The sequence below is a fragment of the Pleurodeles waltl genome, chromosome 10, assembly GCF_031143425.1.
Source record: "Pleurodeles waltl isolate 20211129_DDA chromosome 10, aPleWal1.hap1.20221129, whole genome shotgun sequence".
Taxonomy (NCBI): Eukaryota; Metazoa; Chordata; class Amphibia; order Caudata; family Salamandridae; genus Pleurodeles; species Pleurodeles waltl.
This window is the reverse complement of record NC_090449.1, coordinates 480,394,281-480,466,369: the sequence shown is the minus strand read 5'-3', so window position 1 is coordinate 480,466,369 and position 72,089 is coordinate 480,394,281. Positions and strand designations below refer to the sequence as shown.

At 45.7% G+C, this 72,089-nt stretch overlaps 1 protein-coding gene across 1 annotated transcript; it reads left to right on the top strand.

Moving 5' to 3' along the window:
* Positions 1 to 14,609: 14,609 nt before the first annotated feature.
* LOC138261638 (uncharacterized) lies at positions 14,610 to 70,773 on the top strand. Its single transcript, XM_069210773.1, has 2 exons — positions 14,610 to 14,901; positions 64,032 to 70,773. Exon 2 carries the CDS (start codon positions 64,744 to 64,746, stop codon positions 70,387 to 70,389), a length of 5,646 nt encoding a protein of 1,881 aa, XP_069066874.1. The 5' UTR covers positions 14,610 to 14,901; positions 64,032 to 64,743; the 3' UTR covers positions 70,390 to 70,773.
* Positions 70,774 to 72,089: the final 1,316 nt, after the last annotated feature.

Below are 72,089 nucleotides of genomic sequence, written 5' to 3'. Positions count from 1 at the left end.
GCTCCCTGACTTGCTGGCCGCCCCCTCTGTCTCCTCATCCAAGTGGTGACGTCCTGGTCCGTCCTGGGCCATAGCAGCACCCAAAAACCCTAACCGCGACCCTTGCAGCTAGCAAGGCTTGTTTGCGGTCTTTCTGCGTGGGAACACCTCTGAAAGCTTCTTCACGACGTGGGACATCCTTCCTCCAAAGGGGAAGTTCCTAGACCTCTTCGTTCTTGCAGAAACTAAAGCTTCTTCCATCCGGTGGCAGCTTCCATGTACCCTCAGCTGGCATTTCCTGGGCATCTGCCCACTCTCAACATTGTCGCGACTCTTGGACTTGGTCCCCTTGTTTTACAGGTACTCAGGTCTGGAAATCCACTGTTATTGCTTTGCTGGTGTTGGTCTTCCTTGCAGAAATTCCCTATCACGACTTGTGTGCTCTCGGGGGGTTATAGGTGCACTTTACACCTACTTTTCAGGGTCTTGGGGTGCGCTATTTTTCTAACCCTCACTGTTTTCTTACAGTCCCAGCGACCCTCTACAAGCTCACATAGGTTTGGGGTCCATTTGTGGTTCGCATTCCACTTTTGGAGTATATGGTTTGTGTTGCCCCTATACCTATGTGCTCCTATTGCAATCTATTGTAACTTTACACTGCTTGCATTACTTCCTTTTGCTATTACTGCATATTTTTGGTATTGTGTACATATATCTTGTGTATATTTGGCATCCTCATACTGAGGGTACTCACTGAGATACTTTTGGCATATTGTTATAAAAATAAAGTACCTTTATTTTTAGTATATCTGTGTTTTGTGTTTTCTTATGATATTGTGCATATGACACCAGTGGTATAGTAGGAGCTTTGCATGTCTCCTAGTTCAGCCTAAGCTGCTCTGCTATAGCTACCTTCTATCAGCATAAGCTGCTAGAAACACCTCTTCTACACTAATAAGGGATAACTGGACCTGGTACAGAGTGTAAGTACCCCTTGGTACCCACTACAAGCCAGGCCAGCCGCCTACAAATAATAATAATCAAAGAAAATCCAATACATCAACAAGGAATATATGTATATATATATATATATATATATATATATGTATATATATATATATATATATATATATATATATATATATATATATAGTGACTGTGTATATTTATGCATGCCATGCACACAGCAAAGCTAGATATTAAGAATTAAAAATGCATCAACATGGGGCTTGAATCCAACATCATCCTTTGTCTGCCAATGTCAAGTTGTGGAACCCGTGACAACTGAGACAAAAGAAAATAACCCCAATAGGATTTTACTCTGAGCAATGAATCTACCCTCACAGATGAGTTCCTTCCCTCTCAGTGTCAAGCTTCCCCACCTTATATGCTTTAAACAGACTTAAAAGGAAGGTTCTAGGAACCCCCGCCCTTTGAGTAAATTGTGAAATTCAAGTGCTGGCTGTAACAGGTCAGTGTTGTAAAAAACACGCTAGAGACTGACCAGATCTCACAGTGTATTTCCAAGACCGAGCTGTACCCTGTTCTACCATAAACATTCTCAGCCTGGAACATTCTTATCAGTATTGCCTCCACCATGTTATGTTCTCTTCCCTGGTGAGAAAAGCGAAAACAGGTTAACCGGCTGTGCGTGGAAAAATACCTGCGCCACCAATGTGATGGCGTTTGGAGTTAAGTTAAGCACAAAATTGAGTCAGTGGTCAAGATGGAGCCGGTGGTTAAATACAGATAGCATTACAGGGCCAGAGCATAATTCACCACACACTGCCTTCGCCTCTCCCAGTGCTTGCCACACGCTGGGGGAACGATAAAGCACTCACTAGGAAATGGGTGTGAAAGTAGTAAAGCACTCACTAGGTGCTGGTGTAAATTGTCAACAAAAAAAAAGGTGAAGACGCTCCTCATATACTATGAGGAGGATACAGCACTCTCCCTGCGCTGATTGTAGAAGATGTCATCGAGCTGGGAGCAGTGCAGCGCTCCCTATACGCTGGGATCCTTGAGAGGCACTGGAGGGGACACAGAGGGGCAGAGAGGCCAGCACACATAGCAAGAAATTCAGGTGGTAGTTCTTTCTAACTCCCCCCAAACCTTTAGCAGTCCAGAGTCAGGGGAAAGGCTGGCAGCAGGGCAAAATACAGAAAACCAATTGAGATGAGTCCTTCAGGCCACCCAGCATCCATTAGGCAGAAGGTCAACAAAAGAAGAGCAGTTCAGATGAGTCCTTTGTCCAGTCAGGCAGTCTCTCTGGCAGAGGTTCGGTCCCAAGTCTAGAAGTGCTCTAACCATGTGGGGCACAACTCCCTATACTTATACTCATTTTGCGCAGCCTCAAAAGGGGAAAAAGGGGTTGCAATCAGCACTGACTGGTTCCAGGGATGTTACCTCTCTCCTCCAGCAGGGGCTGCAGACATTAGCGGGGCGTAAATATTCCCTTTGTGTGAGGACAAAGCCTAGCTGTCACTCTGTCCCAGACGTGGATTGGAGGCAAGTTGCAAAATACCACAGAGTCATAAGCAAAGTGAAATGCTCACTTTCTTCAAGTGGCATTTCTATAAAGGTAATGCAAAATCCACCTACACCAGTAAGCAGCATTTCTCATTACCATTAAAACAATACCAAACATGCCTACGCCACACCTCATAGATCAGACAATAGCACTTAGACGTATGTTAGGGCATCTCCAATGTAATCCTAGGAGAGAGACAGCAAGCACAGTATTGAGAAACTAGTTAGGTTGTTTGTCACTACCAGGACATGTAGTACATAAAGACATATGTCCTACCTTTTACATACACAGCACCCTGCCCGTAGGGCTAGCTAAAGCATATCTTAGGGGTGACTTATTTGTAGTAAAAGGGGAGTTCCAGGCCTGGCAAGTAAATTTAGATGCCAGGTCCCTGTGGCTGGAAACTGCGCATGCAGGCTCTGCGGTAGCAGGCCTGAGATATTTTTGAAAGGCTACTTCTGTGGGTGGTGCAAGCTGCGCTGCAGGCCCACTAATAGCATTTAATTTAGAGGCCATGGGTATAGGGATACTACTGTACAAAGGACTTACATGTAAATTAAATGTGCCATTTTGGTGTAAGCCAATCATACCAGGTTAGAAGGGAGAGCACATGCACTTTAGCACTGATCGGCATTGATAAAGAGCACAGAGTTCTAAATTCAACAAAAAGGGTTAAAAAAAAAATAGGATGAGGAAGGCAAAAATTTTGGAGATGACCCAGTAGAAAGGGCCAGGTCCAACATCAATTCACATATATTATTTTAAGGAGAGAGCACTGGCACTGGGGGCTGTTAGCAGGATTCAGGACACTTTTAGAGTCATAAACAACAGCATCTTGAGCATAAAGTGGGAGGAGGGTGACCATTCAAAAAAGGTCCCTTGCCTACACATGCCAATCCACTCTGCACAATTCCACTCCACACTGCACACTGACACACAATTCCATGTAACTCTACTCCACACAGTCACTCCACTTAACACGATTCCACCCCATGCTACACCATTCCATTCCAATCCCTGCCACACAATTCCACTCCACAGCACACAATTCCATCCACTTTACTCCATACAATTCCACTCCAAGCCACACAATCCAACGCCAACTCACACCTTGCAATTGCACTCTACGCCTCACAATTCCAGTCCACGGCATTTCCACTCAACAACACACAATCCCACTCTACTCCATGCCACACAATTCATTACACACAATTTCACTCCATGCCACTCCACACCTCTCCTTGCCATAAAATGCCACTCCACTCAATGCCCAGCATAGGTCACCGTACTACGCACCACACGTCACTCCACACCTCACAGTGCCACTCCTCCTCAAGCTACAGATTTCACTCCACCCCACAGAATGCCACACTTCACCACAATGCCACTCCATGCTACTCCACTTAACACAATGCCATTCCACGCCACACAATGTCACTTCATGCCACAGTGTCATTCTTCTACACAATTTCACACCACTTCTTGCCTCGCAATTAGGGTCGCTTCCCCCGCCGCTGCAGCTCCACCTGCCCAGGCTCCTGCCACCTCCAGCAGACCGTAAGTGCTCCTTCGCGCTCCCCCCTGTCCAGCCCCTCGTTTTCTCTTCTGTCTTCTGTGCTCTCTTCCTTGTCCAATTTCCTTCGTTTTTCTGCTGTTCTCTGTCTTTGTCAATTTCCTTTGTTTTTCTGCTGTTCTCTCCTTCCAATCTCCTTAGTTTTTCTGCTGTTCTCTCCTTCCAATCACCTTCGTTTTTCTGCTGTTCTCTCCCTGTCCTTGCTCCTTCGCTTCACCCCCATCTCCTGTTAATTTTTTCACACTTTCCCTTCTTTCTGGGCCCCCCGCCCCCGCCCTCTGCTTTCCTGCCGCTACCCCCGTGAGGCCCTGCCCCCCCTGCTCCCATTCGTCGCCCTCCCTCCCGCCTCCCGCCTCCCGCACCCAGCTGACCCCTCCTCCCCCCACCTCCCTCTTATGGTGGCCGCTGCGCGGCAGAGACAGCGACCCTTGACCCTAGGGTAGGTCGCTTCCCCCGCCGCTGCAGCTCCACCTGTTCAGGCTCCTGCCACCTCCAGCAGACCGTAAGTGCTTCTTCGCGCTCCCCCCTGTCCAGCCCCTCGTTTTCTCTTCTGTCTTCTGTGCTCTCTTCCTTGTCAAATTTCCTTCGTTTTTCTGCTGTTCTCTGTCTTTGTCCAATTTCCTTCGTGTTTCTGCTGTTCTCTCCTTCCAATCTCTTTCGTTTTTCTGCTGTTCTCTCCTTCCAATCACCTTCGTTTTTCTGCTGTTCTCTGTCCTTGTCCAATCTCCTTTGTTATTCTGCTGTTCTCTCCTTCCAATCTCCTACGTTTTTCTGCTGTTCTTTCCTTCCAATCTCCTTCGTTTTTCTGCTGTTCTCTCCCTGTCCTTGCTCCTTCGTTTCACCCCGTCTCCTGTGAATTTTTTCCCTTTTTTTCACACTTTCCCTTCTTTCTGGGCCCCCGCCCTCTGCTTTCCCGCCGCTGCCCCCGTGCGGCCCCACCCCCTCGCTCCCATTCGTCGCCCTCCCTCCCGCCCCCAGCTGACCCCTCCTCCCCCCCACCTCCCACTTATGGCGGCCGCTGCACGGCAGAGACAGCGACCCTTGACCCTAGGGTAGGTCACTTCCCCTGCCGCTGCAGCTCCACCTGCCCCGGCTCCTGCCACCTCCAGCAGACCGTAAGTGCTCCTTCGCGCTCCCCGCTGTCCAGCCCCTCGTTTTCTCTTCTGTCTTCTGTGCTCTCTTCCTTGTCTAATTTCCTTTGTTTTTCTGCTGTTCTCTGTCTTTGTCCAATTTCCTTTGTGTTTCTGCTGTTCTCTCCTTCCAATCTCCTTCGTTTTTCTGCTGTTCTCTCCTTCCAATCACCTTCGTTTTTCTGCCGTTCTCTGTCCTTGTCCAATCTCCTTCGTTTTTCTGCTGTTCTCTCCTTCCAATCTCCTACGTTTTTCTGCTGTTCTCTCCTTCCAATCTCCTTCGTTTTTCTGCTGTTCTCTCCCTGTACTTGCTCCTTCGTTTCACCCCCGTCTCCTGTGAATTTTTTCCCTTTTTTTCACACTTTCCCTTCTTTCTGGGCCCCCGCCCTCTGCTTTCCCGCCGCTGCCCCCGTGCGGCCCCACCCCCTCGCTCCCATTCGTCGCCCTCCCTCCCGCCCCCAGCTGACCCCTCCTCCCCCCCACCTCCCACTTATGGCGGCCGCTGCACGGCAGAGACAGCGACCCTTGACCCTAGGGTAGGTCACTTCCCCTGCCGCTGCAGCTCCACCTGCCCCGGCTCCTGCCACCTCCAGCAGACCGTAAGTGCTCCTTCGCGCTCCCCGCTGTCCAGCCCCTCGTTTTCTCTTCTGTCTTCTGTGCTCTCTTCCTTGTCTAATTTCCTTTGTTTTTCTGCTGTTCTCTGTCTTTGTCCAATTTCCTTTGTGTTTCTGCTGTTCTCTCCTTCCAATCTCCTTCGTTTTTCTGCTGTTCTCTCCTTCCAATCACCTTCGTTTTTCTGCCGTTCTCTGTCCTTGTCCAATCTCCTTCGTTTTTCTGCTGTTCTCTCCTTCCAATCTCCTACGTTTTTCTGCTGTTCTCTCCTTCCAATCTCCTTCGTTTTTCTGCTGTTCTCTCCCTGTACTTGCTCCTTCGTTTCACCCCCGTCTCCTGTGAATTTTTTCCCTTTTTTTCACACTTTCCCTTCTTTCTGGGCCCTCTGCCCTCTGCTTTCCCGCCGCTGCCCCCGTGCAGCCCCTCCCCCTCGCTCCCATTCGTCGCCCTCCCTCCCGCCTCCCGCTGACCCCTCCTCCCCCCCACCTCCCACTTATGGCGGCCGCTGCACGGCAGAGACAGCGACCCTTGACCCTAGGGTAGGTCACTTCCCCTGCCGCTGCAGCTCCACCTGCCCCGGCTCCTGCCACCTCCAGCAGACCGTAAGTGTTCCTTCGCGCTCCCCGCTGTCCAGCCCCTCGTTTTCTCTTCTGTCTTCTGTGCTCTCTTCCTTGTCCATTTTCCGTTTTTCTGCTGTCCTCTGTCTTTGTCCAATTTCCTTCGTTTTTCTGCTGTTCTCTCCTTCCAATCTCCTTAGTTTTTCTGCTGTTCTCTCCTTCCAATCACCTTCGTTTTTCTGCTGTTCTCTCCTTGTCCTTGCTCCTTCGTTTCACCCCCATCTCCTGTGAAATTCTTCCCTTTTTTTCACACTTTCCCTTCTTTCTGGGCCCCCTGCTTTCCCGCCGCTGGCCCCGTGCGGCCCGCCCCCTCGCTCCCATTCGTCGCCCTCCCTCCCGCCCCCAGCTGACCCCTCCTCCCCCCACCTTCCACTTATGGCGGCCGCTGCACGGCAGAGACAGCGACCCTTGACCCTAGGGTAGGTCACTTCCCCGTCCGCTGCAGCTCCACCTGCCTAGGCTCCTGCCACCTCCAGCAGACCGTAAGTGCTCCTTCACGCTCCCCCCTGTCCAGCCCCTCGTTTTCTCTTCTGTCTTCTGTGCTCTCTTCCTTGTCCATTTTCCGTTTTTCTGCTGTCCTCTGTCTTTGTCCAATTTCCTTCGTTTTTCTGCTGTTCTCTCCTTCCAATCTCCTTCGTTTTTCTGCTGTTCTCTCCTTGTCCTTGCTCCTTCGTTTCACCCCCATCTCCTGTGAATTTTTTCCCTTTTTTTCACACTTTCCCTTCTTTCTGGGCCCCCGCCCTCTGCTTTCCCGCCGCTGCCCCGTGCTGCCCCACCCCCCCTGCTCCCATTCGTCGCCCCCAGCTGACCCCTCCTCCCCCCCACCTCCCTCTTATGGCGGCCGCTGCGCGGCAGGGACAGCGACCCTTGACCAATCTTCCAATCTCCTTCGTTTTTCTGCTGTTCTCTGTCTTTGTCCATTTTCCTTCGTTTTTCTGCTGTTCTCTGTCTTTGTCCAATTTCCTTCGTTTTTCTGCTGTTCTCTCCTTACAATCTCCTTCGTTTTTCTGCTGTTCTCTCCTTCCAATCTCCTTCGTTTTTCGGCTGTTCTCTCCGTCCTTGCTCCTTCGTTTCACCCCCATCTCCTGTGAATTTTTTCCCTTTTTTTCACACTTTCCCTTCTTTCTGGGCCCCCGCCCCCGCCCTCTGCTTTCCCACCGCTGCCCCCGTGCGGCCCCGCCCCCTCTGCTCCCATTCGTCGCCCTCCCTCCCGCCTCCCGCCCCCAGCTGACCCCTCCTCCCCCCCACCTCCCTCTTATGGCAGCCACTGCGCCGCAGAGACAGCGACCCTTGACCCTAGGGTAGGTCGCTACCCCCGCCGCTGCAGCTCCACCTGCCCAGGCTCCTGCCACCTCCAGCAAACTGTAAGTGCTCCTTCGCGCTCCCCCCTGTCCAGCCCCTCGTTTTCTCTTCTGTCTTCTGTGCTCTCTTCCTTGTCCAATTCCCTTCGTTTTTCTGCTGTTCTCTGTCTTTGTCCAATTTCCTTTGTTTTTCTGCTGTTCTCTCCTTCCAATCTCCTTAGTTTTCTGCTGTTCTCTCCTTCCAATCACCTTCATTTTCCTGCTGTTCTCTCCCTGTCCTTGCTCCTTCGTTCCCTTTTTTTCACACTTTCCCTTCTTTCTGGGCCCCCCGCCTCCCGCCCTCTGCTTTGCCGCCGCTGCCCCCGTGCGGCCCCGCCCCCCCCCTGCTCCCATGCGTCGCCCTCCCTTCCCCCCTCCCGCCCCAGCTGACCCCTCCTCCCCCCCACCTCCCTCTTATGGCGGCCGCGCGCCGCTGGCGCGCCAAAGGCAAGCCTGTCTGCGCCCGCCCGCGCCTGGACCGCGCCCAGCGCCAGTACCCCTGGCCCCCAGCGCTCCCAAACCCCGCAGCACTGCTACGACGCTGCCTCCCTCCAAGCACTCAACCCGGGACGTACTACAACCTGTTACCAAGCCAGCCCGAAACGCACTCATGGACCCTGCAAGCATACTTTCCACCGCGACTGCACCCCACCCACGAAGCCCACGCGCCAATAACCACCTCAAGTGCATCCTCATCAATGCACGCTCCGTCCACAAGCACGCCATTGAACTATGGGACCTCCTGGACTCTACCGCACCGGACGCAGCCTTCATCACTGAGACCTGGATGAACGCCTCATAGGCCCCCGACATCACCATAGCCATCCCCGACGGCTACAAGATCGCCAGGAAAGAGCGCACCAACCAAGTCGGAGGAGGAATCGCCATCATATTCAAGAACTCTATCAACGTCACTACCTCCACCGAAGACACCCCCCTCGTCGCCGAACACATGCACTTCCAGATCCACACCGACCCCAGGACCACCCTCAGAGGAACTCACATCTACAGGCCCCCTGGACCACGCGCCCTTTTCAGCGAATCCATCACAGACTTCATCTCCCCGCACGCCCTAGCCTTGCCAGACTACATCCTCCTCGGAGACCTGAAATTCCACTTGGAGCAGAACAACGACACCAACACCACCACCCTGCTAGACAACCTCGGTCTCAAGCAACTGGTGAACACCCCCACCCACATCGCCGGACACACGCTCGACCCCATCTTCTCCGCCAGCAACCACGTATCCTTCAGCCACTCCTCCGAAATACACTGGACCGACCACAGATGTGTCCACTTCACCTTCAGACGCAAGACTCTCCACCTTCGCACACAACCTATCTCACGCAGACCTTGGAACTAAATCTCCACAGAACAGCTACTCTCTACTCTCAACCACAACCAACCTACCATCACCTCCGACGCCAACAACACAGCCCTCAGCCTCACACAGTGGATCACCAACTGCGCTGACAACCTCGTTCCCCCTCAGACGTCTCCCAAGACAGACCAACACCAGGAAACCTCAATGGTTCACAGACGCCCTCAAAGAATCCAAGAAAACCTGCCGTACCCTCGAGAAAACCTAGTGCAAAGATCACACCGCAGAAAACATGTCAGCCCTCAAAATCGCCACCCGTGAACACCACCAGCTGACCCGCACCACCAAAAGAGCATCCTTCAAAGAAAGACTGGACAAGAACACCCACAACAGCAAAGAACTCTTCAACATCGTCAAAGAGCTCTCCAATCCCAACGCCAGCTCCAACTCCATCACGCCCTCACAAGAACTCTGCAACTCCCTCGCTACCTTCTTCCATGGAAAGATCACCGACCTACACGACAGCTTCGGTCCACAGACCCCGCCGACCACCACGGAACCCACAGCCACAGCCGTCACCCTCAACACCTGGACACCCATCAGCACCGAAGAGACCAAAACTACCATGAACACCATCCACTCCGGTGCCCCCTCGGACCCTTGCCCACATTACATCTTCAACAAAGCCGACGACATCATCGCCCCCTATCTCCAGACCATCATCAACAGCTCGTTTGCATCTGCCACATTCCCCGGGAGCTGGAAACACGCAGAAGTCAACGCTCTCCTGAAGAAACCCACAGCGGACCCCAGCGACCTGAAGAACTTCCGCCCCATCTCGCTCCTCTCCTTCCCGGCCAAAGTCATCGAGAAGGCCGTCAACAAACAACTGACAAACTTCCTCGAAGACAACAACCTGCTCGACCCCTCCCAATCCGGATTCCGGGCCAACCACAGCACGGAAACCGCCCTCATCGCAGTCACCGACGACATCCGAACTCTGCTGGACAATGGAGAAACAGCCGCCCTCATCCTCCTCGACCTCTCGGCTGCCTTCGACACCGTCTGCCACCGCACCCTAATAACCCGCCTCCGCTGCACCGGTATCCAAGGACAGGCCCTGGACTGGATTGCCTCTTTTCTCTCTGAGCGCTCCCAAAGAGTCTACCTCCCACTGTTCCGCTCGGATCCCACCGAGATCATCTGCGGCGTCCCACAGGGCTCCTCGCTCAGCCCTACTCTCTTCAATGTCTACATGAGCCCCTTCGCCGACATCGCACGCAAACACAACATCAACATCATCTCCTACGCCGACGACACCCAGCTGATACTTTCCCTCACCAAAGACCCAGCCACCGCCAAAACCAACCTGCAGGATGGAATGAAAGATGTCGCAGAATGGATGAAACTCAGCCGCCTGAAGCTGAACTCAGACAAAACGGAAGTCCTCATCCTCGGAAACTCCCCGTCCGCCTGGGACGATTCCTTTAGGCCCACAGCCCTTGGCACCGCACCGACCCCCTCAGACCACGCACGCAACCTCGAATTCATCCTGGACCCGCTTCTCACCATGACCAAGCAAGTCAACGCCGTCTCGTCTTCTTGCTTCCTCACACTCCGCATGCTCCTAAAGATCTTCCGCTGGATCCCCGCCAACACCAGAAAAACTGTGACCCACGCCCTCGTCACGAGCCGCCTAGACTACAGAAACACCCTATACGCAGGAATCACCGCAAAACTTCAGAAACGTCTTCAGCGAATAAAAAACACCTCTGCACGCCTCATCCTTGACGTACCCCTCCACAGCCACATCTCCGCCCACCTGAGACACCTGCACTGGCTACCTGTCAACAAAAGGATCACTTTCAGGCTCCTCACCCACGCACACAGAGCACTCCACAACAAGGGCCCCGAATACCTCAACCGTCGCCTCACCTTCTACACGCCCACCCGTCAACTTCGTTCCACCAGCCTCGCCCTCGCCACCGTCCCTCACATCCGCCGAACCACTGCAGGTGGGAAATCCTTCTCCTACCTGGCAGCCAAGACGTGGAATTCCCTCCCCGCCCACCTCAGGACCACCTCGCCTTCCGGAGGCAGCTCAAGACCTGGCTCTTTGAGCAGCAGTGACCCCCACCCCCTAGCACCTTGAGACCCTCACGGGTGAGTAGCGCGCTGTATAAATATGATTGATTGATTGATTGATTACACAATCAAAACCAGGGGCACCCTGTAATCCCTAGAATAGGGGTAGAAATGCTGTTCAAACCAGATGTTCTAATCGGAAAAAATGATACACTAAACACTGATAGAGCATGGATTCAAAATTGATCTGACACATAGATCAACATACAACTTTCAAGAAAAAATAACACATAACTTATTGCAAACATCCATATGTTGTAAACAACATGAAGAAAAGCGGTGCTCCAAATGATGGTGCAGTAATAGAGCATAGATTCAAAGTTGACCTGACACATAGATCAACATACAGCTTTCAAGAAAAAATAACACATAACTTATTGCAAACATCCATATATTGTAAATGACATGAAGAAAACAAGATGTGCTACAGATGATGGAGCAGTGAACAAGTGATATTTGGGAGTCATGACATAAAACAGATATATACACAACTACAAAATGTACAAAAGTCCACAATGCACCACTTTTCTTCACGTCATTTACAACTTTGGACGTTTGCAATATGCTATTTTTTCTTGAAAGGTGTATGTCGAGCTATGTGTCAGGTCAACTTTGAATCTATGCCTTATCAGTATTTAGTGTATCATATTTCTCAGTGGAACATTTGGTTTGAATGGCAAAACTAGGGTTGCCACCTTTTCCAGACAAAAATACCAACCATTTGCTCACGTTTTAGAATTCTGAAAAGGCCCAGACCTGATTCTTTAGTATAACTTTATTTGAAATCTCTGTATTCATTTTTAACAAGCCCTTTCTGCCTTTGTTTACTTTAATTATCAGTCAGGAGTCATTAGGGCAGTTTTAGAACATTTGTACAGCTAAGGGGAAAAATACCAGCTTTGAGAGATTTTTAAAAAGTTTTGTACTTGCAGGACATTAAAATATCAGTCATGCCGGTATAAAACTGGCCAGGTGGCAACCCTACTCAAAGTGCCAATCGATACCATGCTACTCCACTCCAAGAAAGCCAATAAATCTCACAAATGCAAGACCTATTGATTTTACCAATGCCTGTTTTATTTCTCTGTGTATCGCAAAACTCAATAAACTCTTTTTAATTTTTTTTAAAAAACGGACATTTGCAAAGCCAACAGTTCTCGCCTATGCAAATGTGCTTCAGCCAAGTTGTACATTAGTGTGGCTGCTGTTCAGCATGGCTAGAAGTTAGTGGCATAGAGGAAATTGGTGTGGAGTATCGTAGTGGAATGGGGAAGAGAGGAGTAGAGTGTTGTGTATTGGAATGGCATAGAGTGGAGTTGCACAGAATGGAGTACAGTGCATTGGTGTAGAAAGCATTGGCATAGGGTGTTGTAGACTATAGTGGCATTGAGTGAAGTGGCACAGATTTCAGTGGCGTACAATCAAGCAATGTAGAATGCAGGGGCAAAGTGTGTTGCATAGAAAAGTGCAGTGGTGCAGTGTCGTAGAGTACAGGGTTCAGTGGCATGAAGTAGAGTGTCTTAGAGTGGTGCAAAGCAGAGTGGTGCAGAGTAGGGGACAGTGCCTTAGAGTGCATTGCCACAGAGTCATTGAGTGCAGTGGCACAGAGTAGAATGGCATAGAATGCAGTGGCTTTGAGTACAGTTGGGCAGAGTAGAGTGTACTGGTGTATAGTAGAGTGCAGTGGCATTAAGTAGAGTGGTGCAGAAAATAGTAGAGTGCAGTGGTGTAGAGTGGCACAGAGTGGAGTGACAGTGGAGTGGCAGAGAGTAAACTGGACTGGTGTAGAGTGCAATGTCGTAGAGTGCGGTGGCACAGAATCCAGCAGCATACAATGCAGGTTGCAGAATGCAGTGGCATAGATCAAAGTGGTGCATAGCAGAGTGCAGTGGAGTAGAGTGCAGAAATGCAGAGTGGAGGGGCATAGAGTGCAGTGGTGTATAGTGGCTTAGAGTGCAATGTAGTGGTGCAGAGTAAAATGGCATAGAGTGGTGTAGAGTATTTTGGAGTGGAATAGCATAGAGAGGACTGCTACAGAGTGTAGTGATGCAGAGTAGAGTGGTGTAGAGTGCACTGGCATAGAGTTCAGAGCAAAGTGGCATAGCGTTCGGTGGAGGAGAGTTCTAGAGTGGTGTAAGTGCAGTGGCATAGAATGGTGTAAAGTGCAGTGGCTTAGAGACCAGTGGTGTTGACTACAATGGTGCAGAGTAAAGTGCAGTTGCGTAGATGTGGAGTGGTGCAGTGTGGAGTAGATTGGTGTGGAGTGGATTGTTTCAGAGTATGGTGGCATAGTGTTCCATAGAGTGTAATGGCATAGAGTAAAGTGGTGTAGAGTGCAATGGCATGAGTGCAGAGTAGATTACAGTGGTGTAAAGTGGAATGGTACAGAGCAGAATGCATTAGTGTAGAGAGCAGTGGCATAGAGTGCAGTGTTGCACAGTTGCATACAGTGCAGTTGTGCAGAGTGCCTAGTTGGGAGTGGTGTAGATTGCAGTGGTGTACAGTAAAATGCCGTAGAGTCCATCGTATAGAGTGGTACAGAGTAGAGAGGCGTAAAACAAAGTAGCATTGCGTGGAGTGGTGTAGAGTACAGTGGCTTGGAATGCTATTACAGACAGCACATTTTGAATTGAACTGACAATTACATTTGCACAGACATACAGTTTTACTGCTAGAAACTATACAGCACACAAACGATGTGTGTGGAAATGGCATCACCTAGTGTGTTTATTTATTTTGACCATATTACAGAGTATTCAACACATATCAGAACTAATAAAAAATGTGCTTCATTTGTCCTGTTCTAATTCTGAAATATTTGTGCAGTTCATTCAAATGCTGTTGAGTGTTAGAAAAAACCCTTTCCTGTCGCCAGTATCCAGCAAGACTATCACATAAATCCTCTCAATTTGAAGTCACAGAAAGAAACCACTAAGCTCCCTAGAAAGACGGAGCCTAACATTTGACCTCTGACTTTGAATGCACAGCAAACAGAAAGCCAGAAATGTGGGTTTCAAACCATAAAGCCAATAATGGTAAGCAATGGACGGAATGCATTCCCAGGGCAGTTTTCTGGAGGTCCCCAGCTGTTGTTGGCAAACTAGGCGCTGCCTGGTAGGCTTAAACCAAAAAAGAAAGCCCTCAGCTCGGATCCCATTGAAGAAATCCCCTTTGATAGCATTTTCAGAAACAACCAATGAGGAGTGGATTGCTTTCGAATCAGATGCTGGACTACCTCGGTCACCCAAAGTCCGTATCTCTAGGAAAACACTAATCCCACTGCTAGTTTGCCAAATGAGCCTTGTCTTCCGGGGCAGCGAGAAGGTCTCTTCCGGTGCAAAGGAAGCTAGGTCTCTTCCGTTGTTGCGAAAGTGTTTCGGGGCGGATCTCTTTTTTTTTTTTTAGAACCAATCGGTGGGTATGCTATGAAGTAGAGACACAAATCTCCACCCATCAGTGCCCCCAAAATTTACAATCGCTTTAAAGAAAACGTTCGTATAGTTGAATTCCATTTTCTTACATTAATGTTGCTTTCAGTGGTAAGAAAAGTGAAAGGCAACTGCAGCTTTAGAGATCTTCTGTTGGAAGGCTGTAGGGAAGGCTGGCCATCGGGAAGCTCCCGCTTTATTCGCGAAGTTTTGGGTCTTGGTGTCGGTAAGTAGCTTTAAGACTACGCTTCGGTGTGAGTCACCATTCATTTAAGTCCTGTAATGTATGTAATACCATTGCAATTATATAGCATTTGCTGTCCCTCAGGAGGCGCTGAAGCGCTTTTCTGAAAGTAGCATGTTACTCCGTGGTGATGATTAATGCAACGTTTTTTTAAATTAAAATTAGAGTTTTCGCATGTACTCAGCTTGTCAGGTGGAAAAACACCTAATGCTATAGTCAAGCAAGCTTGCGGTCGAAGTCAGTTAGTTTTTACTCTTGTGTTCTCAACACATATCCTTTAGTGCATTATCTTAACAGTTAAGTTTATTAGAATATTCCATTAAGATCTTAACTTTTGAGACCGACAATAAGGTATGCAGAAGATTTGTGAAATGCCCACGAGAATTAGGCGATTGTTATGTTTTAGTCTGAAAACCATAGTTGCAGAAGAATTGGTATTTAGTACAGGAAGATCAAATAATAACAGAGAATAACTGTAGGGAGCTGGGTTCTGGGTGCATTACCCCCACTTTTTGGATGGTTTTCAGATGCAACTTTGACTGAAGTGCACTGGGTTCCTGCTAACCAGTTCCCCAGTGCCAGTGTTCTGTCCCTGAAACATGACACCTGGTCACTTGATCCCCAAGTGACATGGCCCTTCAGCCTGCCGTAAGTCCCAAGTAAATGGTACTCCTAGGGCATGGGTGGCAACTTGTGCCACTCTGAGGGACCCAGCACCAACTTGATGCAGACTGCCATTGTGTGCTGTGTGACAGGATGCTCCTAAAATGAAAACACGTGACACATTTGTGTGCCATGTTCCCTAAAACATTGCATACAGCAGGCCTTTAGCCCTAAAGGAAGGTTCATTATATTACTAGTGAGGGTATATCTGCATGAGCAAATATGCCCCTACTATGCCTTTGTCGATCCTTAGACATAGGAAGTATACAGTGAAGCCATTTTAAATACATGTGCTGGACACTGGTCACTACGAATTTCCCAGCTACGTGATGGCTTCTCTGAACCCAGGGATCTTTGGTATCAAACATCTCATATTGGTGAACCCACACTGATGCCCATGTTGGATTTAACAATACATGCACCCAGAGGGCATCTTAGAGGTGACCTCTGAAAATACACCAACTACTAGTGTGTTGACTGACTGGTCTTGACAAGTTCAACCATGTTTCTGACCCCTTAAGATGACAGCCAGCGCTCTCGGGGGTCAGAGACAAAAGCTTGCACTGGGCGGAGGTATTGATCACTTCTCCAGGCAGGATGCACATTCCAGAGCAGAAAGTTTCAAAGACCTAGCCACATTTGTAATGCATCCCAGGTCTCTCCAGTTGGCAAAGATGACCAACCCACCCCACCCCCACCCTGACCCCATTTCTTGGCGGCAAGACAGACATGAAAATTAGTTAGATTAGGAGGTGTGCCCATATCATGCCAGTCCCACCCCTAAGGAGGACGAGCTGAAGTGGACACCATTTTTAAATGTCTCCATCTTGTTTTGGATGGATTTAGACCTCTAGCGTCAGGGTTATGCCTTCTTCCCAAAGGCAGTTGTCATAGAGAGGGTGTAGTCACCCTAAAGCTGGACAACCCATTGGCTTCCACCTGGCACTCCCTGTAACGCCCTTAAACTCAGTATTTAGGTGGCACCCAAGAACTCATATCCTCGCGACCTAAGTAGCCCAAGGACACCGAAGAGTCGACCAGCAGAAGAGGAGAAAAGCAGCAGCTGACCTGGTACCCACCCCTCCGGCCTGTCTGCAACCCCGTTCGGACTCTGCAGCAAAAGACAACTCATCCTGCAGCTGAGCTTCCAGAAACCCAGAAGGACTGCCTGCCTTTTAAAAAGACTCAAGATTCCTGTGAGCAGCAGACCTGCTCCCCAACAAACTCTGAAAATGGACTTTGAAGCCTCCGTAACCACAAAGAACTGACCCCTGAAGTCATCACTGCATCCACTGTCACTGACCTGAGTTGGAGTAGACCTCCGGTGCCAAAAAGGTTCCCTAGAGTATGAGTCCAACATGGTTTCACCCCTCCTGGACTCTCTGGAGTCGCCTGCAGCCTCTGCACGGAGGCCCCCTCTCATGCAGCCTCTGTGGTGAGAGAAGTCTGACACCTGAAGCAACCACTGCACCCATTGCCTACGGCCTGATCTGAAGTGAGTTCCTGGTGTCAACAGCATTCCCTAGCTCTCCTGAGCTCGAGTCCACTGTGGTTTCACCCTTCCTGGACTCCACGGCGACACCTGCAGCCTCAGACTACAGGACCACTCATACTCGATTGCTCCCCGACACAGAAAGCCAACACCAAAGGACACCCCTGCATCTGTTGCCCCTGGGCCTTGGAGAAGAGGATCAAAGGTGCACCTATGTCCAGAGACCCCACATTTGTTACCTGCCTGTTGGATTTCCCCGACTGGCTTCCTAGCCACAGCCTTTTTCCCAAGGAGACCGATCTCCATTGAAATACACTGCACACCCCCTGTACTACACCTCTTTTCCCAGTCGCCCCAGTGCTGCTTGGGGTGACCTGTTGGTGTGGTCCTGATCCTTGCCCAATACTTCCCTTAAGGCTCAGAGTTAGGTCTGGTAAGTTGTCAAAAAGTACGTTTGCTGAACTTGTTTTCCTCCCATAGGTTAACATTGAAGAACTCAAAAATTGCTGTGTCCAGTTTTTGCAACTGAAAAGTATTTATGCTTAGAAATGTGCTTACCTTGTAACAAAGTTCTTGGTTTCAAAATGTATACAAAAAAGAAGTGTTATTTTTGTAAATAGGTTTCAAATTTATTCTTTGGGTATGTGTCTCATTTATTGCCTTTGTGAGTACAACAAATGCTTAGCACCTCCCTCCGATAAGCCTAACCGCTCACTCACACTAACACAAAGTAGAGCATTAATACTATCTACTTTTGCCTCTGTAACCAATTGGGGATCCACTGGACTCTCTGCATGGTGTACTTTTTTAGTGCACAAAATAGAGAGACAGCTTCATACAATGGAGTTAAAGGCAGGTCCAGCCAGAGTGGCAGAAGACCTGTGACTGGAAAGGAAGGTCAAGGGGAAAGGCAGATTCAGAATCATTCGGTGGTGGTCTATATATTACAAATTGAGTAAGAATATCTGTTGAGTTTTTCTTCAAAATGGAGTTTGATTTATTAGCATATAGGGTTGATATGCACCTCCCTGGGACCCAGAAAGTGGTGTTGGAGCATCTGTCAGTGGATCGAATTGTCGATATTTGTATTGCCTTTGTGGGTAAGCCTCATAGGCACTGGTAGTAGGATTACGGTTGGTGCTGCAGCAGCCCCAAAAATAACAGCCCAGGAATTCAGGAGGTAAATCAGCAGTAAAGACGCCTTTACATTTTGTTTTAAATGTTGTCATTTTCCCTGTGCTTCTAAGACAGGTCAAATTCCAGGCTATGGGGGTTATTACAACTTTGGAGGAGGTGTTAATCCGTCCCAAAAGTGACGGTAAAGTGACGGATATACCACCAGCCGTATTATGAGTCCATTATATCCTATGGAACTCATAATACGGCTGGTGGTATATCCGTCACTTTACTGTCACTTTTGGGACGGATTAACACCTCCTCCAAAGTTGTAATAACCCCCTATGTCTTTTGGGTAATTGCTGCTTTTTCTTTTAACATGGAGATGAGATTGGCATTTACTTTCTCTAACTTGAAAGTGAGAGGTTTTTGAAGTAAGTGACAATCTTGCTGGTGTACAGGAAGTGTGATAGGCTGTAGGATGTCATTTTTTTAAGATGCAACAACATTTAAATACCAGTTGGCAGAACCCATTTCAGAGGGCCACAGGGCACACAAGGGTTTCAGGACAACCATGGTGGATGAGGACTTTTTCTCCTGATGTCCCAAGGCTCGACCTACTAGGGATCCCGCTCAGTTGGGAAAAGTAACCCTTCTACACTTGACACTCAGGTAGTTGTGGTCGAGCAGTCAAGGCTCACTCTGGGGGGATGTAGATACAGGCCAGGGAACATGACTCATAACTCAAAGTGCAAACATTACAAACAATAAATCCGTATTTAGACAAATGCTTGATTTTATAACAAAAAGTAGTATTTTATCTCTAATCTAACTTATTGAAAACAGACCTGCACATGAGCTTTGGCCCGATCGGTTCACAGTGGCTTCCTCACACCTTCTACAGTGAGACCTCATGGTAGGGCTCCTTATTGGACCTCGCTTTCACTAATGCTCCCCTCTTCCCCACAGCACACACTGGTCTTGGCAGGCAGGTAGGCACTTGTGCTCCAGGGCAGGTTGTCTTGGTTTCCCTGACTGATGTCCTCTCAGCCAGAAGGGAGACTAGTAGGCCTTGGCTCCTAGTCCTGTTCACAGGCAGACGTCTTGTATAGCTTCTCCTTTTTACAACGCCCACATGGCTGCTTTTCAGATAACACATTTTTTGGAGACTGAACCTCTCGTTTTATAGTCCTTTACCAGACACCAAATATGATTTAGGGTCTGAGTCTTTGACGTTTTATGTTGGGGTTCTGCTTCTTTTGGAGTGGACAGTTCTTTCTTCTTTCCTCATGAAAGATGTCTGTCACAGCTGGCAAGACTCAAGCTGGTTGTCTAACAATACCACTTTACTGAGCAACCAGAGTTCACACCTGGATGTCAGCCACAGTGATATGTGTATCAAAAGGTTAATCCCAGCCCCTCCAGCCCTACCCTTTATGATTCACTTATCAGCCCCATCTCTCTTCTTGAGATTTGTTCAGGCCCCTTCCTAGTGATCTGTCACTGAATCAAAGAGCAGTCTTTTGAAGTTAAAGGGAGTCTTCCTTTCCCTCCAGTGTATGTCCCACCCAGCTCCCAGAAATGCAGCGATACACAAATGTGTCAGGGTGGTGGGATTCCTCTCCTCCTCTTGTCTTTACCAGACAGACCTCAGCAGCCCAAAATGGAACCCAGGCCCCCCCCACATATTGTAACATTGCAGACACACTTGCATAATGTACATTCACAGCCCACTTACTGTCTAGCAGTAATACTTCCATGCATTGTACCATTACATGCACACATGCATTCAGTACACACGCTTAGTCTGCACACACTGTTCAGCACTAAAGCTTTTCTGTATTTAACCATTTTATATTATTTACAAACACACACTGCCAGAACACACAATCATTGTGTGCGCACTTCACTCTTCATTTATTGTACTTCACTCAAGTACACATAAAACCAGCACATGATCTCACTGCACACACACTGAACAGGTCTACATCTTCCATGTCATGTATTCCTCAAAGGCATATATACACTCAGCACATGCACCAATCACACATTTACTGCACACTACAGGGCGACACAGTGCTTTATCCCAGGACTGTATCCTTCCCTCTCACACATACAACCAGTGCAGATTCACTCTCCTGTGCTGCGCAGCATTCCACATCTATCTGATGTAGGCAGGGGTGAGGTAAGCACACAGCAGTGGAACTTTTTAAAAAGGTGAGTGAGCCTGTAGGCCTCACTGCAGTGACACTGGGTAAAAAGGCCCTGTACACTTCTACTGATCACTACACGGTATGCTGCTACCACTGCGCTTGTGCTGCTTAATGCCTGGTTAAGGTGGTAGCCTTCCACCACTATGAGGGCAACGCTTTGGGCGCCCCTCCCAGTTCAACAAGACCGCAGTCTGTGATGCAGGCCTATGTCATGGCGCATACTTGTGGTCCGTGTCCGTGTTCGTTTATATAAAAAATTCAGCATTAGGGATCCAGACAATAGTACAGCTGGGCATTCAGGGTGGGGTTACACGTATTTTTTCATGCAGAGGACTTTTCAATCTCAACCCTTGTAATGAACTGTAAACTTATTTGGGAATAGATCAGTAGGTAGGAAAGCAGAAAATAAGTACTTAAAAAAAAATCGTGAAGTGTGTTGGCTGCACAAATTTTTATCGGATCAAAACAAAATCAATATTTTTTACGTGATAAATATTTGCTGAAACTCGGTTTCCACACATTGTTTTATAAGTAAAACTGTATGCCTGTGTAAGCGTAGAGGCCATTCCAGTGGAATATTCTGTCTGTAAGTGACAGTGCACTACCACTACATGCTTTAGTAATATATTTGCAATTGTGTGCACCACCAGCAACACACTACATTCTTACCACTCTGAATAGATTTCCTATTCTTTGTGTGACACTTGGATTTTTTGCAATCGCTGTAACTTCAATGATGTAACATTGATGGTAGCATCCAAACTCTGAAAATTCCTCCAGCACCAGAAGTAAGCCTTAATTATGGTGTGAATGATTAGCTGTAGCCTTTCTTCGTAGATCTCAGTGGTATTTGATAGCTCTTCTATTTGGGACAGAGTTTGATATTTTGAGAGGCTGGAAGGAGAGAAAGTGGTGCTGACAACAGTTTGTATGCTGGATTTAATATCTGTGATGTTAGCCTGGGGCGTAATGACTTACGTTAGAGGTACAGCAATAGATTTGATATGCCTGCCTTGGGAGCTTAAAAGGTGGTGGCATCTGCCAAGGATTTGTCAGTAGGCCGCCGGTAGGCTGCTGGTATCTGTAATGTATGTAGCCCCTATTTGTTTAGGTGACCATGTTCTGCAATGAATTTCGGGGTTTTGCGTTATTTCAGGAAACGCTAACAAATTGTGATCCTGTGGTAATGTATCACTAAAGACATGAATTATCTTGGAGAAAAGCTTATAACAGTACTGTGCTTTTTATGTTGTTTATACTTAAAAAATCATCTTGTATACCATCGCATCTTTGTCATGTTTACAGAGACATCATTCTGAGTAAAAATACATATCAAATACAAAAAAGACCACAATCCTTCCTTATGCCATTACTTTGTGGATGTGAAAAATATTGTGACTGTATTTATAGAGCGCTTACTACCCCTGACGAGGCAGCGAAGCACTTTTTGGGGAGTAGCACGCTACTCCAGAACTGAAAAAGGATTAACAGATTAGTGATGGATTATTGTAGGGAAATATGAGATAATTTGAGTGGTGACTGTTAGTTGGATTGATTAGGCAATAGGAGGGATCAAAGAGGGAAGAGTCTAGAAGGTGTTTTTTGAGAGCCCATAGTAGTAGTAAGATGACGTTTGAGATAAGTAAAAGGAAAGATGGTGGAAGAAAAAGTCTCTAGAAAAGGATTGGGGAAATAATACTAGTAAAATAAGGTTTGGGATGAGTCAAAGCAGAGGTACAAGAGGGAAGAATTTAGAAAGAGTTATTTGGGAGGTCTTAGTAAACTGAGTGTTGGGGTGATTCAAGGAGGGACGAATCTAGAAAGGGTTATTTTGGAGAGCATAGTAGTAGAATGAGGTTTTGGATGCGTCAAAGAATGGAGGCAGAGAATATATCGAAAGAGGTGTAGAGTGAGACAGAGTTGTGCGTTCAAATCTGAATTTGAAGTACCTGAAGAAAGAGAATTACTTTGTGATTCTGAGTTGAGGACCCAACAGTGAGCAAACTACTGCCTAATCACACAAGCACTTAGACCATGTCTATTTTTTTGTTTGCTCACTTGTGTTCTTCAAAGTGCGTATGTGGGCCATCCTAGGTAGTTGTATTGCCGCATTGCATTTTGACCATTGGGCTGTTTTTATGCATCTGGCTGTGGGTCTGGTATTCGTTTGAATAGTAACTATTTTATGCATGGAGGGCTCTTTAATGTCCAGCTTTTTTGTAAATTTAGGGCTACAGAGTGAGCTTTGTGTCTATTTTTGTATGACATATGGTACTGTCTGTGCTGGTAAGTGAATTACTTACTTACCTGATTTCCTACGCAGAAGAATGGCGGGTGGACTCTAGGCAATAATCAACGATGACTTGTGAAAAAGACACCCACTTTGACTCATCCCAAATCCATTCTACTACTTTCATCTCCCAAATAACCCTGCCTAAGCTCTTCCCTCCTCATCCACATGTAACTCACTGTAGGAAAGTACCATCTTGCCTGGCATGTTACCCCCATATTTCACTGTATATATGTTGTTTTAGTTGTATGTGTCACTGGGACCCTGCCAGCCGGGGCCCCAGTGCTCTTAAGTGTGCCCTGTATGTGTTACCTGTGTTATGACTAACTGTCTCACTGAGGCTCTGCTAATAAGAACCTCAGTGGTTATGCTCTCTCATTTCTTTCAAATTGTCACTAACAGGCTAGTGACCAATTTTACCAATTTACATTGGCATACTGGAACACCCTTATAATTCCCTAGTATATGGTACTGAGGTACCCAGGGTATTGGGGTTCCAGGAGATCCCTATGGGCTGCAGCATTTCTTTTGCCACCCATAGGGAGCTCTGACAATTCTTACACAGGCCTGCCACTGCAGCCTGAGTGAAATAATGTCCACGTTATTTCACAACCATTTACCACTGCACTTAAGTAACTTATAAGTCACCTATATGTCTAACCTTCACCTAGTGAAGGTTGGGTGCTAAGTTACTTAGTGTGTGGGCACCCTGGCACTAGCCAAGGTGCCCCCACATTGTTCAGGGCCAATTCCCAGGACTTTGTGAGTGCGGGGACACTATTACACGTGTGCACTGTACATAGGTCACTACCTATGTACAGCGTCACAATGGTAACTCCGAACATGACCAAGTAACATGTCTAAGATCATGGAATTGTCACCCCAATGCCATTCTGGCATTGGGGAGATAATTTCATGGTCCCCCGGGTCTCTAGCACAGAACCCGGGTACTGCCAAACTGCCTTTCCGGGGTCTCCACTGCAGCTGCTGCTGCCAACCCCTCAGACAGGTTTCTGCCCTCCTGGGGTCCAGGCAGCCCTGGCCCAGGAAGGCAGAACAAAGGATTTCCTCTGAGAGAGGGTGTGACACCCTCTCCCTTTGGAAATAGGTGTGATGGCTGGGGTGGAGTAGCCTCCTCCAGCCTCTGGAAATGCTTTGATGGGCACAGATGCTGCCCACCTCTGCATACGCCAGTCTACACAGGTTTAGGGATCCCCCAGCCCTACTCTGGCGCGCAACTGGACAAAGGAAAGGGGAGTGACCACTCCCCTGACCTGCACCTCCCAGGGGAGGTGCCCAGAGCTCCTCCAGTGTGCCCCAGACCTCTGCCATCTTGGAAACAGAGGTGTTGCTGGCACACTGGACTGCTCTGAGTGGCCGGTGACGTCAGAGACTCCCTCTGATAGGCTCTTACCTTTCTTACTAGCCTATCCTCCTTCCTAGGTAGCCAAACCTCCTTTTCTGGCTATGTAAGGTCTCTGCTTTGGGGAATTCTTCAGATACCGAATGCAAGAGCTCACCAGAGTTCCTCTGCATCTCCCTCTTCACCTTCTTCCAAAGGATCGACCGCTGACTGCTCAGGATGTCTGCAAAACCGCAACAAAGTAGCAAAGACAACTACTGCAACCTTGTATCGCTTCAACCTGCCGGCTTTCTCGCCTGTTTCCTGGTGGTGCATGCTCTGGGTGTAGCCTGCCTCCTTCTTGCACCAGGAGCTCTGAAAAAATCTCCCGTGGGTCGACGGAATATTCCCCCTGCAACCGCAGGCAACAAAAGACTGCATCACCGGTCCTCTGGGTCCCCTCTCAGCACGACAAGCGTGGTCCCTGGAACTCAGCAACTCTGTCCAAGTGACTCCCACAGTCCAGTGACTCTTCAGTCCAAGTTTGGTGGAGGTAAGTCCTTGCCTCCCCACGCTAGACTGCATTGCTGGATATCGCGTGATTTGCAGCTGCTCTGGCTCCTGTGCACTCTTCCAGGATTTCCGTTGTGCACAGCCAAAAGCCTGGGTCCCTGACACTCTAACCTACAGTGCACATCCTTCTGAGTTGTCCTCCGGCGTCGTGGGACTCCCTTTTGTGACTTTGGGTGGACTCCAGTTCACTCCTCTTCTAAGTGCCTGATCCGGTACTTCTGCGGGTGCTGCCTGCTTCTGTGAGGGCTCCCTGACTTGCTCGGTGCCCCCTCTGTCTCCTCATCCAAGTGGCGAGATCCTGGTCCCTCCTGGGCCACAGCAGCATCCAAAAACCCTAAAAGCGACCCTTGCAGCTAGCAAGGCTTGTTTGCGGTCTTTCTGCATGGGAACACCTCTGCAAGCTTCTTCACGACGTGGACATCCATCCTCCAAAGGGGAAGTTCCTAGTCCTCTTTGTTCTTGCAAAACACCAAGCTTCTTCCATCCGGTGGCAGCTTCCTTGCACCCTCAGCTGGCATTTCCTGGGCTCCTGCCCACTCTCGACACTGTCGCGACTCTTGGACTTGGTCCCCTTGTCTTACAGGTACTCAGGTCCGGAAATCCACTGTTGTTGCATTGCTGGTGTTGGTTTTCCTTGCAGAATCCCCCTATCACGACTTCTGTGCTCTCTGGGGGTTGTAGGTGCACTTTACACCTACCTTACAGGGTCTTGGGGTGGGCTATTTTTCTAACCCTCACTGTTTTCTTACAGTCCCAGCGACCCTCTACAAGCTCACATAGGTTTGGGGTCCATTCGTGGTTCGCATTCCACTTTTGGAGTATATGGTTTGTGTTGCCCCTATACCTATGTGCTCCTATTGCAATCTATTGTAACTTTACACTGCTTGCATTACTTCCTTTTGCTATTACTGCATATTTTTGGTATTGTGTACATATATCTTGTGTATATTTGGCATCCTCATACTGAGGGTACTCACTGAAATACTTTTGGCATATTGTCATAAAAATAAAGTACCTTTATTTTTAGTATATCTGTGTACTGTGTTTTCTTATGATTTTGTGCATATGACACCATTGGTATAGTAGGAGCTTTGCATGTCTCCTAGTTCAGCCTAAGCTGCTCTGCTATAGCTACCTTCTATCAGCCTAAGCTGCTAGAAACGCCTCTTCTACACTGAGAAGGGATAACTGGACCTGCTACAGAGTGTAAGTACCCCTTGGTACCCACTACAAGCCAGGCCAGCCTCCTACAGATGCAAAAAGTGTTCCTTTCCAAATGGCTTTTGACCATTCAGCATCTCCCCCCTCATCCCTCCTGCCAACCCATCTCTCCAAGCCTCACTCCCCCCACCCATCACTCCCTGACCATCCATTTAACTGTATAAAACAAAACAGAAAAAAACAACCAGAAGTTACAGGTAAATAACCCTTACAGACTGTCGAGTCCATTGATGTGGGAAACTAAGTGGGTGTATTGGCACATAGCCACTGCCATAACCCAGAGGTTTCGAATTATATGGTAATATCCGAGTATATGATGTGGATGAAACTTCATATGTCGTGTCTAGGCCACTCGTCCCGTGGTGAGATCCCACCCATGGTGGCCCTTTTGTATAGTTCATACATGCTTGCAGCATCTCAGTTGTATTTAGCGTAATCAAATAGCACGAAGTTCCAAGAACAGTTCATCTTTCGTTGTCTCTCCGTTTCCTCTGCTGGACACGCCAATCTCCCATTGATGTTTTGGCTGCTTGAGTCAGTGGTAATCCTTTAGTACTTTCTCTCGCCTCCATAAGCGTTGTTTGGGAAAGTCCCAGCACTAAAGCTGCCTCTTCAAAGGATGTACAGAGGTGTTGCTTGTTAGGAAGTTTCGAAGTCTATGCCAAAGGATAGGTCCAAGGATATTTGACTTGGTCTTTATGAAGTGCCATCGTTACCAGTTTAAATTACACATGTTGCGCTAAAGTGGCTGGCGCAATGTCGCTGTAAAGGGAGTACGTTGCTCCTTTAAAGCTTATTGTGTCCTTTGTTCGCTCAGCTCGGAGGATTCGTTCCTTGAGTTTAAAGGAATGCAGTTTCGCAAGTACTGTCCTCTGGCCTCTTGCTATTCCCAGAAAGCTTAGGTCCCACACAGTGCACTCTCTCCAGCCTCACCTCCTGTTGTTCCCCTCACAGTTCATCTGAGAACAGACCAACAATGAATGCCTCTAGATCTGGCCCTTCCACTCCTTCCTCCATGCCCTTCACTCAAATGTTGTTTCTCCAAGACCTATTTTCCAAATCTTCACACTTGAGTAGGGTCATCTGTAGTTGCAAATGAATGTGGTCCGAGGCCTGTTCCAGAGGCTGTAGTCGATGTTCAATATCCTGGCATTTTGTTTCCAAATCCATTGCGCTCTGGCCAACTGAGTCAATATCTGTTTAGATGGAGGACAAAAGAGTGTTAATCTTGATTTAAACAGGTCAAAGGTGGCAGCTAGATCGGATTTGAGTTCTTCCCTCAGTTCAGACTTAAAATCACATGGCGAGGCCAATAGAGTGGCATTTGATTGATTCAAAGTGAGAGTATTTATAGGAGAGAGGATGCAGATCATTCTCCCCATGGAGGCTGCTTGTGCCCCTCCTATGCTCTATTTACAAGGCTGTAACATAATCCTTAAATAGCACATCATGTAACATGCATATATTTCAGATTTCTATTCTTGTTAAACATGTAAGTGGGTTACTGATTTTAACACATAGGTCCTTTTGTTACTTGTAGTTAATAAATTGTAATCTTTCTAATATAGAACAGTGAGCAATGAAGGACATGTGACTCCTACACCTTGTAACTCTCACTGTTTTATGCAGCAAGCATCTTGTACATTGATTTACATAGTTACATGATTGTTAATGTATAATATGCATGTTCTGTAAAGTGCTCTGGAATGAGTAGTGCTAAAAAATAAATACAATAGTGGTATTCACATTGTTATTTGTGCAAATACTGGAACAGACCAACACGTCCGACATTCTTACAGTGCATGCATTTCTCTCATGAATAGACACTGACCAAAGTCATTTTGACCATAGCACCATGTTAAAATAATGTAATTGTTGTCGGAGCGTGCAATGAGGTGTAAATAGACACAGTGTCGGACAAAGTGTTAAAAGAACGTAAGGGCAGATTGTGAAGTTTTTAAATTGGAAAGATGAGGAGAGAAGCTTGGGAGTGCTTAGACCCATGGGTAGGTGGAGGAGGGATTCTCAGAGTGCCTCTAAGATTGTGGTGTCTGTATGCAAGTAGTAGGAAGGTAAATGTTACAACATATACATTTATGTATAAAAGCACAAAATAGTGAACTTACCGTCCTGCAGCCAGTAGACTTGCTCCCTGAATAGAAGTTAGGACTTTGTAAAACCATGAGGAAGTGGGGAGGGGTGATGTGAATCTAGAGACTTAATAGAACTATGCAGATGGGTAAAATGGAGTTGTGCTTTATGTTCATTGTGTTTATGTTGGGCATGGTGCCACTGTTCTTGCTGCCCAAATGTAAACTCTGGTCTGATAAATGTAGTTCAGAATGACATATGAAGAGAGAGGTGTGTTGTTGGTGTGTCTGTGCCCCGAAGCAGGATGATACGTTTTGTTATTAGTAAACAATAGCCATACTTTGTAGTGTATTTTAACATAGAGATAGGGTCAACTTGACGTTTGACCTATGTCTTTGATTGCACTGCAAATGTGACAAGATAAACACAAGATTTAAAGGCCTGTTTACTGAAAGCGAGTTTGTGGAAGAACACAGTAAACATGTTTTAGGCAAAAGACAGAGGAATTGAAGCTGACCAGCCTAAAGCAAATAAAGCCAGAAAATATGTATTACAAACCATAAAACCAATGGTAAGCAATGGGCAGAATGCAATCTTAGGTCAACTTTGTGAATGTTCCCAATATGTCTTTAGCAAACCAGACAGCTACCTAATAGAGCCAGCAAATAGAAAGCAAGCAGATGTGAGTAACAAATCACAAATCCATTGGTAAACAGGTAAAATGCATTCACTGGAAAGCTTTATAAATGTCCCCAAGATGACATTAGCAAACCAGACAGCTGGGCTGTGTGGTAGGCTTTGACCTAAAACAATAGCGAGGTCTAGGTTCAGTTACATTCACTTGATGCCCTCGCATTCTGGAGAAAGTTCCTTTCTTTCGTTTGTCATATATCCTAAAAGATGATATACCTCAGACTTGTGATTGGGGCAAAAGAAAGGCATGGGGAAGTATTACTTTGATTTAAATGCTGCCCTTTTTAAAAAATATTTTGAGATTGAAGATTTACATAGGGTAGTTCTAAAGCGGTCTAGTTTCATTTTGCACTGCACATGTGATGCTAAAGTTGACTCTTACAGTCACCACTGGAAAATATGTAACTGCACAATGCTTTTATAGGCCAGAGGTGTAGAATTTAATGAAATACCTACTTGCCAATGGAACAGGTTGCTTCATAAATCTTCTTGTCCTGTAAAATAATCTACTTGTCCTTTTAGTGCAATGTAGCGTGACAACAAATTATGGCAGCAATCTCATTAATAAGATTTCTGACAATAGCATCTCAGATTATGCTAGGGCTAATACTATAGTAGGGCTTTAATCCTAGCAATTTCCTTATTTTGCCATCTTTCCGTAGATCTACATACTGGGGCTGGAGGTAGCTGTAAACAGAAGTCCAGAGGCTTGAATGCCTTCTTGAGTTTGTTCAAACCTACTAACTTTCATGATTAGAAATTTACTCCTGACAAGGGCAGAAGTGAAGCTTCTTCCATGGTTGGGGGAAAGTGATTAAATGAGTAAATCTACACATGCATATGCATATTTACTTGTGCTAAAATACAGCCCTCAAATACTGTCAAGTAGTGCGATTTTCTATCTACTTCTGTAAATACCTGTGAGTTCATGAAATTAATTAATGTGCACTAATGCAAAGACATATACCATGGATATACTTTTTGTGACTTTCTTCAAGAATTTGCCGCCTTTTGCCAATGTTTGTAACAGTGGTGAGGGTTTGGCAGCTCCCACAGCAATAAAGTTTTACAAAAGCCTTTTAAAAACAAGACAAACATTGACAAAACCGAACAAGCGTTTGCAATGCAACAGTTCTCACATTTCTGACAGTTGGAGCTATTGGTACTGTAAATGCCAATGCCTTTTACCCATGTGTTTTCGTTGGGAGTGGAATGGATGTATGTGGTGTGGAGTAGAATTATGTGGGTTGGATTGGAATTATTAGTTGTGGAATTGTGTGGGGTGGAATTGTGTGGTGTAGAGTGGATTTGTGTAGTGGAGTAACGTGGCATGATGTGCAGTGGAATTAGGTGGATAGTAATTATGTGGTATTGAGGGTACTGGAATTACGTGGAGTGGGATTCTGTGTTATGGAGTGTCATGTGGAATTGTATTTTGTGTTCTAGAGTAGTATGTAGTGGAGTTTAACTATGGTGTGCTGTTAAATTTTGTGGCATGATGTGGAATTCTGTGGTGTGGATTGGATGTATGTGGTGTGTAATTCTGTTGGTGAGTTGAATTATGTAGTTTGTTGTCGAATTACGTGGTGCAAAATGGAAATGTGTAGAGGTGAATTGTATTTTGTGGAAGTGTGTGGCGCTGAGTGAAATTATGCTGATGTATTTGTGTGAATTGTGTTACCAAGTTTAACAAGGAATAGTAAAACAGATACCCGAAGACAGTTGCTACTTTTCTATGGAAAGATAAAAAGAGCTATCAAGTTTTCAAGTGCCATACGTGACTAATTCCCCCAAACCAGTTTTACATACATTTTGGGGTTTGTAGACTTTTTATCCCATTAAAAACAGATTGAAGTGGGTAGACACCTACGGGCACGTTGTGCCCACATATTTTTCATTTTAATTAAAACTGTTTGACCAACATTTTAAAAACAAACAGTGGCAAGCAAAAAGGACACAGACGGGGCAACAAAATAAACAGTTGAAGCTAAATACCTATTAGCATTTGAACAAAGCCGGTTTAAGGCAGAAGAAAATGCCAAAGTACCCCTAGGATTTTATGCAAACAAACTAACATCATGTAATGTGCCAGGTCCTGACACTGTCTGAGCTCTTTATGTTTGGCGGTACAACTCCATGCAAGGAGCAGGAGCGTGTATGAGGCATGAGGCATGAATCTTCCTCTGCAGTGTGTTTACGTTTCATGAAATACCACAAACTGCACAATTTACACTTGGATCAGTGTCTACGTGCAGAGACTTGCATCTGAAAATGTGCTTCACACACAAACTTCACAACTCCATTTGCTGCCCTTTGTGCTACAACGCAATGCTAAACTGTGTTTGGAGTCACACAACAGGGCTTTTTTTAGCAGGAGTTTGGCCAGTGACGTCATTGGGGGCACAGTGTGTCCGGTTCACACAATACAAAGTGCAGACTCCCATATGGTAGTCGTAAGGCACGCAGTGTGTTGTAAACATCAGGGTCTGATGTTATGTGAAGAGTAGTGTTGTAATATCACACCTTCCCCTGTAGGGGAAGTAACACTGCTTCTTTTTACATTAACACGAGGGCGTTGCTAAGAAGTGTTATTAAACATTAAATAAACTTGCTGTGGTGTTGCTAAAGGTTTTTCTATGGATTTCCACACCTGATGTCCCCTGATTAGGTCAGTGTGAGGCACTGGGCACTTCCTTGAGAGTTTGGAAACACATAGGGCAGCTGGTGCGGCCAGGAATTGCAATTGTCATTAACCAGCATGTGTTTGGCACCCTTGTCAGTCACAGTAAATTATGATGAAAACACCGCCTTGTAACCACAATTAACCCACTTTAAAAAGAATAAATAATTTATTAAATTTTTAAACACAAAACAAAAGCATACATTAATACAACAGGTCTCTCGACGAGAAAAATCAGAGATAGAGGAGGAACATTACAAACCATACAGCTACAACGGTATCCCATGTCACAAGAAGCTCTCTGCTAAAGTCTCTCCCTTTATGCTTCAATATCGAGGGATCCATTCTCAAAAATCCTCCACACCGGAGGAGCGAAGAGATCCACAGCCCCGGTGTAGGAGAAAAACATACATGCCAATGGTCATAATCCAACATCGTCGAGCAGGAAGAACTACAGGAAAAACAAATTGCTAAAACCACTAAAAAGGCAGGTGGAGCACGCAGTCACATCGCGCAGGCTTATCTTACAACATGGTAACACACATGATCAGTAGGGGGATGAACCTCGCAGAAGGGAGCCACCAATCACGCAGCACACTCCGTCTGGGCCGCCAGGTATTCATTCAGAGGGGCCCAAATATCCTTGGGTCGGGACCCCTCTGGCATAAGTTCCCAAAATACTGACAGCTGATCATGGCAGAAAGCCGCATCTTGCAGCCATTCAGACCTACGAGGAGCTCTCCCCCGACCCAAACACATAGCAACCCTGCGCTTAGCCAGCAACATGAGAAGGCCTACTAGACGTCTATGCGGGCCCTGAATCTCATCCATATATCCCAACAGCACAATCTTAGGGGAGAGAGGCAGCTCCAACTCTATCATTTCAGCAATCGACCGCCATACCTCCACCCAAAAATTATACACTTCCGCACACTCCCACGCCAGATGTAAAAAACCCGCATCCTGAGTCCCACAGCGAGCGCAACATGCATCCGCCATCAACCCCATGGAATGTAGTCTCTTTGGCGTATAATATAGTCGATGCAGAAACTTAAAGTGCAGCAGACGCAGCCTATAATTCGGGGACAATGCTTTCATGTGAGCGCAACAGCTGCGCCACATTACCTCCGGGATAGGCTCCCCCACATCTCTCTCCCATGCAGTCCTAGAGGACACCCCAAGGCCACCCCCCTGCTCCTGCATAGAATTGTAAAGCTTTGTTATCAGCTTAGAGGGGGATCTCGCACCACAAAGTACCTCCAGGGTACGAAACTCCAAGGGAGCACCAGGCGCACCAAAAAATCGATCTCGCAGCAAAGCACGGACCCGGAGAGCGCAAAATCGCTGCAACGCAGTACCATCACAGCCCGAAAGTGCCTCAGAAATATCCAACAGACGGCCGTTCACTACCCAGTCTCCCAGCACCGTCAGGCCAGCATCTCGGAGAAACCCACGCACCCCACCATCCCGGAACATCTGAGCATCAGCAACTGCCATAACAGGCAGCAAAGGGGCAAATGGTACAGAAACCCTAGACCGCTGCATCAGCGCCCTCCACGCTCTCGCCGCGCAGGCCACTGTGTCGATTCCCCTAGAACGGGATGGCACCCGCCTTCCAAGCACACACACCAAGCCGTCCGGCCAGACAGAGTCGCTCTCAGGCGCCAAATGTGGCATATAGCGGGTCGGATTCAGCCAATAGTACGCAAAATGCGCCTGAGCACAGTGATAATATAACTCCAGGTCTGGGGCTGCCAGCCCGCCCTGTTCAAATGGCAGCGTCATTTTCTCCCAGGCAATACGCGGCTGCCGCCCCGCCCACGCCAATCGAATGAGTGCAGATCTGAGGCGTCGGAGATAACCCCCAGCAAGCGGAAGGGGAAGATTGACGAACAAATACAGAAATTTAGGAAGTACCACCATCTTGGCAACGGCAATGCGTCCGGTCAACGAAAGTGGCAGGGTGCTCCAGACCTCCACCTTTTCCTCCAGCCATGTCAGCGCTGCCCCATAGTTAGCAAGACGTAACGCATCCTCGTCACAACACAGGTGTATACCTAAATAACGCACCGGGCCCTCCGCCCAAACCAAAGGGTATCGAGAATCAAATCTCTCCACGCTGGGGGTCAGTGGCAGGATCATCGACTTCGACCAGTTAACAGTGACACCAGAAAAATTCCCGAAGCGCACAATTTCATCTAGTAAAATATCTAGATTCTGCCCTGGGTTTCGCACGTATAGCGCGATATCATCCGCATATAAAGATATCAAGACAGGGCGTTGCCGGAACTGTAAGCCGCTGCTGCTATATTTCTGTCGCAATCCCGCCGCCAGCGGCTCCATTGCAGCCGCAAAAAGAAGTGGAGACAGCGGGCACCCCTGTCGTGTACCCCGCGAAACCGGGAATGGAGCCGATACACTTCCGTTAAGACGCAACCTGGCAGTGGGCAGAGTGTACAGCAGCCTAATCCAGTTCACAAAGCGCGCGCTAAGTCCCACTCGGCTCAAAAGCGCAAACATATACTCCCAGGCCAGGGAATCGAAGGCCTTGGCTGCATCAAGAAACACCGCAGCTACATCATCGCCCGCCTCCAATGAGCCCGCCACCGCAAAGAAAGTGCGCAGATTATGGCACGTGGACCTCCCAGGGACAAAACCCGACTGATCCGGCAGCACCAATCTGGAAAGAAGTGGCTGCAATCGCGCCGCTATCATCTTTGCAAAAAGTTTGTTATCAATGTTTATCATGGAGAGTGGGCGATACGAATCACATCGTGTCGGGTCCTTCCCGGGCTTCAGAACTGTTATTATTAAAGCCTCCCGGAGGGAGGCTGGGAGTGACCCAGCCGCCAGAGATTCCGCATACACCTCCAGCAGATATGGAGCAAGGATATCCACGTATTCTTTATAAAACGCGGGGGTCAGTCCATTGACTCCTGGAGACTTATCTCCGGGTAAACTTCGAATCGCCGCTGCCACCTCTTCTACTGTAAACGGCCTATCCATATACTCCCTGTGTGCCTCCTCAAACCACACCAGCGCGATGTCCTCAAAATACTCCTTCATATCTGCCTCCCTCAGACCTACCGGGGACGCATATAGCTGCGTAAAATATTCTATAAATACTTGCATCACACCGCTCGATCCGGTCACCCTGCCGCCCTCAGCGTCAATCACCTCAGTAACGTAATTACTGGCCCAGGGTCTACGCAATAATCCCGCTAGCGTTCTCCCGGCTCTCTCGCCCTCCCCATACCTACGAGCCTGTGCGTGTCTCCCAAGGAAACAAATCTCTCTTAGAGAGGCCTCCTCGTTCGGTGACACCCCACGCCTAATTTCCGCAAGGACCTCACTTGACCATGTCGCCGACAAGCGTCTTTCCAGCTCACCGAGCCTCCTTTCAATATCGGCCATCTCCCGCCTTAAGACTTTCACAATCCCATGCTGCTTCGCGAGACACACCCCACGAATAACCACTTTAAATGCCTCCCAAACAGTGCCGGGAGATCCCACCGATCCACGATTCTCATAAAAAAATAGCTGTATCGCCTCCCTTACCTCCTCCCGAAAGATCTCGTCACGGAGCGCTCCGCTGGGCAATCGCCACATAACCATCGGTTGCAACTCACTAGGTATCGCCAATTCTAATAACACCGGCGAGTGGTCCGATAACGTACGGGGGAGATGGTCTACCGCTCTAGTCCAAGCCTCCACATCTCTAGTGCCCAGCCATCGGTCAATACGAGACCAACAGCTATGGAAGCAGTTCAAGCAGGTGCCCTCTCGCACGCCTATATGCCTCTGCCTCCACAGATCTACCAGTGCTCCACTATTCATCACTGCCGCCAGAGATCTCGCCGAAGAAACATGCTGCACCCTAGCCACGCTCTCGCGGTCCAGCTTAGCATCTAGGACTACGTTAAAATCACCGCCCCAGATCACAGCTCCAGCTCCCAGCGACTCCACAAGGCGCCACACCTCCAGGAAAAACTCCGGGTCATCAACATTCGGCCCATACACAGCCACAAGTCGGCAAGCCCTGTCCAGCAACATTCCACTCAGTAACACATACCTGCCGTTGGGATCAATAATAATTTCGCGCGTACACCACTGCAGTCCTTTGCGGATAATAATTGCAACCCCGCGCGCGTAGCTAGAATATGTAGAGCAATGAACCTCCCCAACCCAGCCAGCTTTCAGTCTGCCTACAGCAGATGCCATCAGATGTGTCTCTTGTATCATACAGATGTCAATACCATGTCGCTTAACATAAGCAGTCACCAGCCGGGCTTTCCGATTATCATTGAGCCCCCGCACATTCCATGTCAAGCATCTAACAGCAGAGGTAGCGTCACCCCTCATCCAGATCTACAGCCTTACAACACTGCGCGTAAACACACCTCTCCACCTGCCAAGAACTTAACAAAAAGGTAACCTGAAACATTCCCAGATTGGCCCAATCCCCCCACCACCCACACAGGCCCCCCAAGTGGACCCTCGCAGTGACCCATCCATCCAGCCCCAAAGCCCACCCCGTAAACTTAAAGCAAGCAATAACCGGACTCATCCAAGGGGCAGAAGCCTGCATGACAGCTCTCCACCCAGAGTGTTCTAGGGGAGAAGGGCCATTGGGCTAAGCAACAGCTACACATCAGGGGCCCGATCACGGAGCAGACCCACAAGTATCCACAGCTCCAGACGTAGCAGTATCCCATACATGCCAGTTAGTCATTGTCGCTAAGAGCGGCGTCCTCCGCACCTGCCCCACCGGGTCCCGCCGCCCCCGGCTGTTTTGGTAATCGTCTAGCAAACTTAGTCGCCTGCTTTGGATCCGAGAAATACAGCACCTTGCCCTCGTACCGCACCCTCAGTCTAGCCGGGTATAACAGGGCAAACCCAACTCCAGCCTGGCTCAGTAGACGCTTCGACGGCAGAAAGGCCTGCCTCTGGGCCTGTACACCTGGGGTGTAATCAGGGAAGAAGTTAATTTCGGAATTCTTATATACTAGAGGTCTTCTCTCCCTGGCCAATCGGAGGACAACTTCTCGGTCCCTGTAGTTCAATAGTCGTGCAATAATTGGACGTGGAGGCGTACCAGGAGGAGGCTGAGGTCCCAAGGATCGATGTGCCCTCTCAATCACCAACAGCCGAGAGAGCTCGCCAGCAAACAGCTCCTGCAACATATTCTCCACGAAGTCTTCCATGCGACCCATGTCAGTTGCCTCCGGCAGCCCCACAATGCGTATGTTATTACGCCGGGACCGTGCCTCCAAGTCCTCATTTTTGTTCCGAATCACCTCCAGGAGACGCTCCATCTGCGCAATCTGTTCTCTGTCACCACTGCACGCATCCTCCATCTCAGACGTACGTGACTCCAGAACCTCAAACCTGGCATCATGGTCATCGACCCGGGCTCTAATACGATCCAGCCATTCCGACACATGGTCTAGCTTAGCATCGATGCCTGCCAAGCTGGTCTTAAGTTCCAAGAACATGGACCTCACAGACATCTCTGGAGGCTCCTCTTCAGCTTCGGCATCTCCAGGCTGGGAGGCGGAGGGGGCACCACGTTTTTCTCCTCCCGCGAAGGTGAGCTTAGCCTGTCGCTTATCTGCCTTGCCCATGATTCAATACAATACGGGTGATCGCAGCTAGCGCCAGCTCAGGGAAAAAGGACGAAGACTGCAGATCCCCACCTCCAAAGATCACCCAACTGGCAACTCAGTTCTCCTCACAGGGCCACCAGGCAACTTCCAGGTGCACCGGCCCGCCGCCCAGCCCCTCCAGACCAAACCAGCCTCCTTTATAGGGATTCCGCAGACTTCGCTAGCAGCAAGGTAATCCACGCAGCACAAGAGAGGGAGGGAAAGGCGCCAGTCAGGTTCCAGATTCCAGAGCCAGGGTGTTCACAGCCCCCAGCCACCAGGAGACCCCTCAAAAGCACTCCGCCGCACCAGCTCGGGCCTCCGCCCCCCGTCTCACCGCCTGCACCAGTGTCCACTCGATTCTCTCTGCCAGGGGTAGTTCAGGGCCTTCCGTGCGATGTGCAGGTCTCCTCCAGCAGGAATCCGCAGGGAAGCGCCTCAGAACCAAGCCGCTGCCCCCTCCGGCCGTCCCCTCACCAGGGCCTAAAGTTCCAGGCCCTCGCCCCCTCCGGCCGTCCCACCGTCCAGGGGCCAGGGAGCTCTTCGTTTCGGCGCGCCCCTCGCACGTCTCGTTCCGTCTAGGTCCAGCACACACCAGCCGGGAGCCCGAGAATCGGGAGGCCTAAGTAAGTCCTCCAGCCGGAGGTTAGCAGGGGCCCAGGAGGGCCGGCGCCAGCAGCCGCAATGTACACTAGGGAGGGGGGAGGGAGGGAAGGCCGCGGCTCGATGTAGCCGCCGAACAGGCCTCCCGGAGCTCTCCCACACTCCCGGCTCTCCTCCTCGGTCGGGAGCAGCCTCAGCGCTTCCCCTCCCCGCGTGCGCAATCAGTGTTATTGCGCGCGGGAGACCGCCGGCGCCAGATCCGAGCTCACGGGTCCAGTCTCCGGGCGTCTGTCTCAGCTGCTCCCGGCTCACAGTAAGTCGCTGGTGTCTCCGGGGAACGTCCCGGGGTTCCGCTCCTGCCGTTGCCACCTGCAGGATAAATTAAATAGAATCGATTGCCCGGGCCCGGCAGAGCCTCACGATGTGTCGGCCATCTTGCCCGGCGGCCAGGCCACGCCCCCCACAATTAACCCACCTTGATTCAGCAGCACCAGTGGTGCGGTGCATCATTACCCAGACTGGGTTTTCGCCACCAGCAGCCACTGTAAACTAAAACCAGACGGGAGGAGGGCCAGTCAATGCCTCCACTCCACTTCACGTCAGCTCCAAAAGATTAGTACACCAGATGGGAAGAGGTAGGAGGGGCCATCACTCGTTCTAACACGAGAAGCGCAACGTAGTGTGATGACCAGCAAAAAATGTTATCTTAGTAAAATTCCCTGGGTGGGAATGTAGCATCAAAAGGAGGGACATTTAGCAAAATGCACCAATAAAAGTGAGACATTTAAGACAAGCACAGGAAAGAATGAATGGCAAGAGTGGGAGTGGTTAAAAGCCCATATTGAATACAAAACGTCTTGCAGACAGCACTGCACGCTCAACCTAAAAACTGACCACTGATGTTGGACCAAATGCATTTGGCAGTGCTTGTTTATTTTTATGTTTCCCATAATCTTATTGGAACTGGGTACACTGATTTTGCATTATGAATATTTTACGGAAATACTAGCATGCATCAATACATTTTACTAAATGATGCGTCAAAGGAATGGTACCTAAAATTTCACAATGGTTTAACCTAGTTGTATTTTTCTGTGAACCGTCTGGTTTTAAAGCAGATAATCAGCAATCTTGCTTTCAATCTTCTGCAAATATTTACATTTAATGAGAGAGCATTCTGGGAGTTCCATGCGTATCATCTTATTGTTACACTTTGCAAACTTGCTTTTTGTTTTACTGGAACCTCTGAGCTTACAACATTTATTTACAGCGCTCATCCTAATAATAAAGGCTTTACATTAATGAACTATAAATACAAGTTTTAACAGCTTAAACATATGGACACAAATATTACCTCAACTGCAGACAATTCCTTTTCATGCTCTATAAGGTGGTACTGTAAACTGGCAGCAAAAGGGTTTGTGTGCAGGGGGATGGGCCTACTTGTCCCAAAGACAAAGTAAACATGAAATCTTGTTGTCCTTGACCTCAAACAATATGTCCTGGGCGTTTGGCTTTAGGAATGTCACACCACACATAGGCTGAACAAAAATAGTGATACATTTTTTTTTATCTTCAACAGTCAAGTCCACCAGGCTTCAAAATGAGCTGTAAGAAAAATTAATAGGAGGGGAGTTCATCCCATACAAATGGTACATTGCATCCTTGCATTTAGTTTCCTCCACGGGAATACTAGATCCCTACAACTATTATTACTTAAATGTTTAGCTGTTTGGAGCACTCCTAACAAGAACAGCTGCTTGGTCACATTAAAGGGTACCCTGGGTGATAGTGGTTAGTCGCATAGATCAGGGTTTGGCACAATTTACAAATATTGAAATCATACTGTAAACGGGCTGTAAATATATCAAATGCATTGTGACATATTAAGCTTGAATATAAGTATCCTTTTCAAACCTCAAAAAATCTTATAACTTTGCCTGTCCTGGAAGATCAATTGATTCTGCTTAGCTAAGAGAGTGTACTCTAGTTAAGCGTTGCTTCCTCACTTAAAGATAACAAGATTTGTGCAAACATCACTGTAGAAAATTCTAGGCAAGGTGGGCGTGAGACCTGGGCTCCTTTCCTAACCATTGAAGTTGTTTACCACTTGTTCCTGGTGCAAAGGTATTGTTGGCCCTGAAATGACCAAGAATTCCCTTCAAGCACTTCATTCATTCAGGTTAAGCAGAGTACTACACGTCAAAGGGAAAATTGTAAGGGGGATCCAGAGAACAATACACAACATGGTTCCGACCTGAAAAGGCTCAGTTGACCGGTGCAACAATCCTTTCATCCCATCCGTTATATGCAGACATGAGCCGGTTTTAAATATCTACCCAATATTATAAGGCAGCAGTGATTGAGATGGTGGCTTCGGCTCCTCACAAAGATGGCAGCAGCTGGTGCCAAGGGTTTGGACAAGCTTTGTTGCCTGCTTGCTCTTAGTGTGGGTTGTCCTGCAGCAAGGGAGATGATGCATGGGTGGTGGGCGCACCACTGATGGTTTCTGGTGGTAGGCCAGTTCGTTGGAGACATTGGAGACATCTAGCCACCCCTGGACAGAAATTGAGATGAGACATTTTGCTGTGCCTCATGCTACTCGGAAAGGCCACCAATGCGAACAGTGGGATGAGGGGAGAGCGGGTCACTCTGAATCCCTGTGAGGCTGCACTGCACTCTGGTGGTAGATAACTTGGAAGAGGTAGATCTGAACGTGACTCAGAGGGCTCCTTTCCTACCACATGTGAGTATATGGTGTGGACGAGAGTAACCGTGAGCCCCTGACCTCCAAACAAATCGGCCAGCTGTGCTGCTGCACTTAGGGGAGATCACTGCAGCAAGTACCTGACCTTCTCTAGGTACCTCTATGCAGGATTGGGCTCGATTGGTGGGACAGATACCCCATTAGCTGGGGATACAAAGTCTTATTCCTACAGTGTGGGAAATCTGCAAAGATCTGTGCGTGCAGCATCACTGATGTGCTTTGCGTGATGGCGTAACCTGATGCTGTAACTATACTGAATGCGATTGTTATATCCACAGTGGTAATATGAGGAGGGATTCATTAATTACCCCTAGGCCGTTGAAGATTCTAGGCAAAATGGGAATGTAAAATCCTAAATAGGCGCGCCTCACCTTCAAGTGTAGGAAAAGTGTGCATTTGCAGGAACATGCGTGAGATTAGAAGGTAACAATTCAGACACTGTAGAGGATGACTAAATTATAGAGACCAGACCCATATGCTGAGATTAACGAGGGAGAAGAAAGAAGTCCAACACAAAGAAATGTCAATGCTTTATATATAGACTTCACCCAGAGGTTGCAAGAAGCAAATTCATTTCAGTCAAGAAAAAGCTTCAAGAATGAGACATTTAATATGCCATGCTTTAGCCACTGAAGCTCATATTTTCATTTAGTGGCAAAATGCGTGTGTCCAGGAAGGTAGAGGCCTCTCTTGCATCACAGAACAGAAGTGCCCCATCGTGGCTTACTAGAGGAATAACTGCAAGCTATGGCCGAGAACAACAGCTTAGCAACATTGAAAGACTCCCAAATCAAGGCCTCGACTTGCCCTAAAAAAATACTGTGTTAAAAACTCAAATAGGAGATGGGTCTTTCCGATAGCTGTACATAGTAGTCAGTCTCATTGGCTAACTGTGCTGTCCTTGAGGGACATATGGGGAGTCTGTTGAAGTACTTTCAATCCTTTAGTAAGAGCGAAGTAGTCTTGTTGTATTCAAATAAGTTGTGAGTGCAAGTATGGCTCGCATGGAATGTTGATCCTTATGTGTTAAATTGCACTTGCAAATGGTATAAATATGTTAGCACAGATTAGGTTAGGCTTCTCCAATGAGTAGCTGGTGAGCTACTGTTAGCTCTCCAGCTACCTGATAATAGTGCTTCTATGTGCAGCCCAATGACCTAAATTAGAAGCTTTTGCTCTGTAGAATTCCTATTTGTATGCTAAAACTGAAAAGTGTGTATCCAAGATAAAAATGTGCGTATTTTCAGAATTCCTAAAGTTGATGTGTGGGGGGGAAATGACTGATTTTCCAATATATACATATACATATATATATATATATAGCTGATATTTGTGTGATAAATCTCAAATGATATTGGAGGGCGTGTATTACTAATATTATTAACTTGTCTCTGGTGGCATTGTAATGATGTTTGTTATTTATTACCCATGTTGAGGCATCCCATATTGACAACATTTTTTTTACATTACTGCAGGCAACCATGCCTGATACGCTGAGATGATCACTGCTGGTTACCTAGCATATGGTGGCCATCTTGTCTTATATGGTTACCAATACATCTCTACAATATTAATAGCTTGGGAGGATTTTCAGTGAGCATAAGTATCTCTTATTGCAGAAAAGTTTAGAGACCCCTAGAGTAGGCAGTAAGTTAGATTAACGTTTAAAATGGCTGACGTGAAGTGTGGATGAAGTGATGTATGCGAAAATTGTTGCTTCACTGGTCATTAGTACTCTAAGGGTGCACCACTGGGAAGTTTTGGCCTTGTGAGTGAGGGGGTGGGGTTGGAGGGTAGGAGAGTTAATGTTTAATGGATCTCAACGAAAGGTAGCCATGGTAGGCATTAGGAAAGTTCAAACAGAAACTAGGCAACACGCAGACTTAATGGTGTTCCAGGAGGATGGCAAGTGACTCAGAGTAAGGGACCACTGTCACAACTAAGCTGAATGTGATAATATGGAATGTGAGGGGATTGCACAATCCCAGCGAGACGTTCCAGATTGTGCTGTATATTAATTGTCTTAACATTGGTGTAGCTTTCTTTCACGAAACTCACTTCCCTACGGACCACTCATATCACCTGGGGAGCAGATAGGTACTTTGCATCCTACTCCACATATTCTAGAGGGGTAGCCATATTGATCAAAAAAGACTCTAATACGATGTCAGAAGGCTGATTCCTTATTGTACATGGAATGGTATGTAAGGTGTATCACATGTTACATTTATGAACATATAACCGTCCCAATCATAATGACCCCAAATTTGTCTCCAAGGTAATTACACAGTGCACCTTCTGCAATCCTAGAAAAACTAGCAACTTTGGTTACCTCCCTGCGTTTCTCTCTTATTGAAGTTTCTTACGCTAGGAAGCAAGGTAGAGGTAGTCTGGATTTGTAGGTCTTCTGCCCAGTGACTGAAGGCAGCTTTAAGTGTTTTGGGGAAACCCACCCAAAAGTCGCTGATTCTCATGAAAGGTGGCCACCATGTCCAGTCACACCGAACAGGCGAGATTTGCTACCTTAAATCTTTAATGTTGGAAGCAGAAATTCATATGTACAAGAACTGCTTCGTGGCCACTACTGGGTTCAAGACATGATGAAATAAACTCTGAACATGAAGTGTCATTAATCTACTTATAATCCAAAACCGGTGACACCAACAAATGGTTTACTGAGATAATATCAACATCTTCCCGGCTTTCAGGAACAGGCAAAGTTGTACAAACAGTACAACACAAAACAACATTTTCAACACTATTTTTAGTTTTAGCAGGACACGACGAGACGCAGGTGCCAGTGCTTTGCGACTGAAACTGCTACATTGCATCCCAAATTCAATTTTGAAAGGAACGCCTTATTCATCCTGAAGTGCTAAATATTAAAGGAGGGCCACACGTGCTCGTGCCCCTCAAACTTGAGGTGTGGCGGCGTGTCTATTTGGCCAGGAAAAAGAAAAGAAAAGCCTTCAAGCTCCTGGGCCCCTCATTTGAAGAGGCGGAGGCATCTTCCACTTTGTAAAAGCAAGGAGAAATAACAAAAAGAATGACAAAAATCTACAAAACGGGAGGATGAGGTCCGGGAAAGAAAGGTCTCTTCAGCCTCAACCTAAGAAAAACAAGAAATCAAATAAACTCTCGTCCTCACCTACAACTCCAAAAGGGGAAGGGAAGTCAAAGACAATACACCAATCCTTGATCTCCCCTATAGCCCCTTTTTTTGTTAGGAAACAAAGATCAGGAAACGTTTTCAACAAAGCCGACTTCCTGAAAGACCCCTTGGATGTCATTTTCTCCCTACCTAATGGTGCTGCGACACTACCCCACCCAATTTCCCCCATAAAAAGCGAATGTAGTCTGCTACATGAGCAGGATGACAAAAGCAGACTCAAGGAAAAAGAGGGGACGGAGAAGACTACCTCGGGAGAAAAAAACTAACCAAATGGAAGATAACATCAAAGAAAATGACTGGGGCTCATTAAACGATCTGGAGTTATTGACCCTCTGGTCATCCTCACCTTCCGCCTGATACTTCCAATTTACCTCCACTGGTAAACCAAACCGATTTCCCCAATCTAGGTACCAAACCCCCGTTGGAGGTAAACGTTATTATTAAAGGAGCAGCTGATTTCTTTCAAAGTGAATATTCCCCAGGGTTACAAGGCCATAGCAAAACACATGCAATGAATCTTCACTCAGAATCCGAATATAGCCTGGAGAAACACCTATGTCAAGATCGGGATCTGAGCTCTACCATGCTCAGTTGTAATAAGTCTTTCAATCACGATATGGGGGCGTTCCTGCAATTACATACAATTGGAACCTCAGAAATTAAAACGAATAGTTCTCTTTTTAGAACCAGATCCCCAAATGCTTCTCTTATATTAAAAAGCATAATAAGGGAAGATAAGGAGGACGACAATGAAAATACCCCTTCACCACCAAATACCCAGGACCGACTGGATCAAAATGCGGTATGGGACATTTTCTTCAAAACCTCACAGCTAACGCTGGATCCTTTAGCTTACCAGTCTTCAAAAATGGATGTCCAGGTGGACATACTGAATACTGTGGCCAAATCTATAGCAGGCATTGATCAGAAACTGGCAAATTTAAATAATCTGATTAAGAGAGCTCAAACTTTTGCTGAAATGACAATAAATGACTGCACCTGTGAGCCAATAATCAACAAGTTGGCTTCCCTTCCAGAAGCCCTAAACTCGTTGATTACGAACCTCATAGACAATTTAAACATGAGACCTGATGAACAAACCACAACCGAAGTGCCAGCCCTGGATCAGAGGGAGATAAGGGATTCCAGAAACTTGGGAGACGGAGCATATGGGTGCCCGAGGAAACAAACTGACAAAGTGGTGCAAGCTCAGGAGGAACTTAAATGTGATCAGGTTGGAGACCATAAGGTAAATACAGGCCCCTCTGTTCTCCCCGAATCAGTAGGGGCTCTGTCTCAGCCAGTGAAGTCTCTTAAAAAAAAGACAAAAGAAACAACGAAGAAAAGCGAGAAACAAAAAAGCAGTCATTCCACCGGGCCGAATGGTAAAACATTTGCGTCCCACCCTAAGCCTGGACACAGAAGACGATATGTCCAGGTCAAATGACTCCTCGACAACTATAAAGGGAATATTAACAACAAATAAACCTTTTCCAATATTTAATACCAGAGCGGGCCAAACCACACGTATGACCCAAAACTTAAAAGGAAAAAATGAAAACGCACAATCTTCTACTGTGGGGGATATGATAATTAACGACCAGCAAACTACTCTAATATTATCTGAATTAGGCCAATCAGAAATGGCTTCTCAGGTTACAAACCTATACCAGCAGGAGAACAAAGACAAAAAAAGCCCGACCCCTAAAATAAGCAGGAGGTCTTTTGAAGAAGAGGGCACAATAATCAGGTTCACCAACTCGAGACATGCTTATCCCCAAGGGGCTCAAATTGGAACCCAACCAGCCCAATATTGGGAAAAAAAAGAGCAATGTCAAAACTACCTTGGGAGGATGACTACTCAAACAAATTAATAACAAAGCAAATGACCATAAAGTCGAAACGGCCTGACAGAGTAGTAGAAGATCTAAGGCTCGCCCAACTTGGTGAACAGGAGGATGAAATAGGCAGCCCCGACCCCAGTATGTCAAATGACTGTTTACAACTAATCCTGGAACCTCAATACCAGTCTAGGGGGCGATTTGACATTTTGAACAGGGGAAACATATTGAAGCTACTACAAGTTACTCCAACACTAAAAGATATAAAATCCACTGATATCGTCTCTATAGAGTTCGTCTCAGTGGAAAAGACAAATAAAGGAGCCCCTAACGAAGCAACTTTGGTAACCTGGAGGACACCATTTCTGGTAAAAAGAGTGGCTGATGAAAAATGTGCCTTTCTAAAATGGGGAATTAAGCTCAGCACCCCCAAGCAAATTGGTTATCCCGATCCGTTAGAGGAACACAAAAACCCATCAAACCAACAAATATTAAAAGAGTCGGGTAAACCCTTTTCAGTTCTTAGGTCGGCAATTGGAAAAACCGAGGGTTACCCTCTAGGGGGCACTCCTTTTAATATGTATCCTTTGGTACACTCTGACCTAGGCCAGATATCAGATCTAGCTTATTTAGAAAAACGTCACTGACTAGTAAGTAGCACGGCGCATAACATGCTAACAAACCAATATAATACCCCCTTTCAGGTCTGCTCATGGAATATAAACGGGGTCAGACCAAACACAAACCAAAAAGATCTATCAACCCTACTGAAGAATTTCCATATCATCCTCCTTCAGGAGACTTGGGCTACAAACCCTTTTGAAATCTATGGACATATTGGTTTTTTTTTCCCAGCAATAAAGGAGAAAAAGTACGGCCATTCAAAGGGGGGCCTTGCTACGTTCATTTCAGCAGGTCTAAAATTATTGTGTACTCGAATATATGTCGAAAACAAAGATTTCCTGGTGGTGAAGCTAAACTGGTGGCATAGGGATCATTCAAACCCCCTCCTCCTAATCAATGTTTACATCCACCCAGATGCCAAATCCAAAAAATACATGTCATCGAAATTGATAGATATAATCGTAACTGCCCATCAAGATCTAGGCCCCCTGGAGCTTCTGATAACTGGGGATTTCAATAAAAAATAAAAAAATGCCTTTGAAAGGGATACACAAACCATTTTGCAAGATCACCTATGGGCTGTACCACAACAATCTTTGGGGGAAATCGAGATAGGAAAAGCTGGTACGCCAGCACTCACTCTAGTAAAAGACTTTGAGGCTCTTGGACTTAGAATTCTAAATGGGAGATACCCTCAGGACACTCCGCCAGCACCTACCTGCTACGCTAACCAAACCCACACAATAATTGACTATACTGTGGTCTCACTATTTCTGCTTACATTAATTACAAAGTTTTTTATCATAAAATCAGACATGAGTAATCATGGCCAGCAATGCCTGGAAATAGGATATGATCCTCCTACTCATAACTCTGCACAAACCATGCCAGGAGACATCACAACAATAAACTATAAAAAAACTCTGATGGTCCGAAAAACTAAAGGAATCTATAGGGGTCCGATCAAGGGCAGTTTTTGCACAATGTAACATGGACATAACCAGGGACCCAATAGAAACTTGGTCGCTCTTCCTAAACAATTTTGTGGTTAGTCTTCTTGTAGATCAACAACAAAAGAGATATTGAAATAAGGCACGGGGTGCAAATACAAACATACATATAAATTATTCAGCGCATATTATTAAATTAAAGAAAGAAAAAAATTAAAATTATACAATAAAGACCCGACAAATGACTGTATTAAGGCTGACTTAAAAAATCTAAATAATGCATATCGGAAACAACTATGGGAACATAAACACCAGAAACATCAAGACCTCTGGGCAAAAGCCCTATTTCTAAGTAAAAAACAAAATACTCAGGGTTTTTGGAAAATGGTCAATGATTTGAATAAGGCCCGAGCACTTTGTTTAGTTCAAATATCCTGGAACCCGTCTGGGTTGACTAGTTAAATCAGCACTTTGATGAATCCAAGCTAGTTGATAATTTTTCTGTAGCCACTTCTAAGATTTTAAGTCCAGGGAAAATTATATCAAAATCCCTTTTCGTCCAAAAGGAAAATAAATATATAACTTTCTCAGCAACAGAAGTTAGCAATTCAATAAAAAAAAAAAGTAGAAATGGGGGTGCTCCCGGCCCCAATGGGATCCCGAATGATCTATTTAAACTAGATTCGACTTAATGGGGTGAAAATCTTGCCCCTACTTTCAATCATTGTATATTCTCAAGAAGTATTCCCAAATCTTGGAAAGGAGCGATAATTCACCCAATATTTAAAGGAGGTAACAAAACAAAACCTGAGAACTACTGACTCATAACTCTAATAGACGTAGAAGCCAAATACTATGCAGGTCTCTTACTGGAACACCTCCATAGCTGGGCAACGGAAAATAGTATTATCCCTCCTAATCAGACAGGTTTTGTAAAGGGCCTAGGCACCGCTGCAAACATATTAACCTTATCAATGATTATTGACAAATGCAAACACAAAAAACAGCGCCTGTATCTGTGTTTTGTGGACTTTAAATCAGCTTTTGATCTGGTCCGGTGACCTCTCTTATGGGAGAAACTAGCTTCCTGGGGAATACCGGAGACTTTATTAAAAGCCATACATCAGCTACATACAGACACGTGGGTAAGAGTCAAGGTAGGGGATGGCTCCTTCCTTTCAAGGAAAATTATGACAAAGCAGGAATTGAAACAGGGCTGTGTGCTGGCCCCATACCTTTTCAATCTCTTCTTATCTGATTTATCTGTGGAATTAAACAGGGTAAATGGGCACTCTCCAAAACTCAGCGATATGATTATTTCAAATCTCCGATACGCCGATGATGTGGTTCACCTGAGCCAAACTAAAGTAGGACTAGAGCGACACATTGTTAAGATATTTGAATACGCAGAGCAGAGTGGAATGGAAGTTAACCAGGATAAAACTAAAGTAATGAGAATCAGTAAAAAAATCCTTAAAAATCAAATGGAACTCACAAAGGGGCCCTCTGGAACAAGTAAATCAGTACAGATACCTTGGTGTACTTTTTGACGAACGTGGCTCCTTAATTTCCCCAGAAACAGGAGTTATATAGAAAAGGCCACGTGCTATTATTCGCTTTCCAAACTTAAAAAAAATTCCTAACCGGCCCTAGCTATCGGCCCCTGCTTAAAGTCATCGCAAGCAAGCTAATTCCAACTCTAGGATATGGAAGCGAAGCTCTGTGTGGGCAATACGCTACTATCCTAAATAAAATCATTGGAAAAGTCTTTAGGTCCCTATTTCAGCTACCGGTATACACCTCATTAGCACAAATTAGGCTGGAGTTTGGCTATGTAAACCAAAGCATAGACAGAAAAGCCAGCTAAATCAAAGCCTGGAAACAGTTACAGCTGGCAAAGGAAAATCCGCTCTGTCGTACCCTTTCGAAAGAGATCAGCTCAAACACCGCAGCCACTGGGCGCCGGTATTTAGACCAGGCACTAATCGACCTACGGGCAGTGGAGTTATGGGACTCCAATATCTCTTACATTTCTTTAAAAAAAACAATTACATCGGATTGCAAAAAAAGATCACTAATCATGGACAAGGATTTACTGGCTACTAGATCACACTCGTGGATGATCATTAATGATTACAAACTTTTAAAGCTTCAGCCATACCTGGAGGCAGGGTGGACCAAGACAGATAAAGATCTTTTTATTAAATATAGATTTGGGATTATTCCAGGCAATGTCCACCTAGTCCCATGGGAACGCTCTCTAAAAATCCCACAGTGTAGGCTATGTGGTAACGGACATGAAGATATAATTCATTTAGTTTGTATTTGTAACGTTTTAAGAACTGAACGCAAACTTCTATTGAAGTCATTATTTAATCAGAGGGGTATACGGTCTTGCCAGCAAGCAGTGATTGCCTGCCTCAAACCCCAGGACATTGTTTTAAATGCTAAATTTTCGAAGTTTCTACGCTTGGTATCTCGAAAACTTCTAACGTTAGAGGACAATTAATATAAAAATCTTTGCACAGGAGTGTGGAAACCCTTTTTAGATAACAATAGGTTTTGTTATGCTTTTTATCATCTAGATTTTAGAATGTAAAACTGATATTTTGTATTGTATATTTATTATTTTTTATAGAATAATGTGATGTATCGATGTATTGATTTTTATTAATTACGCATCAAGAATAAACTTGTAACTTGTAACCTTCTGCAATCCACAAATAATTGTTTGGGTAAGGAATCTCTATCTTGAAGGTAGCTGGTGGATTTTAAAAGTGGTGGGGTGAAATGGTTCGACCTGAATATAATGTGCTAGTTAAAGTGGTGAGGAATCCTGATTTGAAATAGGAGGTGAAAAGGAAGTTCTCTCAGCTTGGTGCAATTTGTGTTTTTTACTTGACTCCTTTTGAGAAAATGTTGTACAAATTGTTGAAGGAAAAAAAAGGTGCAAATGGTGTCCTGCAAACCCCACGTTGCACACCCAGACCGAAGTCAGACCCTACACTTACACAGCTCACCTTGAACATACAAATGCACATCACTCCCACGGGCATCACATACCCTGCTGTCATACAGCAACAGTGCTATCCCCGCACTCACACAGGTCACTTTTGCACTTACAAAGGCACATCACTCACACAGGCACCACTCACCCTACACTCACACAAATGGAACACTCTCTCTGCACTCACAGATACAGTGCACAACCTGAACTTATACAGGTACATGAGTCACCTCGCATGAACACAGGCACACTGCACATCCTGTACTCACAAATACTCCAATCACCCTGCACTCTCACAGGCGCATCGTTCTCTCTGCATTAACAGAAGCACAAATCAGCCTGCAGAAGTGCTCATAGCTAAGGAAGTAGTCAATAGAGTGACGGTCAGAGAGGAAATGCACTTTCCTGCTATTATAAGAAAATTCCCATAGCGAAGGGGTCGTTGTTTTTTTATTTCCAAAACGAAAAGCTGGCTTTGGGATTTTCTTTTTGAAAATAAAAAAATAATATTGAAAGGTTGCCATATGCCGCTGAGATATCTGGGGGTTCAAGATCTCAGCGTTGGCCGGGGAGGAGGAAAAAAAAAACTCTCTATGCCGACAACATTCTGCTATAAGTCACTGAACCCAAGACTGGCATATCTACGATACCCAACCCCATTTCTAACACTCATCTGCGGCATGCCTGGTGGCGGAGGGCATGGAGACGCTGGACTTACCTGAATTTGCCTCATTGGAGGGTCGGCTGCTGCAGGAGGAATTGTCTTCCAAGGCTATATCCCTCCCATACAAAGCAATCAACAATAATATGCCGGATAGGCTAACCGAATTGTGGGAATGTTGGTGCCTAGAGGTGGGGGACCTTGAAGATGTGTTCTGGGAAGCGGCTCTAATGCACCCAAGGGAAGGGGCGATAAAATCTCATCTATGCCTGATACAACTAAAAATCCTTCACTGTGTTTTTTATGACAGGGACCGGCCTCCGTGGACGGTCTCCAGTGCAGGGATAAGAGGAGTTCCTACGTACATACTCTCTAGAGCTGTCTGGCTATTCAGACATATTGGTCATGGGTGATAAGAGAACTGAGCAGGGTGGTTGGTGAAACTATCCCTTTTGACCCCAAGCATACCCTGCTGGGAATACTGTGAAATGTGGACATCCCCGAGACACAATTCCTTTTCTAGGCCGAGTGCTCAAGCACTCCCTCCTATTGTAATCTATCTGTGGGCTTTTAACCACACCCACTGCATGCCTATCAATATCACCATTCATGGGATTTCCTTTCTAACATCCTTTTGTTATCATTGGTAAATGCTTTACACTTGTCCCTCCTTGAGGCAGTTTTGTTACCGCCTTGGTCATCAACCCTGTTACATGGATAATTGCCCTTTTGCTGATACGTTTGACTGCGAGCAAACTTATTTTTCCTTTTGTGTCTCTCATTTCCCTCATGCTCATGGCGGCCGTGCAGCTTTGAATTGGCTTGCTTATGTCAACTGTTTTACTTTTCATTTCAATTTATGTGGCAAGAAAAGTCCAGTTAGGAATTTACAACGCTTCTAGCTCTAACTCGAGCAAACATAAGAACCATTGCATTGCAAATGCTTGTTGTAATTAAGGATTTGTAGTTGCCAAGCGTGATATGGTATGGTGTTGAGGGGGCACCTGAAGCTCTGACTTTGCTGGAATGGAAGAGAGGAAAGAACTTGTATATGGCGGATGGCGCCAAAAGGGTACAAAGGCAGGGGGTGTCCGTGCAAATTCCACAATGTGTGAGGAGTGTGGTTGAAACACAATGATATTTATCTTTTACCAAGAGCTGAGGATCCCTTGACGTAATTATAGCGCCATTGTATTTATCATTGTGATTTTACTTTTTCTGTATATGTAAATGTCATGCAATTGCCCCTTGTGCTTGAAAAGGTGAGTGTGCTTGTGCCTCCTGTAGGAGGCTGGACTGCTTGTAGTGAGTACCTAGGGGTACTTGCACCAGGCCCAGTTATCCCTTATTAGTTTATAGGGTGTCTAGCAGCTTAGGCTGATAGATAATGGTAGCTTAGCAGAGCAGCTTAGGCTGAACTAGGAGACGAGTGAACCTCCTACAGTACCACTAGTGTCATATGCACAATATCATAAGAAAACACAATACACAGATATACTAAAAATAAAGGTACTTTATTTTTATGACAATATGCCAAAAGTATCTCAGTGAGTACCCTCAGTATGAGGATAGCAAATATACACAAGATATATGTACACAATACCAAAATATGCAGTAATAGTAATAGAAAACAGTGCAAACAATGTATAGTTACAATAGGATGCAATGGGGACACATAGGGATAGGGGCAACACAAACCATATACTCCAAAAGTGGAATGCGAACCACGAATGGACCCCAAACCTATGTGACCTTGTAGAGGGTCGCTGGGACTGTAAGAAAACAGTTAGGGTTAGAAAAAGAGCCCACCCCAAGACCCTGAAAAGTGAGTGCAAAGTGCACTAAAGTTCCCCAAAGGACATAGAAGTCGTGATAGGGGAATTCTGCAGGAAAGACACAAATCAGCAATGCAACAACGATGGATTTCCAAACGAGGGTACCTGTGGACAAGGGGACCAAGTCCAAAAGTCACAAGCAAGTCGGAGATGGGCAGATGCCCAGGAAATGCCAGCTGTGGGTGCAAAGAAGCTGCTACTGGACAGTAGAAGCTGAAGATTCTGCAGGAACGACAAGGGCTAGGAACTTCCCCTTTGGAGGACGGATCCCTCACGGCGTGGAGAGTCGTGCAGAAGTGTTTTCCTGAAGAAAGACCACCAACAAGCCTTGCTAGCTGCAAATCGTGCGGTTAGGATTTTTGGATGCTGCTGTGGCCCAGGAGGGACCAGGATGTCGCCAATTGCGTCTGGGGACAGAGGGGGCGTCAAGCAAGACAAGGAGCCCTCTCAGAAGCAGGCAGCACCCGCAGAAGTGCCAGAACAGGCACTACGAAGTGGAGTGAAACGGTGCTCACCCGAAGTTGCACAAAGGAGTCCCACGCCGCCGGAGGACAACTCAGGAGGTCGTGCAATGCAGGTTAGAGTGCCGTGGACCCAGGCTGGACTGTGCACAAAGGATTTCCGCCGGAAGTGCACGGAGGCCGGAGTAGCTGCAAAAGTTGCGGTTCCCAGCAATGCAGTCTGGCGTGGGGAGGCAAGGACTTACCTCCACCAAACTTGGACTGAAGAGTCACTGGACTGTGGCAGTCACTTGGACAGAGTTGCTGGATTCAAGGGACCTCGCTCGTCGTGCTGAGAGGAGACCCAGGGTACCGGTGATGCAGTTCTTTGGTGCCTGTGGTTGCAGGGGGGCGATTCCGTCGACCCACAGGAGATTTCTTTGGAGCTTCTAGTGCAGAGAGGAGGCAGACTACCCCCACAGCATGCACCACCAGGAAAACAGTCGAGAAGGCGGCAGGATCAGCGTTACAGAGTTGCAGTAGTCTTCTTCGCTACTTTGTTGCAGTTTTGCAGGCTTCTAGCGCGGTCAGCAGTCGATTCCTTGGCAGAAGGTGAAGAGAGAGATGCAGAGGAACTCGGATGAGCTCTTGCATTCGTTGTCTAAGGAAATCCCCAAAGCAGAGACCCTAAATAGCCAGAAAAGAGGGTTTGGCTACTTAGGAGGGAAGATAGGCTAGCAACACCTGAAGGAGCCTATCAGAAGGAGTCTCTGACGTCACCTGCTGGCCCTGGCCACTCAGAGCAGTCCAGTGTGCCAGCAGCACCTCTGTTTCCAAGATGGCAGAGGTCTGGAGCACACTGGAGGAGCTCTGGACACCTCCCAGGGGAGGTGCAGGTCAGGGGAGTGGTCACTCCCCTTTCCTTTGTCCAGTTTCGCGCCAGAGCAGGGCTAAGGGGTCCCCTGAAACGGTGTAGACTGGCTTATGCAGAATTGGGCACATCTGTGCCCAGGAAAGCATTTCCAGAGGCTGGGGGAGGCTACTCCTCCCCTGCCTTCACACCATTTTCCAAAGGGAGAGGGTGTAACACCCTCTCTCAGAGGAAGTCCTTTGTTCTGCCATCCTGGGCCAGGCCTGGCTGGACCCCAGGAGGGCAGAAGCCTGTCTGAGGGGTTGGCAGCAGCAGCAGCTGCAGTGAAACCCCGGGAAAGGCAGTTTGGCAGTGCCAGGGTCTGTGCTAGAGACCCGTGGGATCATGGGATTGCACCAACAATGCCAGGATGGCATAGAGGGGGCAATTTCATGATCTTAGACATGTTACATGGCCATATTCGGAGTTACCATTGTGAAGCTACACATAGGTAGTGACCTATATGTAGTGCATGCGTGTAATGGTGTCCCCGCACTCACAAAGTCCGGGGAATTGGCCCTGAACAATGTGGGGGCACATTGGCTAGTGCCAGGGTGCCCACACACTAAGTAACTTAGCACCCAACCTTTACCAGGTAAAGGTTAGACATATAGGTGACTTATAAGTTACTTAAGTGCAGTGTAAAATGGCTGTGAAATAACGTGGACGTTATTTCACTCAGGCTGCAGTGGCAGGCCTGTGTAAGAATTGTCAGAGCTCCCTATGGGTGGCAAAAGAAATGCTGCAGCCCATAGGGATCTCCTGGAACCCCAATACCCTGGGTACCTCAGTACCATATACTAGGGAATTATAAGGGTGTTCCAGTAAGCCAATGTAAATTGGTAAAATTGGTCACTAGCCTGTTAGTGACAATTTGAAAGAAATGAGAGAGCATAACCACTGAGGTTCTGATTAGCAGAGCCTCAGTGAGACAGTTAGTCATAACACAGGTAACACATTCAGGCACACTTATGAGCACTGGGGCCCTGGCTGGCAGGGTCCCAGTGACACATACAACTAAAACAACATATATACATTGAAAAAAGGGGGTAACATGCCAGGCAAGATGGTACTTTCCTACACCTCCTTTATTGCTATTGTATTTATTGTTTGGTACACATTCTGTGCCCTAATGCAAAGTTTTCTGTATCGTTTTACAAAACGCTGAGAGAACAAAACAAACAAAGATATGTTTAAAAAAAAAAAAAAAAAGTTTGCCATTTGGCTCCATCATGTTGATGGCGTCGTCCATCAAACTTTCAATGTAAGGTACAAGTTGCATACAGGCCAGAAATCAGTAACCACACACAATCATCATGGGCAGCCTGTAGCAGGATCAAGATGACCAAAATTAAGAATCTTTCCACATGGTGTTGTTTATTCTTGGTCTTTTTTTTGTAAATCTATTTTTATTGGTTTTAATGCATCCTTATAGTGATATGCCAAAACATAGGCAATGACAGGGAAAAACATACATCAGACAATACAATTGAACAATGCCGCCATGGTTAGACTACTGTAGTGCAAGAGAATCTTATCATCACGGGCGCATAAGTATAGGAGTATGTGATCGGGGAGAGGTGAGTATGTAAATCAGCAGCGTACTATAAGCTGTGTTTCCTCGTACTCATTGGGAGACACAACCCTGGGAGGCGCATTATGTGTTTATTCTTGGTCTCTGCGAAGCAACGTTTTCAGTTGGGCATATATTGCCTACTCTGACCTGGGTCCTGGCCCCCTTGAAAGATTAAAATACTGGTCGTGGCTGGTGTGAAAAAATGGCCAGGTTGTAGTTTCCCAACGAATAGAAATGTCAGTAAGATCACCTGTAGAGGGTATTTAATTCCCTTTTGCAGTATATACATAAAACAATAAATATAAGAAGAAAGCACTCCAGAATATCTTCTAGAGCTAACTTTAACACCTAAGTGATAATTAAAGTAAACACACATGAAAGGCAACCTGGCACTGCAACCAACACCTGTGCACCATTTAATAGTAGAGTTGGGCGAGCTGCTGAAAGTTCGAGCCAGGCAACTAGCCGGATGCCTGGCTGTGGCTCAACTTGAGGTCCTCTTGAAACTTAAAAGCCCAAGACAAGCCAAGCTTTTATAGGATGTGATGTTGCTGAGCAGTTACAGTTGCTGAGCTTATAGCATAGAGAGCCATGTTCAAATCCTGGGCTTGGTTCCGCATCCTGTGAATCCCAGCAAATCTCACTGTTCTGAAAAATAAAACCTTGTAACATTGCCTGCTGTGAAGCACTCCTATGTTCTTGGGTAGGTTTGGGCTATCTAAAACGTCCCAAAAATAAAATGTAGATTCTGCCTGTCAGGTATGCTCTAATCACATCCTCCATTACTTAAGGACAAATCATTAACCTTAGATGTCAGAGGGAAATACCATCAAGTGGCTGATTTGCATAGTGTGAAACCAGAAAACTTGGGTTCAATCCTGGCTTTCCTGTTTAACTATATTGTGTGATCCTAGGCAAACAATTAATTTCTCCGAGCCTCCTTTTTGTTCTATATCACATATAATAGCACCTTCAAAACGCAAGATCAGGATGTGCGCTGTATAAAATGTTCTGTTGTGTTTGATTTAATAGCCTAAAATGCTAGTCCTGTATGTAATAGGAATCTGGCTGTGTATACTGTACACGTGATCCCTGACATGCGGCGTAGTTCTCCTATTAGCCGTGTCATCAGTGCGGGGACAAGAACGTTTATCAGTTTAAGTTTAAAATCTCACTTTTAATAAATATCAAAGCAGAGAGACTATCTGTTATACTAAGGTGAAACGCTTCTGATTGTCAAAAAGATACTATATATATATATATATATATTTTTTTTTTAAAGACACAGAGTTAAATTGTAAAGCGATGATTGTTGCATTATTCACGTGCCAAACTTTTTCAGGACTTGGCCTGTGCACAGGTTCACAGAGCGAGAGCTGAGCACTCTAGCTCAGCTCTCCCTATCAATTTGTTGACTAGCCTACCTCTATTTAAACAAAGAGGCGTAACACAAATGGATCATTGTCTATAGGTGTTGATATATCATTTGACAAGGCAACACCTTTGAATAATGAAATAATTGTTTAACATAATTCGTTATCCAAACTACTGTGCATGTCATGGCAAACTGGTGTGAACTCAAAAGCATGAATCCATAAATGACAGTAAAACTTCAGATTCGAGGCCTTTCAAACAGCAGTCCCAATTCCTTCAGGCAAATATTGCCTCGCAAAAGATTGTTTCGCCCAAAAAAACATAGCTGTCACCCTGCTCACACACATAAACACGCTTTCACGCACACAAACACGCATTCAAACAGAGTCCCAGCACAGGGACAAACATATGCACACACAAAGTTGGAGATTTCAGAACCCAAAACTTACCTAGTGTAGTCTTCTTCAATAAGCCCTTGCAATGTATGCTGTTTCTCTACAGGACCCACTATTCTTGGATGTCCCGTCTCACACATCCGACAGGCAGAACACCATAGCCAGGTCCACGAGCTTATACCCTATCAGAAACTGGCATAGAGTTGAAGGTAGACCCTTTTCCTCTATTCCAGCTTCTACTAGGGAACATCAATAACAAGCCTTGTTAGCTCCCTTTCTGACATGCTTCACTGTGACGCTAGTGCAGCATGTCAGGCATGTATTGTGACTGTGTGAGGCTGTAAAAGCCCCTGCCTGACAGTTGTGCAGTGCAACTTGTGGGGCTCTCTTCTGCTGGCAACTTCACATTGCAGCTTTCACATGCAAACAAACGACCTATGAGATTTGTTTTCATGTAAAAGCTGTACTAGGGGAAGCATTTAGTGGCTGACCGAGGTGGAGAGTCTACACCCTGGCACACACTATGGACCATCACCCCTGCTTAATCTTACACTACATGCTAAACTGGATGCCTCGGGCGGCAGCGCTATAAGGCAGGTTGGGGCAAAGGAAACACTGATAGGCATAATGTAGCAGCAGGATGTTTGCTTTATTTATATATAACATACAGCTGAAGAATTCAAATTTTACTCTACTGTGAATGAATCCTCATCAAGGATTGATTTTTGGATTGGCACTAGGAACATGTTGGCCTGGACCAAATTGATACTGCACTTGCTTATAATGCTGTCAGATCAGAGAGATCATACTTTATTTCGACCTTGGATCATAAAAGTTTACACAAAAACAAGGGAAGAAAAGAAGCAAAAAAAAAAAAAAATTGTCGTTATTTTTTACAGTACGACAGACTTACTTAAAATGAGAGTTGCATAAAATAGCTCTCTAGTGCCGCAACTGGGATTAAAAGAGCCAGTTATAGTCCAGAGACCTTCGATAATCCACAATGGTCCATAGGACACTCAATGCAAATTCTTTAGCAAGGGGTAAACAGTACAGTGATCAGAGATTGAAATTAAAATCGAGAAATTAAAAACTCTAGAACTACAGATCAATATTAAAACATCATTAAAATGCCAGCAAATTAATATATCAACAAATTGTTTGACAAAAAAAGCAGAAATATGGTTTTGCATTTTGATGCAGAGAGAACACAAGAATCGGCACCAGGGAATTAAAACTGTGTAAATGTTAAAATGCTGGCAGTTCGAAATTGATAAATGTGAATTTGGTTTTACCCAGAAGGTACAATCAACAGGGTAAAAACAGGTAATCCGACACAAAATCTAAACTACTACATTTACATTGTGCATTAGTATAATTTCACAATAGTTTAAATGACATCTTTGATAGAGGGGTCCTGCTTTTGGCAGGGCCATAATGGCAGGATGTACAAGGAGCAGGACAATCTTTTCAGAGGGCACATGGCTTACACACAATCAAAAGATTAAAATACATGCACCAAGCCCAGCAAAAGACGTATAGTGGCGCTTAATGCAGCTACCAGCTTCGGGCTAGAGCAAAACTATCACCTACAGGAATAGAGTGGGGAGAGCACATTGCAGTTAGCAGCTTTAAATTGAGCTGGAACTCACACCTATTTAGTACAGAAGGACTATCTATAAAGTGCACAGTGCAATAGTACACAGGAACGTGGGCCATGAGACAAAGGATTGTGATCCAATGAATCCTTTAGGACCATTTCTGGCAGCGACTATAATGGGGCCAGATATGAGGCTACAGGAACAGATCGTTATATAAACAATAGTAGTATAGCAGCAGTAAAGGGTGGATTTTCCCTTTCATTAACTAAAAACCGGTCCTGAAACCCTATCAAAGCAGCATAGTGAAAACCCTCTTTGCTTAATTACAAGTTAGGTACTATGGCCCAGTGCTATAGTAGCCCTGCAGTAAATAGACCAGGCTGCTGATAAAAAATTGGTGACTGCACTTACTACTAAAGTAGATCAGTCATATTTACAGATTCAATAAGCGTTAGCACGGTCATACAAGAACAGGGTCTTACAAAGAGGAATGATCCATTTTTCCCTGGGAGTTTTGTATAGAGGGCAGAAAAACAATAGGTGTTTGGTTGACTCCACACACAGTTTGCACATTTTGCATATATTGGCCTCGGGGCTATTCGACGACCATCGAGTAGTAAGAGCATTAACAGGTAGGGTACCATATCTGAGCTGGAGAAGTAGGGAACGAGCATGTGGGGGTATTGGCAGGTCCAAGAATTGCTCGCGGCATAGCTCCTGCTTAACAAGCAGGAATTCTGTTGTTAGATGTCCCACCCCATTGCTATGGAGGATCTGCTTGTTAACCTTCCCCCAGTACCTCTGTTTGACTAGCGTAATGGCATTAGCTGGGATCGAGTTGGGCCTCTCCCAAAATTGGGGGAAACCCAATTCAACACAGACAGATTTCAGTTCCCTCAACCAGCTGACCCTCTTCCAGCTACCTTGGTTCTTTAGTAACTCTCAAACTGCTTCCCGAAAGGGATCCAGTTCCCCTGTTCTCCAAAGGTGGATCCAGTATAAGAGGGGACTCAGACCCTTGACATCTTTGATACTGTTCATCCCAAGATCTAGTCTAAGGTGAATCATCGGAGTGCCCTTCCCCATCCTGGCTATATATCTGATTAAATGATTTTCCTTAATTTGTAAAGCATCCTGCTGTCTGTAAGAACCCCATAAATCTGCTCCATACAGAGCAGCTACCCTAATCTGAACTTTATATATTTCTACGATGGGATTTAATGGGGGACTGACTGACAACAGCTTTGGCTTTACGGCCCAAGCCCCCCCCCCCCCCTTGGCATATGACGGGCGCTCCTTTGCTAAAATGTGCATCCCACCTATCTGAATCCATCAGTCTAATCCCTAGGTAGTCAAACTCGTTGACCCTCTCCAATGGGATAAAGTTAATTGATATACTAGCTTTCACTTTCTTCTTTCCCGAGCTACAGTTCATGAACTTTGTTTTCCCGAAGTTAACCTCCAGACCAAAGTCTCTGCAAAATAAGCAGAATTGGTCGACCAGATTTTTGCAATCCCATGGGTGATTTTGCCATAATGATGGTGTTGTCCGTGTAGAACAACCCTGGGATTTTCTGACAGGCCAGCCATGGTGAATCATTAATACAATTATTCAAGTACTTGATACAGTTGTTTATGTATAAAAGGAAGAGGGTAGGGGCAAGAACCCAGCCTTGCCTCACTTCTCTGCCAATAGTAACTGGATCTGTTATTTCACCATCCTTTCCACATCTAATTCGGGCAAAGGTACCTTCATGGAGTCGAACAATAAGATCCGGGAGACCTCTGGGAACTCCCATGTTGTTCAGTGTCAACCGTAGCTTATGTCTGGGTACCAAGTTGAAGGCCGCACGGAGATCGATGAAGGCTACATATAAGATTCCTCCACCGATATCCACAGTCCTCCATCTAATTGCCAAAAATGTTAGCACTTGGTCAGTTGTGCTGACCGCAGGCCTAAAGCCTGCTTGTAAGTCAGAAACGGACCCTCTCTCATCAATCCATTCTTCTAGATGAACAAAATCTGTTTCACAAAGATTTTTTAGAAGTTGTCTAACAGACTTATTGGCTGATAGTTGGAGGGATCGCAGGGACTGCCCCTCCTGAAGAGGGGGACTATCTTTGCTCCCCTCCATGTACAGGGATAGATGCACCTGCGGCCACTGCATTGCAAACCTTGTTTAGGTAAGGAGCCCAGATATAGGGGGTTTGATTTGAAAAGGTCATCTGGTATTTTATCAAGTCCTGGGGCCTTGCCCCACTTGAGGGATACTATTGCCGCCTTGGTCTTGGCTAAAGAAAACTTAATTGAGGGTACACTGATTTCCCTGTTGGTGATGTGCTCTGTATAATTTTGTCTCGTTACTCCCTGAGTGAAGTGAGACAAAATGTTTGGCCTATACTACAGGGCGAATAGATGTACCAGGCGGGGGCCAGGAGTCATTGCTGTCATTCGAGACCAACTTCCAGAACCTGAAGGTATCTACGGTTCTCTGAGCCTCTAGAAGAGCAAGCCATCGCTTCTCTTGCAAGTTTCTTCGTGCCTTGGATCACTCTAGCCTGTAATTCTTCCTTGAATGTTTTATTGGCTCTCTTATCCCCCTTCTCAAGTCCATCAGTAGCCTGTGTTTTGCTTCTCTGCATGATCGATTATACCATCTGTCGTTGCACTTAGTTCTCTTTTTGCCAGCAGCCTTTTTAATGAAAAGTTATTTTAAAGAGTCAAATAATTCTGAGTGTTAGGCCAGGAGCCTTCCTTCATCCTCACCAGAATGAAGCATACGTTCCATTTGGTCTGCCAGCAGGTTAAATATAGTTGAAATTGTACACAGTGAGGAATTGATGGTTTCCTACTTGACATTCTGTTTATTATTTGTCACAGTGAGATGTTGATCAAGATTCCTAGAATCAGGGGCCCCTAATATAGGCAACAGACCCCTGTTAGATAGAATCAGCGGGGTGTGGTCGCTTTCTTCATGTTCCTTTACCACCATGTCCACCATATGTCCCCACAAGCGGATATTTAGTAAAAAATAATCTATGCTCCTCGTCTGAAGGTGGGGAAGGGATTACCATCCGTACCATATGCAAGTGTAATGTCAACAATTTGATAAGCTGCCCTGCTCAGTCTATGACTTTTGTTCTTCACTAATTGCGGGATACCCCAAAAAGTATCCTTTTCTTGATAAAACTCCTGAGCCAATGGATAGGGCTCAAAAGTAGCATTGAAGTCTTCTGCAATTATAATGTAATAGGTATTTTATCTACTGGCTAGAATATTATCTAAAACAGTTACAACATCGGATTTGCGACTGTTGCCCACACTCCAGCTATAGATATTTACCAGGAGCAAGGGTTTTGGTCTCTTTGACTAGTCAATAATAGGCCTTGTAGATCGGGGCTACCCATATCCAGTTTCCTGACCTGACACTTAAGAGAGCTGCTGATCCATGTAAGTAAGCCCCCTGAAGGTTTTCCAGGAGACACCCTGCTTGCTGGAACCCAAAATCTCTTGAAACCAGGCCTATGTTTGGGCTCCGAGGCCCATGTTTCTTTAAACAGGCTGATCTTTTGTCCATCTATAAAGGAGCCCCAATCTGGAATGCGCATTTTGGTTTCAAGACCAGCTACGTTCCAGCTAATAACGGTAACTGGCAAATCAGCCTGAGCTTGTAATGTAGTCTGCATAGGACCCTCAGGCGTTGAGTTTTCCGTTGTCTCTGCCTTTAGGCTGTCGACTCTAGCCCCCTGGGCATCTCTATCTCTGGTGGCATCACACAACGCCGAAAGCTATCCTCCGCCTTCCCGTTTCCAAGAGTTCCCTTTTTGACCTTGGCTGTAAGTCAATCCACTTCAGACAGGGGAGATTAAATTTGCCTACGTTCAAACTGTTGCACGTGTGAGCTAAGAGGACCTCTGGGACCAACTATCAAGCCCTTTGTGGCGGGATTGCGTATTTGGGGGTAAAAGGCTGGGAGGATACTGTTAGATCACTCCCCTGTGGCTGTCACCGTTGAGCCCAAATAATTGACATACACATAAATTATGGAAGCGGTCGCCATTGGGTAGTTATAGTCAGGTTCGTGTTTCCTTATGAAATGCATTTTTTTGTTTGCTTATTTATTTCTGTTTAATGAATCTTGACTGAACTTAAAAAATAAAAAAATTACCTCCGCTCTTAACTGGAAAGTTTTGGAGGGGATCCCTTAAGCGGGGGACAAGAAGAAGAAGGGGGAGGGGGCGTCCCAAAACATGTTCTCCCCATTCATTTTTCCTTAGTAACTTTAGACACAGCTACAGCCCAAACCACTGATTTACACCAACTTTGGCAGAAGTTTAGATCTTTGTCCAGAAAAAGTGCTTTTTGTGATTTTTGTGTAAATCCATTCAGTGTTTTTTCAGCAATTATATTTCACCCCACATAAGAGCCGCGGATCTGAAAGATGTCTTGAAGAGATCTGATTGGCTGTTACCACTTCAACAATGTAGCCGCTGTTGCTCCCAGTTAATTATAACCACGCTCTCACCCTGTACTGCTAATTACCCCACATATTATATCACTCATGACATCTTTTATGACATCATTAATAATAGCTCTGAAAAATTTGCAATTAAACTATTGATGAGAAAACTGTGCATCGTTGGGGCACGAGTTATAGCTAACTTAGGCCATAAGTTATGGTTACCAAAGCTAAATATAACTGGTGAATTTCAGTGGTTTTGTACTTTAAAACATTAGTGTATATATGTATGTATATATATATATATATATATATATATATATAATCCTCTTCTGCACAGCCCGGTCACACCCACCTACGAAATCAGTGCCGAACAATGGGTGCAGTAAAATCTGTGCACAAGTAAGCGTTGTTTTTCTCGTATCCTCCACAAAAAAATGACTTGTTAGCACACCAGGATGTGCTTTCAACAACACCCTTTGTTAAGTACACAAATACATTATTTGTATAATTTATTATTTTTGGCTATCACCCGAAGTTGTTTTTATAGTGCTTCAAATCTGTGTTTTGTAGACCTAATGGAAGCCTAGTTAACCTGGGAATTCTGTTATTGTATAAACAGTCCAATAGATCCAGTGATCTCTGTGGCTTCTGTACATATCACTTAAACACATTATCTGTAGCTGGTGCATTTTTATTAAACAAACAATGCACATATGTGTTGACCCACATTAGTGATCTCTGTTGTACAAAAGTAAAATTTCTGTCTCACTGATTTCATACTCTGTGTGTGCAATCATTTTATTCTATATATGACAAAGTGTTGTTATGAAATCTAAGTTTCTCCTCAAGTAACTTTGGATTTTTATTTTTGCAGTTGAACATGACCCAGTGTGTGATGAAATAATCAAGAAGAATGTCCAGAGGATGTTTATCCAAAGGTGATTCAGTCAGAAGAAACACAATCTTTCTCCTTGTAATAAATTGACAGAATACATAGCCTCCAAATGAAGCTAGTGAATGCCGAGAAAGCTTCATAGAATCTGCCAGGACACACACAAAGGAACATGTAAACTTCCCACAGTGGGAAGAACTCGCAGGAGTGGAGAACACTCTTCATTATTGTGTGCGAAAACCCTTCACTTCGGCAAGAGAAAACATTGAACCTTACATAGCGTTACAGAAAAGTCACAAAGGAAATTCAGCAGAGCTCCTTCATACCCCGTGCAACTGAACCAGAGAACCTGGAATGTTTAGAGTAAGAACACCCTACACAGGAAGCAGCAAGGTTATCAGCTAGTAGCAGAGAGTGCTCTTAAAATGAAATGAAAAACTTCACACCATAGAAAATTCCTATAAGGAGTATTTACTACTTATTCATTCTCTGCCTAAAGTAACTTGGAACCCCCACTGAAACCCTTGCATTTGGGACGTTATTCATGTCCTTCAGTGATTTTGACTGCTTTTCATAAAAGCAAAGCTGATACAATGAATAACACTAGTGTACAGCAGGGAATTGTTACAGAAAACGTAATTGGCCCATTCTTCCACACCACCAAAAAGAGCCCCCTCTGAAAAAGAAACTTAAAATGAAACTGAGAAGCTTCAAGAAACATTTGACTAAAACAGGATCGTCCATTGCCTGCAAAAAAGAACCAAAAACATGCCATGCAGAAAAAAAGGCTCCGAAAAAAAAGAAAACTTTACATACCTGTGAACAATGTGGGAAAAGTTTCAAATTTAAATCTGTGCTGTTGAAACACCTTAGAATCCATTCCACGGAGAGACCTTTTGAATGTAAAGTGTGTGCAGCTGCTTTCAAACAATATGGCTGCCTCCTTTCACATAATAAAATCCATGCTCCACCTAGGTTCACCTGTCAGGAATGTGGCAAACAATTTATTTACAAGAAGATGTTTAACTTACATTCTTTGAGGCATACCCAGACCATTCAGAAGTCTCATATGTGTACCGAGTGTGGTAAACGCTTTGCAAGTGAAGAGAGATTAAAGTTGCATCAAAAAGTGCACCAGAAAGCATATTGGCACAAGAAAGAGAATATCCCTTTCAAATGTAACCTCTGTAATCAAACATTCAAGTATTTAAAAAATCTAAAGGTTCATGAGTGGATTCACTCTGCAGAGAAAAGCTTCAGCTGCAGGGAGTGCTGGAAGGTTTTCAGCTGTGAAAAGTCACTGCAAAAGCATTTGAGGCAACACGCTGAAGTGCTAAAAGGGCTTGTGGAGGACACCTTTTCTTGCACTGAATGTAAAAGAATTTTCCAGAGAGAGGCCAGCCTTATCATCCACCAGTGCAGTGCTCAGGCTGAGAAGCCGTTTAAATGCATGACCTGTGGACAAACCTTCAAAAGCGAGAGCAACTTGCAGGCACATGGGCAGGTTCACACCGGAGAAAAATGGTACAGTTGTGAAGAATGTGGGGAGGGGTTCAAAAGGAAAGACACTCTTTGGAAACATGAGATACTACACACTGGGCAGAAGGCATATGAGTGTGTTTGTTGTTGGAGACTCTTTGAAAGTGATTCTGCGCTGAAAAGCCACATGGAAGTCAGCAACCACTTGAGAGTAGAGGTTCTGGAGCCGGGAGTGCACTTAGAGGAAGTAACATTTCCCAAGACCACTTCTAAGAAGCTCCCTATTGAAGGAGATAAATCATTTCAGTGTACCACTTGTGGGATGCACCTCAGTCATGAAATAAAACGGTTAGTGCACGAGCGCTTCCACTCGAACGATAGAGATTATAGTTGCATCCAGTGTGGAAAGCGCTTTTTATGCAAAAGAGATTTATGGAGACACCTGCACACACACACAAGAAATAGAAAGCAGTACCACGGTAATTACAAGTGTAATGACTGTGGGAAAACATTTACTTCCATGTCTTCCCAGACCAAGCACAAGCGCATCCACACAGGAGAGATGCCATACAAGTGTGCAGATTGTGGGAAAACCTACAGATGGAAGGATTTACTGGAGAGCCACAAGAGATCCCACACAGGAGAGAAGCCCTACAAGTGTGACCATTGTGAGAAACGGTTTGCCTATTATAGTTCTCTCAGTATGCACCGCAAAATCCATTCAGCAGTGAAGGATTTCAAGTGCCTTAAGTGTGAAAGAACCTTTGCATACAGTTTTCAGCTAACACGTCACCAGGTCATACACATGGAAGAGAAGCCATTTTCATGTGCAGAGTGTGGGAAGAGATATTGGTTTAAGGAAACTCTTAGAAGTCATAAGAAAAGCCACTCTGGTGGCAGAAGACTTTCTTGCACTGAGTGCAAGAAGACCTTTGCTCAGAAGAAGGCTCTGAAAGTACACCTGAGATTGCACACATTAGTGATGTCACACCAGTGCGCAGAGTGTGGAGAAAGCTTCATTTCAGAGATGGACCTCCACAACCATCTCAAAAGCCACAATGGACAGAATATCTTTTCTTGTGTAAAATGTGGAAAAAGCTTCCCCCTTAAGCGTAACCTTTACAGGCACGAAAAAAGTCACTCCTTGAGCAGGCCATTCGTGTGCTTAGTTTGCGGGAAAAATTTCAAATATAAGCAAAACCTATCTAGCCATGAGAAAATCCATTCTAGGAAAAGACCATTCTCCTGCTCTGATGATAGGAAAAGCTTCACTCCAATGACCATACTATCTTCTCGCCAGATGGTCCACTCCAAAGACAAGTCCAACAAGTGTATAGCAAGCAAAAAGGATCTAGCCGAAGCAGAACACATCAGACTGGACCAGACTTCCAGCTTAAAGAGTCCCTTGGCAGTCCATCACAGTGAGAAGATTGGAGAGATGCCTACTGTAGCCATGCTGAGTGCCTCTGTACCAAGTACAGCTACACATAAAGTGGCAATACTTTGGCTTGGAAAACCAGATGCAGCCACATCTGAAGTTGCAGTACCTCAGTTTGGGAGTTACCAGAACGGCCTCCAAAACGGAAAGAGTTTAGGCCAAGTAAAGCAGCTGGATGTGGAACAAACTATCGGTGTAGATAATTCCTTAGTTGTCCATCAAAATGACCAAACTGGAGAGACGCCTGCAGCAGCAACACTGGCTACACCAACACCAAATGGTGTTACACATAATATGGTAATAACTCGTGTTACCAATGTTGCAGATTCTATTTCTTCTGCTATGAAACTAGTTGCTGTAGCCAAGCGAACTGCAAGAAAGTCATATTTAAGGAAACTTTCTGTAGCCACAACTGATTCAAGCAAGACCTTCAGGACCCACTCTGAATCAGAATTTCCAGTTACTGCAATACCTGAGGGTATTGCTGCTTCCCCTTCCAATATCCCAAACACAACTTCTGTCATCTGCACACCTAATGCATCTGAGAATCCCAACCAGGAAACCACTTCACAGCTGTGTGCTGTTTCCACTGCAGAGATGTCCTTCTGGTGTGCTGACTGTGGGATGGGCTGGAAGGATAAGGCTACCTTCACTGAACATCAGAGGATTTGGCATGTGACCAAGAGCCAGTGGCTCTGTTTGCACTGTGTTGAGACATTTAATTCAAAGTTTGACTTTGAAAACCATTGCAGAACCCACAGGTCTGATGGTCTTCTTATTGACCTGCCTGCTGCCACATTGCCTGCAGTTGCCACTCATTCTACAGTTTTACCTGCTGTGACAGAGTCTATTAACACTGCACCAGCAGCAGGTGTGGTTGTTGTGCCAAAATCTGAAGAAGAGGTCCCTTCTGCAATATCCGATTCTACTGTAACTCTTTCTGAAGCTATACCTGCTGCTGTTACTTGTGCTACATGTGGAGATAGTTTTCACCAAATGAGCAATCTCCTGGATCACCTGAAGACCCATGTTGACAATGGATGTAATGTCAATGAGAGTATAAGCGAAGAAAACTCAACAGGTCTTTGCAGTATTGAATCTGCTGAAAGATCCTTTTGTTGTGATCTCTGTATGCTGCACTTCAAGAGTGAGGCTTTGTTTAGGGAGCATCTGAGGTGTTGTCCTAGTACTTCAGTGCAGACACCATTTGAATGCTGTGGGAAGTCATTTCGCGCAAAGTATGACTTTGATGAGCACTGCAAAACTCACATAGAAAGGCTTTGTTTTGACACTGCTTCTGTGATTGCCCCCTCAATTACATTGCCTTCTCTAACCACATCTACTGTTACCATGCCTTCTGTGACACAGTTTGCTGATTCTGTTCTTAGTGAGAACATGCCTGCTGCAGCCCAGCCTGCTTCAACCATGTCTCCTTCAGGCGCAGTTGTAGCCAGCTCACCTGTCAATGTTTTTGTTCTCATGGTTCCTACACTATCTGTTGCCATGTCGGATGCTTCGGCAGTCTGCTACAATCCTAATGACTCTGGGATTCTTCACCAAGGAACCTTGCCACCGCCATGTGAAACATCCTTAACCAAGGGAGCCTACTGGTGTGTTGACTGTTCAATGGGCTTCAAGTATGAGCCTATGTTGGGTAGGCACCGGACCATATGGCACACACCCAAAAAACTTAAGCCATGTCCAACGTGTGGTCAGACATTTAACACAAGGTATGAAAACGAAATGCACAGAAATACTTGTATTTCTAAAATCATGAGCATGGAAACCCCTACTGGAATTGCACCTCCTGTTGTCACCCCAGTTGCAAACAAGTCTACAGTACCCACACCTGCCAGGACAGAGGCTCATCGTGCCAGGCTCAGTGTGGCCAAATTTGGTGTGCACCTTTGTTCTGATTCCCCTACTACGAATGTGCCTACTGCAGTCATTCCTGCTGCAAACATAACGGCTATGACACCCCACTATGTAACAACCATATCTGCAACAGCCACCTCTGCTGGAACTCTTCCTGCTGCAAACAAAGATTCTCTGACGGAGTGTAATGATACAGTATGCCTAACAGGCAAGCCTGCCGACAGGCACAGTATGGACATGCCTGCAGAAAACAACTCTGTTGTGAACATGCCTTCTGTAACAGAGCTTAATGATACTGTGCCTATTATGGTCAAACATGCTGATCAGCTTTTAGAGGCTATGATTGCAGCAAACATACTTACTGAGACAATGATTACTGAAAAACATCTTTCTGATGCTGTGCATGTTGAAGAAATGCATGCTCCACCTGATCCTGAAAGAAGGAAGTCTGCTGAGACCCCAGCTTCCCCATCTCGACCTGCTTCAGGTATAGCTTCCATTATACAGTGTTCAGCAACTAATCCGGATACCTCCAAGCTTGTTGCAAACACACCTGCTTCCTTCATGCCTGCTTCAACCAAGCCTGTTTTGAAAGTGCTTGCTGATCCCACTTTCATAGTTGGAATGTCTGGAACAGATGAACCTGTTGTGACCACATGTACTACAATAACAGTAAATATGTCAAGAACAACCAAGACTCCTTTAACCTCATCTGAAGTGACTTTAAGTACTACTAATAAGCCTGTTTCAATGGAGACGGCTGATACCACCCCAATTCAGAGAAGTCCTACTGCAGACAAACTTATGGCTGATTCTGCTCTTACCACATGTAAAGCAACCAATTCTACTGTGACCATACCCACAGTGACTAAACCTTCCTTAATGAAGCTTACACCAGCGGAAATTGGTGAGAACATGCTCATTCAAGGAAAGCATGCTGTAGTCATGCCTGATGTCTCCAACCCTGATTTAAACAAACCTAATCTGATGAAACCTGCTTCATTAGGGCTTAACGATTTGATTCCCAGTGTACCCTTACCCAAAGGCATGCTTTGTGCAGATATGCCTGCAGTGACCATGCCAGAAGCAACCGGGCCTGCTGCAATACAGTGCAATGCTACCTTTCTCATTGAGGGAAAGACTACTGTCTGTCAGTCTACTTTGATTACCCCTTCCACAGCCAGTACTTCAATTACATCTGCTACATCCACATTTGTAGCAAGCAGTCATACTGTAATGAGGCCTGCTTCACCGTCATCTGAAGTGTCTATACCTGCTGTTAAGGAACTTGACGATGGAACCCTCAGTGAAGGAAAGACTAGTAATGGCAAGCCTGTTACAACCACAACTACTGCAACCAGTGCTGTTGCTGCCATGCCTTATGCTGTCACACCGGTCACTGTTGCGCAGCACAGGAACGGACTTGATCAGAAAGCTACACTCGTTTTACGCTGGAGAATCCACCCAGCAATGGGACACCAGTTGCATGAGGGAGCTAGTGCCCCTGCAAATGACAGTATAAGATGTCCCAAAAATCAGTCTCACTAACTTAAAAAGTGGGATCTCAAACAGGTCAGTCATTTAAAAAAGGGCTAAGCTTAAAGTGGTTTGTTTGGTTCCTTTTTCTATCCCTTTATGAAACCAATTTTTAAACAAAGATTAATAAACACATCTTGGTCTTTCATTGCTATGATAATATTGAACTCCAGATTCTACAGTGACACATGAACACTACACATCAAGGAACAACTGTCATTCTGCAAACCTAATCTCATCCCCTGCGTGAAAGTAACTGCTGCAGTCACCAAGCCAGGAGGATACTTCCTTTTGGAACAATTTCTGTAATAAACACATCTTTCTGGAGTCACTGGTTTGAGACTGCACAGACTGTAAAACGTTCCATACATTGAAAATACAGTTTTCTGCAATTTTTTGGGTTTGTCTTAATGAGAGCTAAAGGGTGGTATAAGTGGAATAGAACATAAGGCATAGCTGAAGATTGAGTGTAAATGTAAACAATGGAGAGGGTGGGGAAAATTGACTGATTGATTGAGTGAGAAATAAAATGCAGCAGTAGATAGTGAGGAAAAGCTAGACGTGAAAGAAAACAATTGAATTTGGGTGCGAAACGTGCAAGACAAGAAGTCCGATAAAGATTGTGAGAAAGTAGGTCTTCGTTGCATTCAGCTAGTTTGCCATCACCTCTGTGCGGTGAGTGGCAGACCAACACTTTATTTCAGCAACCCACAGCAGGTCGCATAGACCTTATACCTCAGGTACCTACTTTTTGTAATTATTAACATGTTAGCTGCCCCAATGATAGCTGAATATCTTCAATCTAATTTGTATGCCATTTGTGAGAACTGCACATATAAATGTGCTTCATTTAAACATATTGCTTTCTAACCATTCCCCTGATTTAGTTTAATTCCTAACTACTTTCACTACACACTTTACTTTCAGTTGTACTATTCCACTTTTTTCTTATTTTAATGTAAACATTTTTTTAAACCCATTGCTGTTTCCTTTAAGAAAAAACTTGCTGCATTTTAAACAAACACGTTTACTTTATTTAAAGGTGACCAGGCATGTTGGTCTGCTGATCTTGTCAAGTCACCATCCCTGTGATGCCTTCAGTCAGAATGAGTTACAATTTGCGACCTAACTCAATAATATTAATGAAGCAGGTTGTACTACAACCCACTCTAAATGGGAAATTTTCTAAAGAAGCTACTAATACTGTTTTTTAACTTTATTTATTGAGTTTTGGATGAATGAGACCATCATGTACTCCAATACAAACAAGTAAGGAAGCACATGCCAGTAATATTTGAAGTACAGTGCTTAGTAATATCAGCATAATCATCATACAGATAGGGATCGTGCAATAAGCTGTCCCTCCGATCCAGTGCGATCCACATTCTCACCCCGGCTCAGGACAAAGTTTTCCATAGTATCTCCTGTGGCCCATGGAAATCCATTTTTCACTGCTGCAGTGTTTCAACACCCCCACCCCCACCCCAAATCCAGATATATCTTTATGTGCACCTGACCTTCTCACCCTTTCCGTTTCGGGTTCTTTAGTGTCTTAATTGAGGAGGTTGGCCTGCTGGGGGGTCCCATATATCCAGGGCCACTGGTGTTATGTGGTTGTGCTGCTGCAGCATTTTTTTGCATAATTATAAGTTTGCCACATAATTTGCAGATTTTAACAAAAAAAAAGTTGTGTCTAGCTCAAACAATTCAGA

Bases quoted from the DNA above. Each gene is read 5' to 3' on its own strand.
- LOC138261638 (XM_069210773.1), top strand. From the start codon at position 64,744: ATGAAACTGAGAAGCTTCAAGAAACATTTGACTAAAACAGGATCGTCC.